This window comes from Dromiciops gliroides, chromosome 3, assembly GCF_019393635.1.
Source record: "Dromiciops gliroides isolate mDroGli1 chromosome 3, mDroGli1.pri, whole genome shotgun sequence".
NCBI classification, from domain to species: Eukaryota; Metazoa; Chordata; class Mammalia; order Microbiotheria; family Microbiotheriidae; genus Dromiciops; species Dromiciops gliroides.
The window spans coordinates 357,040,343-357,112,431 of NC_057863.1; the positions used below are offsets into that span (position 1 = coordinate 357,040,343).

Consider the following 72,089-nt stretch of genomic DNA (forward strand, 5'->3'; position numbering starts at 1 on the left):
TGGGTGTCCAGTCTATTAACACCATGTACCTGACCAAGCACCCACCACAGAGAACTGAATGCTGGATCTAGGGAGAGTGGAAGGAGGAGGGAAACAAGAGTAAAGATTTAGAAGAAGTAGGAGATCTGGATTCAGATCTCCAGGGAATTCTAGACATGAGGGAGACAGAACTTAAGGGAATGAGTGGTAGCACACCCGCAAAGTAACCTATGTATAAACTTTCTACTAGGCTGTAAGCCTCACAATGGTATGAAAGACAAGTCTAGGATAGGGCCCTGCAGGAAGCAAGAATGCGAGAAATGTTGGACCAATCAGGGGACCAAGAGACCTGGTCTAAAGCTCTGGCTTTGCCCCCAAAAGTCATAGGACAAAGAGTCACACCTTAGAGATCATCTTGTCTGTCTGTTCATTTTTGTAGACGGGGAAACTGAGGGCTAAAGAGAGGAAGCAACTCACCCACAGTTACATACATAAACTAAGAAAGTCAGGAATTGAACCCAGATCTTTAGACTCTAAATTCAATTCATTACATACTTATGTCCAGGGGCACAGTGAAGCTCAAATGAGATAATGGGTATAAACTACTTTGTAATGCTTAAAACATTATATAAATGCCAGTTATTATTATTATCATCAGTCTAGAGTCCCCAGGCTTCTAATCTGGTTATGAACTCATTCCCTGAATCTTTTATTCACTCTTAATGAGCTCAAGCAATGTTTATAAAGCAATAGGGGGTGGGGTTGGGGGAGAGGAGACATACCGATGAGTATTTAACAACCAGTCTCTGTTGAGGGGTGTAGGGAATGTATACAAATGCACAAATTTAATATGTTATTAACACTTTCTTATTCCTGTACAATCAACAAAACAACAAATCAACCCCTGCAAATGATTTTGGAGGCATAAATGCTCACACTGTACACATTACAGTAGGCTCTTGCAAGCTGGTTAGAGCTGGCTCCAGCACACACCTAATTATACTTCCCCATATGACCTCATTGAGTCTTAGTATCCTCATTTATAAAATAGGGTTGATAACATTAGTTCTACCTAATTCATATTATTATTATTAGATTGTAAGCTCCTTGAGGGCAGGGACTACCTTGTTCTTGATTGTATCCCCAGTGCTTAGCATCGTGCCTGGCACATTGTTGTTGTTCAGTCATTTCAGTTATGTCTGATTCTTCATAACCCAATTTTTGAGGCTTTCTTGGCAAAGATGCTGGAATGGTTTGCCATTTCCTTCTCCAGCTCATTTTACAGATGAGGAAACTGAGGCAAACAGGGTTAAGTGGCTTGCCCAGGCCAAGTGTCTGAGGCCAGATTTGAACTCAGGAAAAGGAGTCTTTAGGCCCAGCAGTGTATACACTGTGCCATGTAGGCATAGTAGGCACTTAATAAATGTTGATTGGATAGGATTGGACTGTGAGCACTGTAGAATTGACTAATTAATGCAAATGATTTTCATATAATAAATTGAATTATAGAGGACTATCATGTAAACTGTATATTCAAGTGCCAAGAGGATGCTGTACCAGGATCTACCTTACCTTTGACTCCATATCTCAACCTGCCCCTCCGTGCTAGAGCAGATGCAGATAGTTTGAGGCCTGGTCTGTATGCCCTAATCACTGATCCTGTGATGAGCATTTAGAATCATTGAATCATAGACTTTTTTGTGTTTTGTTTTTGTTTTTGTTTTTTTTTTGCAGGGCAATGGGGATTAAGTGACTTGCCCAGGGTCACACAGCTAGTATCAAGTGTCTGAGGCCAGATTTGAACTCAGGTCCTCCTGAATCCAGGGCCAGTGCTTAATCCATTGTGCCACCTAGCTGCTCCAAATAATAGACTTTTTAAAATATATAGATACAGACATAGACATGGATATAGATACCGATTTTTTTTGCTTTTATATCACATTCATTTCCAGATGTGTTTTTCCAACTCTCCTACTGAAAAATCCTACTGTAACAAGGGATTTTTTATTTCTTTGGGGAAAAACCTGGACTCACAACATTCATTTTCTCTCTTCTTTATTTTGTGGGGTAGGGGAGGGGTTTTTTCCACTTATATTGTTGTAGTCATTGTACCTATTGTATTCCTAGTTCTGTTTTATTTCACTTTGCATAGGTTTATAGAAATCTTCCCATATATCTCCAAATTCTTCATATTCATCATTTCTTATATCACAGTAATATTCCATCCCATTTATGTAACACAACTTGTTAGCTATTCCCCCAATCAATGAGCAAATACTTTTTTCCCCCAGTTCTTTGAAGACTCCTAGACTTTGAAGAATTGGAAAAGATGATCTAGTCAAACTCTCTCATTTTAAGGATGAGGAAGAAAGCAAGCATTTATCAAGTACCTACTATGTGCCAGGCACTATGCTAAGTACCTTATAAATATTATCACATTTAATCCTTACAGCATCCTTGGGAGGTAGGTGCTATTATTATCCACACTTTGCAATTGAAGAAACTGAGACAGATAATGGTTAAGTGACTTGCTTAGAGTCATACAGCCAGTAAGTGTCTGAGGCAATATTTGAACTCAGGTCATTCTGACTCCAGGCTGGATCCCCAACCCCTTGTCTCTGTATAGGAGAACTGATACCCAGAGGGAAATTTCTAGTAGAAACTAAAGCAAGAAGTCTATATGCCCCCTTGCTCCAAGTAAGGAGATACAGAGGAATCTGAGTCAAGAGCCTACCTCATTCTCACACATAGAGTATAGGAGTAATGATGGGAGGCAATAGGATATATAGTAGAAAGAAGCCTAGACTCACATCACAATTTCACCATTGAGGAAAGTGAGAGATGAAAGAACTTTTCCAATATTACACAGAGAGCCAATGTTAGGGCAAACACTAGAACTCAGATTGTCTGATTCCTATCCCACTGGCACTGTATGTTCCACATGAGGCATAGACTGGCAGAAAAGAAGTTGGGAAACCCCTGGGAGGTTGTGGTAGGGACAATTCCATTCCTCCTAGTCCTCTCCCAGGTCTCTTTGGATCACCTTTCAATGTCTCATAAACTAATTATACTAATACTTAACATTTTTTAGGCCTGTCAAGTTTTAGCCCCAGGAACTTTACCCCTCCAAAAAGAAACCTGGACTCCAACAGGAATCAAAGGCAAAGAGGTTGGACCTGCTCTACCTGCCCAAGGCAAGAATTTAGAACTCCAAAGAAGAAGATTCAAGGACTTCTGTTTTCCCTTCCCTGTGGGGACAGTGACATTATCAGTTCATTTTTCCCTACAAGAATCCCCAAATAGATAAATAACCAGGCCTACCTTATTAAAATTACGTTTCCTCTGAGGAAGTGATCAGTCAAAGTGAGTCCCCCTTACCAGGGAGATTAAGAAGGCTCTGGCAGGAGTTTACCATCTAGAACCAAGCTCATCAAAGCTCAGACTTTTTAAAATGAGTCTCAGGCTGGGCCCCCTCCCGCCCCCCCAAGAGCCATCTGAAAATGACACAACTATCAAGTGATATAAAGAGTGAAGAATCAGGCATGCTGGCTTCCCATCCCAGGTTGGACACTTATTATATATGTGACCTTGGGCAATTTGATTAATCTCTCCCAACCTCAGTTTCCCCATTCATAAAATGGGCATGATAATACATGTCACACTCCTTGGATTTTTGAGAGGATCAAATGAGATGTGTTCAAAGCAAAGTATTGTATAAATTTCAGCTATTAGTATCAACCAGACAGATCCTTTCAATCTCTCATAAACTCACCATACTCATGCCCATCTCTCTGCCTTCACAAATGCTGTTCCCCTCCCCTGAAGTTCTCTTGCACCTATCCAAAAACATCTCTATCTTTCACGCCCAACATCAATGTTGCCTGCCTCTCTATGAAGCTTCCTCTGATTACTTTCCCTCTTGATGACTAGAATATGGTCAGGGCTTAATGATTGTTTACTGACTGACTCACTCATCACTCCTTGTAAGGTACTGTAATATATTGGATATAATTAAATTCAACCCTATGTGTGAATGTCAATTTATAATCAGGGTTAGGGTTCAAGTCTAGACCCTACTACTTTCACTTCATTTCTTTAAAATGGGAGATAATAATACTTCCCCTATTCACTTCACAGGGATATTGAAAGAATGTGATAATGGTACGCAGTATAATACAACGGAAAGAATGTTGACTCTGAATCCAGAGGGAGTAAGATCAAAATCTGTCTCTGATACATATGACTTGTGTGAGCATAGATAGGTCACTTCATTTCCCTGGGCCTCAGTCTCCTTACCTTCAAAATTAGGGAGTTTAGACTAATCTAGAAGCATCTCCCAGCTTTAGATAATGATTCTAATATAAGAGGGACGCTCTACACCTCTCCTTCCCAATTAATATAATTAACAAGATATTCTATTCCCTGATACCCTCATCAAGGCAGAATGCCTCTTTGGATGAGTTACAGAATCAGTAAGTAGATCAAAGGTATAGGTGTGAGTAATTGCCAGACACTTCTGTTGAGTCAATCAATCAAAGAAAGAAACTAGTCCTCAATACATTTGGTTAAAGTGAAATACTTGGGCTGTTGAATGAAAGTGGATGACAACAACACAGGGGATGACTTGTGGTTGGCAGAAGAGAAGCAGTCACAATCTCTGGGGATTTGAGCAAAATAGTAAGCCAGTATGGAAGCCATTATTCCCATGATAGGCCAGTCTATTGGTGGAGCAGAGTCAGGCAAACTCCTGAGAGGGAGGCAATTTAAGGAGGTGGGATGAATGATAATCTGTGCAATGCATGTTAAAATGGTCGCATACTCAAAAGTATGTTTTTTATGACTTCATATGTATTTCTTCCCCTCTCAATAGGTGAGAGAGGGGTGGAGATAGGGAGAGAATTTGGACCTGAAAATAAAAATAAAAATTTTAAAACATTGCATACTAATCAAGTTGCCTCTGCCTCTCTCATAGAATTGCTGAAGGGTGGAGCCCCAAGCTCTTCCCAAAGCCCCCATTTAAAGGGGGCTCAAAAACTCGGGCAGCTTTTCATTTCTCGCCAGCTATATCACTTGAATTCCACTCCATCACCATCACCCCCTCCCCAAGTTAAAGTTCATTACCAGGAAACTCATCATCAGGAGATTTCATCAGTTTGGGTACTCATACCTCATCAGTACCCTCAGCAGCTTCTGCTTCACTGATTGGAGAGCTGCAACACGCAGCAAAAAACTCCTCCCAAAGCTTCCATTCATTTAGAGAAGACTCAGAAGCCCATTTCCTTCTACCCGTCTTTCAGTTTTCTTATGTGTGTTGTCTTTCCCCATTAGAGTATAAGCTTTTGCAGAGGGAAGACTCTTTTTTCTTACTTATATTCTCAGAACTTAGCACAATGCCTGCCACATAGTAGGTAGTTAATAAATTGTTTGTTGTATTGTATTGCAATGCATTGCTTTATATTGTATTGCATTGTATTTGTATTGTATTATATCATATTGCATTGCATTGTATTGTTTTGTATTGTATTGTATCATATTGCATTGCATTGTATCGCATCATATCGTATTATATTGTATCATATCACATTGTACCATATTGTTTTTTGTTTTGTTTTGTTTTGTTTAGTTTGTTTTGTTTTTGCAGGGCAATGAGGGTTAAGTGACTTGCCTAGGGTCACACAGCTAGTTAAATGTCAAGTGTCTGAGGCTGGATTTGAACTCAGGTCCTCCTTAATCCAAGGCCAGTGCTTTATCCACTGCGCCACCTTGCTGCCCCCATTGTACTGTATTGTATTGCATGTATTGTATTGTACTGTATTGTATTGTATTGTATTGTATAATATTGCATTGCATTGTCTCCTTCACTGTAAGCTCTTGGAGGGGCAGGCAACCTGTTTGGTATTCCTGTTGCCTTCTCCATCCCCTCCATTCCAGCACTGAGCACAGCCCTCATGATACTGCCTGCTACAGAGTCAACTCTTACAAACATGCTGTTTTAGATTGCTTATCATCTAAAGCAAATGATGGCATGATAAAAGTGCCACCCTCAAAGCTAAGAACATCTGGGTTTAAGTCCTACCCCTAACACATACTGGCTGTGTAATCCCAAGAAGCCACTTAATCTTTCAGGGCTCGAAGCAGAGAAGATAGTGATCTGCATTAGTAAAGGGAGTTTTCTCACCTGGCAGTTCCATAAACCAGTAAAATCACCACTAAAATAGGTCTAGTTCCTATCCTTAACTTTTGAGCCTAGTCAGCCTCCAGACATTAACCAGATATCTGTTTCAGTACTGTGGGAAAACTTCAGGATTTGGAGTTTGTGTCACACTTATCTTGTCTATCACTTGCTTGGAATATACTTGTTTGCTTGTGGTCCCCCACCCCCATTAGATTATGAGCTCCTTGAGGGTGGGGACTGTCTTTTGCCTGTTTTTGTTTCTCCAGCACTTAGCACAGTGTTTGGCACATAGTAGATGCTTAATAAATGTTTATTCACTGACTGACTAAATTGAGGGGTTCAGACTAGATGACCTCCAGCTCAAAATTTCTATAAACCTATGACCTCTATAATTCAATGGTCCAGTAGGTTTTCGGGCAGAAACAGGGAGCAGCTAACCTCTACCTCCCCTGTGATCATGATCTTAAACAAGGAATAGGCTATTTCTGATTGTTCAGCTCATCTCCCAGCCATTAAGCAGAACTGGGATTCCCCTCTCAAAGCAGGCTTCTTATTTTATTCTTAAAGCTCTCCAGGAAAGGGAAAGATGACAAACACTATGCTTCTTCTGACTTCAAACATCCAACAGTTCTTCCTGAAGTCCAAACTAATTCCCTCCTGCTTCTCCTCTTTAGGGGCAATGAGAAACAATTGTTTGCCAGCTGGTAACCCTTGGAGAACTGAAAGAGAACGTTCAAGTGCCCCCCATTCCCTCTCCCCCTTAAGTTGTCTAGTCTGAGCTCTGCCTCCTCTCCATCTGCCCCAAGTACCATCGTCCGTGCCTCCCTCCCCACAACCTCCAAGCAGCAGATTAAACGATTCGGAAGGAAGGCTGCTCTGGTGAGATGCAATCATCTCTGACTAAAATCTCTTTTTCAGATATATAATGGTCTAATCAATATTAATAGAGAGGCTTATCTGTTTTCCTCATCTCCCGTGTCCTTAAGAGTAGATAAAATGCTTGTAAAATGGAATCCTATTCAGCATATACTGATTGCTTCCAAAACGCGTTTTCTCGAGATCTGTCATCAAGTGTAAGTCATTACTGAGCAGCCAGGCCCAGCACGCCAGCGTTGACAAATTTTGGAAGATTCTTTGATTATTTTGCCCAACATGTGATTTAAGGGCTAAAGCCCTACCTTGCCTCCAAATTTGCTTTTTGCCTGTCCCACTAAAGGAACTTGGAAGATGAAGGATTTCTAGGGAAAATGGGAGATAAAAGGAATGGGGGAAGGAAAAAAAGCTTCAAAGCAGGTTCTGGGGCAGAGGCCCAGGTTTGAGATCCTCTTAACAGGAAGTGGTAGGAACTTTGCCTGTTTGTACTTTTCATGGAGGGGGAAGGAAGAGTCATAGCCTGAACCTTTGACCAAAGGGATGGGGACGTGTCCTGCCTCTACAGAGAGGCTACAATCATAACATGCCAACTACATAAAATGTACTACAAAAAGTCTGAGAGGGATAGAATTCAATTTACAGGATCATGGATTTAGTGCTTAAAGGTGCCTTGGGAGCCTTTGAATCTAATCTTCTTTTTTATAGATGAGGAAACTGAGGCACAGAGAGCTTAAGGGACTTGCCCAGGCTGCCCTGAGGGTACTATACAGAACTCTGAAAGATGGGGCAACTATAATGTCAAAGGACTAGCCTGTTAGTAATTCTAAGTTTAAGGGCAGTTAGATGGCACAGTGGATAGAGCACTGGCCCTGAAGTGGGGAGGACCTGAGTTCAAATCTTACCTCAAATACTCACTGTGTGGCTCTGATTGCCTCAAATATCTGGGACCATCTTCTCTTCTCTTTTCTTTTTTTTTTTTTGGTATGGCAATTGGGATTAAGTGACTTGCCCAGGGTCACACAGCTAGTAAGTGTTAAGTGTCTGAGTCCGGATTTGAACTCAGGTCCTCCTGAATCCAGGGCCAGTGCTCTATCCACTGCACCACCTAGCTGCCCCTGGGACCATCTTCAATTGTCCTGACCTATATCTTGCCACTGGACCCAGATGGCTCTGGAGAGAGCGAGGTTGGGGACCTTGTACAGCCCTCCCCCACTTAAATCCAATTCAGTACAAGTCATGACATCACCCCAACATCATGGTCCTCTTTGAGAATGAAAGACAAACATCAACAATAGTACCCCCAAGAGTCATACTGCCATTGTATGAGTTGGACTCTCCATGGAAGGTTGACATACTTTAGTGGCATCTGAGAACATTATGTTTTTCCCATTGGTCTTGAACTCTCCAAGTAACTCAATTTACCTAAGTAGAATTCTGCTCAGGAATGATGTAAATTCTTCTTTTCTTCCTCCCATGAGCACCCTAGGACACAAATACCCTTCTCTCTAGAAGGTCCAATTCCTAAACTCTCAACCTTGGAATGTCTCAAACTTAGGGCTACTCACAAGACAACCTTCAAGACTGGCAACACCTGAGAACTCTCTGGCTAAAAGGCTAGATCCTGAGAATGTATTGTAAAGGAAATAAAATCAGCCTTGGCCTCCAGAAAGAAGGGTGCCAAGGTCCACAAACTCCTCTCTCAGGCTGAATGGGCATGCAGATATTTTTGCATCTCCAGGAACTATGTCACCAACCAGGTGACTGGATCTCTTGAGTCCACTCTTGAGACCCTCGGCTTCTCAAGCCTAAAGTGAACACACAGAACTCTGCTGTGTCATTCTGACACAAGTCACAGCTCACTATCAACTGCCCCTGGGAGGAGCTCTTACCCCCACCCTATGACACTCTGAAAGCAAGACACAAGTGAATCCATGAGAAGGGGACTGAACAAATCATCTCACTTTGAGAGACAATGGAGGGAAGCAGCTACTTTGACAGGGAGTCTGTCCTCCTGAGTCTCCTCCAAACAATCAGGCAGTGGTAGGCCCTGAAATCCAATCAGCGACTCCTCTGGCAAGGCACGTGGGCACGCCCCTAATCCATGGGGAGGTGGTCCTCAGATCCCTTCGAATAAAGGTTCATGCCCTGTAACTTCATCAAGTCAATTTAGGAGCTCATCAAATTGATCTGGGATTCCCCTGATGAATGAATAAATAAATAAATGAAAAAGAATTTATTAAACACTTATCACATCCCAAGAACTGTGCTTAATGCTGGAGATTGCAAAATAGAAAAAGAAGAAAAGTCCCTGCTCTCAAGGAGTTCACATTCTAATTGGGAATGAAAACACAAAGAGGCAGTATGGTGCAATGACAGACATGCTGGGTTTGGAGTCAAAGGATCTGGGTTCAAATCTGTTCTTACCATGTGAACCTGGGTAAATCAGTTAACCTCTCTGGGCCTCAGTATCCCCATCTGTAAAATGGGGGTAGGGAGGTTAGACTAGCTGGCCCTAAAGGTCCCTTCCAGCTCTAAATTATGACATGACATAGGAGAGCTCAGTTGCAGGGAAGATTAAAAGGCCCTAAAGTTTCAGTTATAAGACAAATGACAAGCCCCAAGAGTTCGTAGAAGGCATCGGGGTTTCAGCCCTCCAGAAGTGGCCGAAAGTGGTAAGTAAACAAATCTACTACTTTGTAATAGAAATTCTGATTTTCCTGCTACAGGGGTTAGGATGAAAGTGGTTGGCATCTGGCCAGTGGGGGCAGAGGGGAAGGTAGCACTGGCAGAAATGGGAGGGGAAGGGAAAGAGGGAAGGGGTCATGCTTGGCACCAGCTTGGACTAGGGCCCTGATCTGATCTGGGGCTGCCTGTGGAAGGGAAACAGGGATGTGGAGGGGTCAGCTCTTTACCTAAGTAAGAGCCTGTCCTAGCTAAGGGCATAGAAGAGAAGCAAGAAAAGTCTCTGAAATCTCTGCCCGTTAGCAACTAACCACCTAATAGTATATACAGCTGGGTCCTGATGAGTGAGAATAATGAGTCCTGTAAAGTAGTCTTTCATGTATTCAAATTCACACTATTTGAAGTTGTAAGCATATAAAATATGGTTATTAGTTCCAGCCCAATGGAAATATGCAGCTGGAATTCGAATAATGTGACCATTTCATCGAATTCGTTATTCATACTCATCAGCTGTGGTGATAATGGAGGATGGAATAGGTGTCAGAAGGATACAGGTATGAATCCTGCTTCAGACAAGATTACTAGCTGTGTGACCCTAGGCAAGTCACTTAACCTTTGTCTGCCTCGGTTTCCTCAACTATAAAATGGGGATAACATTAGCACTAACCTCCTAGGGTTGCTGTGAGGGTCAGATGAAATATTTGTAAAGTTCTTAGCATGGTGCCTGGTATATATTAGGTGATTAATAAATGTTTGTTCCCTTCATTTCTAGAACTTAATAATGCTTAGGAGACCTGCCAAGTGCTATGAGGCATCTAAAGAACAAGAGATAACTAGGCGGAGTCGGGGAGGGGGTGTTGTAATCAGGGAAAGTTTGGTAAAGGAAATGGCTCACCTTGGATGGGCCACCAGGGGTGGATTATATGTCAATATGTAGAGATGGGAAGGGACAGGGAAGGTGACTGGCACTCCAGATAAAGGCAAGAAAGTATACTAGGAGGTAGTCTGGTTTGGCTGAAGAAAGAATAGACTTTGTGAAAGTCAGGAATGGAAGACAAGCCTGGAAATACAGATTTTGGAAATCCTTGAATGTCTGGCTAAGGAGTTGGAACTTTTCTGGGTGGGTAATAGGGAGCTATTGAAGGGTTTTGGAGCAAAACAGTGATAAGATCAGAGCAGCACAGTTTGCAGAGAAGTTATAATGGCTCAGGCTGTCATACCTGTAAGAAAGATCTGAGAAGACATCCAAATCTAATAACATAGACCTGGAGGGAGTCCTGATGACCATCCATTCAACAAGTATGTGGTAAATGTAAGGTATTATCCCAGGCACTGCACCAGGTGCTTCCATCTACCTGAGACATATTCAGATGTGGCACAAGGAACCACCAGGAAGGCTTCAGTATACCCTTTCATGAGCACCCCATTAAACAGCTAGCCAATGGGTAGATCACCTGACAAATAAGGAAACTGAGGCTCTTAGAATTGAATGAACTGATCATGGTCACAAGAGTCATTGCCAGAGCAGACTCTGCTCATCTCCAACTCAAGTTTTCTGACACCCAAGTGCAGACTAAGCAGTCCTCTAAGAGGTATCATCAGGGGCAGGACCTGACTCAGTGTCAAGATGGACAGAAAGCATGGCAGCATTTGGAGGGTAGGGTCAATTGTGGGCCACAGTGTCTGAGAAAGGCTTCACAAAACAGATGGCACTTGAGGAGAGCTTTTCATGATGGCTATTATTTCCATAGGGGGAAATAAAGGAGCCAGACATTCCAAGGATGGAGGGAGGGGGAGAAGAATGGAAACAAAGACAAGAATAGACTTGTCATGCTTAGGAGATGGTGAGCTGCCTAATATGGCTAAAAGTTAGAATTCCATTCTAATCCAGGCAGCTAGGTGATGTAGTAGAGTGCTGGACCTATAGTCAAGAAGTTCAGTAGTTTTTCAGTTGCGTCTAACTCTTTGTGACCCCATTTAGGATACCGGATGCTGGGGTGGTTTGCCATTTCCTTCTCCAGTTCATTTTACAGATGAGGAAACTGAGGCAAACAGGGTGAAATGACTTGCCCAGGGTCACACAGCTAGTAAGTGTCTGACTCCAGGCCCAGAGCTCTATTCACTGAGCCACCCAGCTGCCCCATAGTCAAAAAGACCTGAGTTCAAATCTTGCCAACAAAAACTTAGTAGCTATGTGATTCTGGACAAGTCACTTCACTTCAGTCTTAGTTTCCTGATCTGTAAAATGGAGATGATAATAGCTTCTACCTCTCAGGGTTGTCGTGATGATAAATTCAGTTAACATTTGTCAAGTAAATCTTAAAGCATTATGTAAATATGAGCTATTCTTATTTTAGAATTTTATTGATGCTTTTGTTTTTATATCACAATCAATTTCTTATAGACATCTATCACCATAAAACTCTAATTTTTTTAAAGAAATATTTAAGCAAAGAGAATTGAAAAATTGACCAATGCTCCTCACAAATGTAATATCCTGCATTTTACCTTTTTGTCAAGAGGGAGAAAATGAGTTTTATCACCAGTTCTGCACTACCAAGATTGATCATTGAAATTCATCTGAGTATGGCTGCCTTTCCACTGTATCTTGTTCTCCTGGTTCTGCTTTCTTCCCTCTGCATCAGTTCATAAAAATTTTCCCATGTTTCTTAGAGTTCCAGTCTTTACACTAGACATTCTATTTCATCAATGTTTTTTCTTCTTACTGGGAAGTGAATATTCTGTAAAGATCAACCTAGAAAACTGCCAATTCTATCTTCTTGTTTCACAGCCAAACTATAGGTGGTGGAAGGAACCTTAGAGATCATCTAGTATAATGTCTTTTCTGTCTCTGTCTTTATATCTTTGTCTCATAGACACACATTCACATACAAACACACACACACACACACACACACACACACACACACACACACAAAACTGTGACACTATGTACTTCCACAAGAGCTATCAACTCATACACCCCTTTCACAAATCAGCATAGGGAGACTAGGGAGGGGGATGAAATTTCACATCCTTGGGAATCTCAAGCATGGAAAGATTGCATATCAGCATAATTTTCACAGAAGACTTCACCATCTTCACAGTAAGGAAGTGCCTTCCTAGTCTATATAATCTGTCCCCTCCTCAGATAGAAAGAGTCAGCACCCAAGAGTTTCTCTGGTGATGAGAACCAGCCCCCACTCTCCTAGTCTCTGATTTTTTTTTTTTTTGCAGGGCAATTGGGGTTAAGTGACTTGCCCAGGGTCACACAGCTAGTAAGTGTTAAGTGTCTGAGGTCGGATTTGAACTCCGGTCCTCCTGAATCCAGGGCCAGTGCTCTATCCACTGCGCCACCTAGCTGCCGCCCTAGTCTCTGTTGATCAAGATGAACATACAGTTTTATAATTTATTAGATGATAAAGCTCCCTGAGGATAGGAGCTATGTTATTTTCCATCTTGAGCTCTTCAGAGTATGGCATCATACATTGTACATTACAAGAAATATTTGATAAATATTTGTTGAATTTAAGATCCCAGTCTCCTGCCTACCCCAGCACTATGGAGAACATCTTTTCTTTACAACACAGAAAAAGAATTGCTGACTTCAGGGAGATAGAGTGGTCAAGGGCATCCAAGGTCTACCTCAGCCTCACTAGAGTCATTAGATGTTGGGTTGTCCCCTAAGTTTTATCCTCCACCCTCTGCTCTCTGTTTTCCTCTCTCACTGACCCAGTAAGCTCATCTGGCATCTTTGCTTCAGAAATCGCCTCATGGCTGAGCCCTTTATCTACAGCTCTGACTTCACTTATATATCCCACTGTCATTTTATGTGCAGGTGAAACATTTGATCCACTTTCCTCAAAAAGCCCCAACTCCCTCTGCCCAACTCTGTTCATGGTGCTATCTGTGCTTCCAATCAGCCTTACTCATAACCTCAAAGTCAATTATGTTGTCTTCCTCTATACAACCAGGCACAACAAACTCAATTCTTCCTGAAATGGCTCTCCTTTCCATTCCATCTTCCCCAATACAACTTACATGTGGATAGTGCTTTAAGGTTAGCTATGTGTTTTCCTCACAACAACCTTCTAGGTAGGTATTTCAAGTATGATTAACCTCAATTTATAGATGAGGATACTGAGGCTCAATAAGGTTAAGTCCATGCCACTTATAAATGACAGTCACAACCCAAAATCCAGATCTTCCTATTGCAAATTTAATTCTCTCACATCAACTCTTCAACACTACCCTTGCCCAGGCCTACATCACTTCATACCTGCATTACTGTAATAGCCAGCTAACTATTTTCCTTACTCTCAGTTTTTCCTCATTCTAATCCATCTTTCATCAAGACCTTCATAAAATGCAGGTTTTCATCTTGTTCAACCCCATGCTTACAAACCTATACCTACTATTCCCCAATTTATGTGGTCAAAGAATATGAATAAAGCTATCAAAAGAAAACTCATAAACTTTTAATGGTCATATGAAAGATTGTTTCAAACCACTAATCACAGTAAGAACGTAAGTCATAACAACTTCAAGGCTTCCCTTTACACAGAGCAAATTGACCAAGAACAAAAAAGAGTCAATATTGGAGGGAATGCAGAAAGACAGGCATCCTAATACACTGTTGGCAGAGTTTTGAATTGAGCCAGCCAGCATTCCAGGAAACAATTCAAAATTATACTAAGAATATATCCATATTCTTTGTGGCAGACATATACTCTGAGGAAGTCAAGGATTAACAAAAAGGACACTTCCTTTTAATCAAAAGAAAGGTCCCTAGCTGCTAGGACTGATGACTCCAAACACTGGGGAGCTAGGAAAGGAGTGGTGTGGGCTATCAATTTCAGGAGGTGGTAGGTAACAGGGAGTTCTGGACTAGACATCTGAACTAGTAAATACCTGACCATTTGGTCTCTCTGGGCCTGCACTGAACTCCTTCTTTTTTTAATATTCTTTTTTTTGTGAGGCAATTGGGGTTAAGTGACTTGCCTAGTCACACAGCTAGCAAGTGTTAAGTGTCTGAGGCTGGATTTGAACTCAGGTCCTCCTGACTCCAGGGCTGGTGCTCTATCCACTGTGCTACCTAGCTGCCCCTAAACTCATTCTTGATGCCAACTCTTTAGGCAAATTGCAAGAAAACTGAAAATTCAAGCCAGCAGTTGCCTTCTTGTCCCTGAAAATGCAGACTCTAAAATCCAGTTCCTGGAAATGCAAACTCTCTAAAAATTTGGAAATTCTGACTTCAGGATCCCTGGTGAAACAGCTTAGGAAATTGGATGAGTCTGAACATCCTTGTGGGCAGACCCTCTGGCTTCCTAAAATTCAGAATGATCTATGTTTCAGAGACTCTTAGACTGCAGGTGACAATTCTCAGGATAAGGTCTCCAGGGAGCTTTACTGAACTCATCTCAGCACTGTATCCTTAACCTCATTCAAGAGTAGGAGAGGAGGAGGCATATTCAGCAGGTATATCCTGCACATGGGCAAATAATGAAGCTATCATTCTCTGAGTCCATCAATCCCTGGCTTTCTAGTATCTGAGGAGTTCTATGACTTAGAGTCTTATAGCTGGAAGAGACCTCTATGGTCAATTTTATTTCCCACCTGGCTGCCCTCCTTTGGACTTCCCCATCACAGCCCAGAAGCCCCTGATGCCTAATCTCATCAAAACTTTCTGTCCCAGAGCCCTTCTTATTGGTAGGTGGGATAGAGAACACCTCCGAAAACCTCTCCGCATCCCCGTTTCCAGCTTCCTTTTGTGTGTTGTCTTCCTCCATTGGACTGTAAGCTTGTCCCTGAAGTCCTTGAAGGCAGAATTTGTCTTTCTTTTCTGTGTGTAAATTCCCATCACCAGCACATTTCCTTGCACATAGTAGGTACTTTATAGATGTTTATTGATATATTGACCTTGTCCAACTCTAATTTTACAGATGAGGAACACAGGAAGTCACTTACCCCAGTTCACATCACTGTGTCTTGGGACGGATTTTTTTTCCTTTTCTTTTTTTTTCTTTTTGTGGAGCAATGAGGGTTAAGTGACTCTCCCAGGGTCACACAGCTAGTAAGTGTCAAGTGTCTGAGGTTGGATTTGAACTCAGGTCCTCCTGAATCCAGGGCCGGTGCTCTATCCACTGTGCCATCTAGCTGCCCCCTTGGGAAGAATTTTAACCCAGGTCCTCTACCTCCCAAACTAGCATTCTTTCTACTGGGTCATGCCAGGATCTCTGATGGACAGGAGTCCCCATTGATATGTTCCCTCTTCTTCCTCATATTGCATTCAATAAACCAGGCAATGAGTATTTTATAATTATTTGCTACATTTTAATAAAATAGATCATACTTTAATTTTTATTATTATAAACATATGTTAGTCACCTACTACATGCCAGGAACTGTGCTAAGAACTAGGTCTGAATCAGTTTCTTGCTCTGCCCTCATTAGACATGAGTACCAATTATTTGAACCAAAGAAAGAGTGATTTGATAGCCCCATTCTCACCGTACCAGTACTGACCTTGTAAGTCGGTGAAATAGGCAGGTGCCTACTCAGGACAAGTTGAAAGATGCCCTTCCCCAACCCTGCTCCAAAATATCTTCTCTTCCCCTCCTCCAGTGGCATAATGGTGCAATGTGAGTTCTCTCATTAAAGAGCCATTCCTTTAGGGATTTTCATTCTTCATGATTTGCTTTTAAAGTATAAATAACCCTGAAGGGGTAACACCCTATAAGCTGTTATCAGCTTTTAAGAAAGACAAATTGATGACTAGCTGAGAGTTAGATGGGGAGGGGGAAGGGGGAGAGAGGCAAAAGAAGCCAAAGCTGAGTGCTAAGGAGATCAGGAATGGAATCTGAAAGGGGAGGGCACCAAAGACAAACCCTGTCACCATTTTGCCTGGGACCCAACTCTATCACCTTCCTTCCCTCCCTCCCAACTATGTGGCTCCCAGCCCCAAATCCAGTCTCTCTCTTAGGTCCCACTGGTAGCACCTACTGCCCAGGGGGCCAATACCACCCAATACATCTTTCTCAGACATTACTTCCTGTGGTTCAACACACCTGGGTGGGGGGTGGGGGGAAAGGCTGCTTAAGAGAGATAATTTTAGGCCTCATTATCATCTATTACATTATCAACTACTCACAACTCCCTGGAACTCTCAGCTTTGCCAATTAAGCATATTCTGAGCCCTTCAAGCCCCTTTCTATCCCTCATCCTTTGCCACCAGACCGAAAGTAGGAGAAACAGTCCAATTAACCCTAGAACCACCAACACATGGCAGACTACTCCACCCACGCATCTCTTCTGTGGTCCTTGCCAGTTTGTTGGGGGAAGGGTAGAAGGAAGAGGAAAGGGAAGAGAAGAAATAGCTCTGCTACAGGGACTGAATCTGATTTCATTGATATATGGAACACCCAAGTGAGGAAACTCCCACCAGAACAATGAAGGGCCACACCTTTTTAAGAAAATTATAGTCTTAAACAGTGGCCTAGAACACTGAAAGGCTAAGCATTCTTTTCAGAGTCACACAGAAGGGGCAGCTAGGTGACACTCAGTGGATAGAGCACCGGCCCTGGATTCTGGAGGACCTGAGTTCAAATCTAACCTCAGACACTTGACACTTACTAGCTCTGTGACCTTGGGCAAGTCACTTAACCCTCATTGTCTCCGCAAAAAACAATAACAACAACAAACAAACAAAAAAACCCCCACAGAGAATCTTGAAAAGACTTCCTTAAAAAAGACCTTCAAGGGGCAGCTAGGTGGTGCAGTGGATAGAGCACCAGCCCTGGAGTCAGGAGGACCTGAGTTCAAATCCAGTCTCAAACACTTAACACTTATTAGCTGTGTGACCCTGGGCAAGTCACTTAACCCCAATTACCTCACTAAAAAAAAAAAAAAGACCTTCAAGAGTGTTACCCTAACATGTCATAGAACAATCATAATCAGTCACACAGCCAGTATTTGTCAAAGATGCACTTTGAATCCAGAACTATTGGCTTCACAACCAGCTCTGACAACTATACCATGCTGTCCCTTGCTGTGGAGAATAGAAATAATCATAACAATTTGCCTGTCTATAATTCTTTAAAGTTTACAAAGTACTTTGCACCCAATGACCCTATTGGGTAGGTATTATAAGTATTACTCCCCTTTTGAAGCAGCTGGATGATATAGTGAGTAAAGCAGTGGACCACAAGTCAGAATAGGCCTGAGTTCAAATCCTATCTTGGATACCTACTAGTATGTAACCATAAGCAAGTCATTTAACCTCTCCCTCAGTTTCTTCACCTATAAAATGGGCATAATAATAACACTGACCTCCCAGAGTTGTTGCAAAGATCAAATGAGATATTTGTAAAGCATTTAGCATAGTGCCTGGTATATAGAAGGTGCTTTTAAAATGCTTGTTTCCTTGTTTTCCTTTTCCATTTTACAGATAAACAACTTCTTTTTAATTTTTTAATAACAAACACTTTTATTTACATTTTTGAGTTCCAAATTTTATCCCTCCCTTCCCTCCCACCTCCCTGAGGTACTTAGCAATCAGATGTGGGTTATACATGTTCAATTATGTAAAACATTACTTTATTAGTCATTTTGTACAAGAAAACTTGAATAAAAGAAAAATCAAAAAAAGTGAAAAATAGCTTGCGTCAGTCTGTTTTCCATCAATATCAGTTCTTTCTTTGGGGGTGGAGAGTATGCTTCATCATTGGTCCTTTCAGATTGTTTTGTATCATTGTACTGCTGAGAATACTTGTCATTCAGTTCTTCATCAAACAGTATTGCTGTCTCTGTGCTCAATGTTCTCTTGGTTCAGCTCACTTCACTATACATCAGTTCATTCAAGTCTTTCCAGGCCTTTCTGAAATCATCCTGCTTGTCTTTTCTTATAGCACAATACTATTCCATCACCATCATATACCACAGCTTGTTTAGCCATTCCCCAATTGATGGACACTCCTTTGATTTCCAATTCTTAGCCACCACAAAAAGAGCTGCTATAAATATGTTTGTACAAATTGGTCTTTTTCTCTTTTTGGGGATGTCTTTGGGATATAAACCTAGCAGGATCAAAGGATCAAAGGATATATACAGTTTGATAACCCTTTTGTCATAGTTTCAAATTGCTCTCCGGAATGGTTGGATCAGTTCACAACTCCACCAACAATGCATTAGTGTTCCAACTTTTCCACAGTTTCTCCAACATTTATTATTTTCCTTTTTTGTCATATTAGCCAATCTGATAGGTGTGAGGTGGTACCTGCATTGTTTTAATTTACATTTCTCTAATCAATAGTGATTTAGAGCATTTTTTTTCATGTCTTCCATCCTCTCTTGTTAAACTCTTCTTTATCCTAGAACACTCATAATCCTTTGACCTATCTTAACTATGTGACCCTAGAAAAGTCATTTCTGTGCTCTAAGCAATTCTTAAGACTATAAGTTTCAGGAGAAATGTGGCCCTGCATTGGTAGAGTGAGTTTCCTCCCATAGGAGTTCCTTAGGCCAATGAAATCACAGCCCAAGTCCTGTCCCTATCCATGCACCTCTATGAATATATGCTGTTTCCCCCAGTTATCTTAGAAACTCCCTGATGACAAGGCTTGTTTTACTCCTGCCTAGTGTGTGGCATACAATAGTTGTTTGATAAATGCTTCTTGGTTGATTGATTATGTAACAAAAACTACCTTGGGTCCCACTTTCTGAAGGCCAGTTCTGTTAAATTTCATTCCACCCCCAGAGTTCTCCAGGACCTTTAAAAGAATTTGGGAGCATCTAATCTCTACCATTGGCTCCGGCTCCCATCAGTTGTATTCCCAGATTCTAGGTGGTCCCCTATACCCCAGTTCCATTTAATCACTTAATAGTGAGATTGGCTTTTAGACAGGAATATTTACTTCAAAGCTATAACAAGAACAAACATAAACCCCCCTCCCCAAGACCTGGGCAGGAAAAAAATCACACACACACACACACACACACACACACCATCTCACGAGGCAGCTATTGGCTTACTGGATAGAGCAATGGGCTTGGGGTCAGAAAGACCTGAGTTCAAATCTAGCCTCAGACACTTCCTAGCTGTGTGACTGTGGCCAAGTCATGTAACCTCTGTTTGCCTGACAAAAGGATCCACTGGGGAGTGAAACAGCAAACCAGTCCAGTATCTTTGCCAAGAAAACCCCATGGACAGTTGATCTGCAGGGTCAAGAAGAGTGGGACACAATTGACTGACTGAACAGCAACAATACCATGTCAGTCTCCGGGGAGGGAAGGCAGATTCGTTTCCCAGTTTAACCATATATCAGAGTCCCACCAAGTTCCAAGTCCTAAGCTCCCCAGGCACTCTGGCTTTCTCAGGGCTTCTCTGCTAGGCTACAAGGAGCAGCCATCCTGGAATCCTACCTCCAAAGTTCCCATGGCTTGAGTCTGAATCCACTGTCTATACCTAGAACTAAAAAGGACAAGACACAAACCGAAACCCCCCATTTCTCAGGGCCACAGGGCTTAAAAAGGGGGTGTCAGAAGTCATCTTCCCCCTCCCCCAGATCAATCCATAGTGCACAGAGGCAGAGAGAGAAAGACTGTCCGCCTCTGTTCCAGCTCTGCAGTTAACAGAAAGAGGCTGTTCCCATTCATGCAGTAGGGAAACAACAGTCTTCTCCCAGAAGCTGATCCCCGACATCTCCCACATGGGTGCTTCCATGTTAGGTGATCTGAGCATATACAAAACAAAGTGCCATTAAAATCATGAAGTGAAAAAGAGGGAGCATTAAAATTTGCATGCTGGAAGATGGGGATGAATGAATATGGTCAAGGAAGGCTTCCTGAAGGAGATGACATTTCTCCACAACACAGAACCAGAAAAGGACCAGAAAAGGTGTGATGGATATCTTGAAACATAGGGGGGGATGTGTTAAGAAGCTAGCTAGGGGGGCAGCTTGGTGGCGCAGTGGATAAAGTACTGGCCCTGGATTCAGGAGGACCTGAGTTCAAATCCAACCTCAGACACTTGACACTTACTAGCTGTGTGACCCTGAGCAAGTCACTTAGTCCTCATTGCCCTGCCAAAATAAATAAATAAATAAATAAAATCTAGCCATGTAGGAAAAAGAGAAAGGGTAGGAAAAAAGAACCACAATACCACAGTGTAAGGAGCGGGGAAACTCTGGCTTCTTGTCCAGCAGCCCTCACACACCTTGCAAAGGCTGCTAGCCTCAGGCTCCCCCCACCAACAATCTTGGCATAATTTCTCCCAGGCCCACCATACTATAGACATGTTCTCATCTTATCCCCAAGTTGAGGGAAGTGGTCACTCCACCTTCCCCACTTCCTGCTTCTTCAGGGGTTGGAGTATACAGTGGTTGCTCTGAAATCTCTGAGAAATGGTCCTCCCACATCCCCTGCATGACTGCTTATTTCTGTTGAATTATGTCTGACTCTTTGTGACCTCATTTGAGGTTTTCTTGGCAAAGCATTGAAGTGGTTTGCCACTTCCTTCTCCAGCTCATTTTACAGATGAGGAATTGAAGCAAACAGAGTTAAGTGACTTGTCCAGGGTCACACAGCTAGTAAGTATCTGAGGTCAGATTTGAACTCAGATCCTCCTGAATCCAGGGCCCGTGCTATATCTACTGTGCCACCTATCTGCCCCTAACCTGCTACATTTGACTCACATGAAATCCACCTACAAATGCTGTAAGTAAAAGCCAGCTTGCACCAAGAGAGGATCTTGAACCCTCACTCCAGGAGAGTGTTTCCCCTGGCTCCACCTTGTTCCCTTCCCCTATGGAAGCCTACCCAGTAACAATGTGTTTCAGGGTCTTTGTCTCCCCATCCATAGGGTCTTTTGCACCACATTGCTTTGTATCTGAGGCCAAGGGTCTCTTCTTTCCCTGCCCCAATCCTACACTTGCTCCAGGTACCAAAATTGTTAGCCACAGCTCTGAGGAACAATGCAGGAAGGCAATGGAGCATTTCCTGAGCAATTGTGTTTATGGAGGGCAGCAAAGACATGGTTATGTGGGAGGGGGAAGGACCTACATACACATTTATATATATTTGGGAGTCAGGAAAGCATTGATAGCTCAAGCCTGTAGATACTCTGTCCGGGGCAAGGGCCTACCAGGACTATTCCTAGTCTGCAGGTGCCTGGATGATCACATCACCCAGGCTTCCCCGGGCTCCTTTCCTCTCTCTCCCCCAGCATCTGGGGCTGCAATCCTCACCCTCGCCCCCACCAGCAACTGCCCTCTGAAAGAGGAGCCTGATTCCTGATAAGCTGCAGCGTCAGCCGTTTTGGCAGTAACACCTCGGCTTCTTATCTCCCCTCCTCGGCCGCCGGGCCTCTCTCCAGCGGGCAGAGTCAGAGCGTCTCAGACTGCTCGCGGTTCTTGGGGAAATTGGATGTTAATGGTGTTCACATCGCCTTTCTTTCCCTCCTCCTTCTCCTCCCTTTTGAGCCTGTCCCCGGAGCTATTAATATCCAACTCGAACTAAACTGAAACTGTATTTCAACTTTCTCATTTTATTAGCCACAACCTGCAGTTGTTTATCCACAGGACACGAGAGGAACCGGGATCTTTTTTTTTTTTTCCCCATTCTGGCCCCAGCGCTTTAATGGCTCATAATACAAAACACAACAGCCATTCCCAGGTCCACGAGGAAAGTGAATATTTCATTTTCTGCATGTTTTATGTTCCAATGGGCTTCAGCTCCCATCAGAAAGAATTCTTACATATTTCACGGGCAGGATTAATGGAGCAGAGACGTGTTCTCCGGTGCGGTCCAAGACCCAGTGGAACCTCCCGCTCCCGGTTTGCTGACCCCTGGGACAGGAATTGCAAAACACTGGCATGGGAATACTCTGGCTGCCTTGGTTCTCCTCCCCAAGACGGACCACTGAGGCAGGACCTGCAGTCAGAAGGACCTAGATTCAAATCCTGCCTCTCCATTGCTTTTCTGTCTGACCAGGTACAAGTGATTTAACCTCTCTGAGCTTCGGTTTCCTCATTCATAAAATGGGGGAAATAATAGCTTGTAGCACTTAACCTGGCAGAATCCTGGAGATTCAAATGAAATAATGAAGGTAAGGGCTTTGAAAACATTAAAGCACTATAGGTATTATTATTCTTAGGTAGGAAAAGTGCACGAATAAAAATAATAAGAATCCCATACATTTTTATTCAAGTATTCACATGCTAATGGAGTGGGCGTATGCTAAGAGGTGTCATGTAATGGTAATTATGCCCAGCATTTATGATTTGCAAAATGCTTTGCAGATATTATCTGATTTGTTCCTCACAACAACCTGGGAAGATAGGTGCTATGATTATCCCATTGTAGAGATGAAGAAACTGAAACAGACAAGGGTTAAGTGACAGGGTCACACAGCTACTATCTAAGGCTGGATTTGAACTTAGGACTTCCTGACTCCAGGTCCATTCATTTTTATCCACTTTGCTCCATTCTCTCTCCTGGACAAGTGCGACTTTTTCTTGCCTCTCCTCTCCCTCCTCCCATACTGCTCTACTCTTTCATTTCTCATCACCTGGGAACATTATTCTGGGATTTCTCTTACTCATCTCCATGACCCTAGTTGAGTACCTTCTCCCTCCCCATTTCCTGTATTGTTTTTCTTTTCTAATTTTTGATTTGTAAGCACCTTGAGGGCAGGGGCTGCCTTTTTTTTATGTGTAACCCTAGTACTTAACATAGTGCCTGAAACATAGTAGGCCATTAATAGATGGGCTATTGACTGACTACTCTCCCGACCATTGTTCTAATGACAACTCATAGCTTCCTCAGAATTTACTTCTCAGGAATGAAAAAAGCTCCACAAACCTCAGCTAGACCTTAGTCTCGGACTTGAAAATGAGAAACGCTGGCTCTAATGCCCGGTGTCTAGATCTGGAGAGAGGCCTGAGTGTGCAGCTGGCCCCTGTGTAAATATGAGGTCGGCACCTGATAGAGACGCAGAAAAAGGCAATGCCTTGAAGAGAGATGATTAGTTTACAGGCAAAAAGAGGTCGTGATGAGAATAGGCAAAGGATTTGGAGTCTTGATGAAAGTGACGAAATATTTTCAAAGCCTAAACAAGAGAAGGCAGAGAGTCACAGACCACCAGCCTTCTTCGACATGGAAACAAGCTCACAGGCCATCCCTTCGGGATGGTCCCCAAGGGGAAGAAGGGTCAGCACAGCACAGAAGCATGTGTTCTGAGAAGCAGCACTAACTTATTCTTTCCCTGGATGTCATGAGGAATGTGTTAGTCAAAAATGGAATTCACCAGAAGGGAGGATGGCTTGACACCCACCAAGAAAGGGAAGAAGACTTTCCTGACTATTGAGGGACTAGGGTATGAGCCCATTCAGCATATTTTGTTAGGTTAAATAAAATCCATCCTGTATGTGCTTACAGGGAAACTGAGGAACATACTTTTGGGGGGAGAGAAGAAGGATAGCAAAACCAATCAAGTATTAACATTCCCAGTGTTTCCCTAGATGAGGCAGGCCATATAGAGGTTCAGAAGGAACAAATCAGGTATCGATGGTACCTAATCTTAGAAATCTAGAAAGATTAAGCTAGAGGGCTTATGATTCACAGTCGTCATACCAGGGGTCAGGGCCCAAGTGACACATAGATTGGTCTTCAATGCTTTTACAAAGATTTGATTTCCATGATGCAGGTAGTCTATCCAACAGTGCAGATCACAGTTCATTCAACCTTTCCTTATCCTCTGTTCCTCTTGTCTATGATCTCTGTAAATTCTCCAATGAGGCCTCCCTTCAACATGCTGGAAAATTTCTTCTGTATCTTTCAATATTTTGGAGCTCCACAAGGGCTCACTTTCATAGAGCCCTTGTTTAATCTTAATGAAAGGCATCTGGTCCTCAGAGTCATGTAGGTAGAAGTAGCGAAGCTGGAATTTGAACCCATGTCTTCTCAGTCCAAGTTCAACAGTCTTTTTCCATTGTAAGATCCTTTTCAGGGAGTCAAGGAGGAATTATACATTTACTAAGCACGTCCTGTGTTAAACATTTTACAAATATTTGATCCTCTTATCAACCTTGGGAGGTAGGTACTATCATGATCCCCATTTTACAATTGAGGAAACTGAGTCATGCAGAGGTTAAATGACTTGTCCAAGGCCACATAGATAATAAGCATGTGGGACCAGATTTCAACTCAAGTCTTCCTGATTCCCCTATCCACTGCTCTTGGAGCATGTGGTGTGTTCAAAGAAGACCAGCACCTCTGGTGTGAGGGATTGCCAAGCCCTTTGCAGGGCTGTTCATCCACCTTTGGTGTCTACCTTTTGCGCAACTCTCACCTGGGCCTCCAAGAAGCTGTAACATGAGAAGCGGCCACACCCTGGTGAAACCATCTCTTCCAACAGGCTAAATCATGTTGAGGGTAACCAATAGGTCTCCAACCCATCAATGAGTTAGAAAGGATGTCTCCCCCTAGCATGTGAAGACTTCCCCTGGGAGAATGGACAGATGAAAACAATATGTTCCAACAGCCATGAAGGCAGATGAAGGAGGTGCCATAGAGTGCTAAGAGTTTGGTCAGACATCAAAGCCACCAAGGTCATCCACTGTATCCTGGGCCATTGCCAGCCATCTTGACTTTTGTCTTGTCCCTGGACTTCAATGACTCTGGAAGAAAGAGTAAGGCTGATGACTTTTGTGCAACTCTGCCTCCCTTAAATCCAATTCACACACAAATCAAGACATCACCCCATGGTGTCATTGGTCCTCTTACAAAACAAAGGATGAACAACAATCCATTGCTCGACCTGGCTGTTTCTATACCCTTCTAGCTGTAACATTTTAAGTCTCCAGGTAAGACAAATAACTTCCATTTTAAAGATGAGACACCTGGTGTCCAACAGAATGAAATTATTTGTCCAAGGTTGTAAAGCTAGGTCATGGCAGAAAAAGAACTGGAATCAAAACCTGGGAAATTCTGGGTCAGAGTACTTTTCTCTAGATGATGCCATCTCCTATGGAGAAGCTACCTTTACCAAAGGACCAATTCTCCTGGATATTTGGAGAAATACAAACCCTATGTGTATATTACTTTTTGATTAATCTCATCATTTTCCCTCCAATATCTTATAGTTATAGACAAGGAAAAGTATGGAGAGAGATGGTGTGAATTGAAATTCTATGGCCCACAAGTCAAATTTTACAAAAATAACAATTTATATTGCATTTTAATGGCATTTGGCCATTACACCATTAATACCATTAATGCATGTTAGTGAGGCTGGGCATAGTGAAACACACCTGTGGTCCCTGCCACTGGGAAGCTGGACTCTGGTATTCTGAGGTCTTTAAAAGCTAAAGGTAATCAAATGTCCTAAGTCCAGCATTAAAATGTGAAGCCTCAGGAAGAGAGGACCATAAGGCTATCAATGGCTCAGGTCAGAAGAACAGAACCAGTTAAAGTTTCCATAATAATCAGTATTGGGACAGGTCTATGAGTGACAACTGTGCTTCTAGCATGAATATGATAGATAGGGTGATCTGATCTAAAAAAAAAGTTAGTATAAGTATAGTTATCTCCAATTTACAGATGGGACCATTGAGGTTCTGAAAAGTTATATTCTTTTTTCTTTTTGGCTGGGCAATGGGGGTTAAGTGACTTTCCCAGGGTCACACAGCTAGTGTCAAGTGTATGAGGCCGGATTTGAACTCAGGTACTCCTGAATCCAGGGCCGGTGCTTCATCCACTGTGCCACCTAGCTGCCCCCGTTATATTCTTTTTTAAGACACATAGCTGTTAAGGCAGTTCAAGTCCCAATTCTTCTAACTCAGATTCCAGGATTTTCCACATTAGGACACACTCTATCCAACCCCATGCTCCAGAAGCATCTTTGCCATATTACCAAGGGCAGAAAGATTTCCTCTATCCCTGGTCCCCCAACTACTACTTGCTTGGGTGCTTGGGTGGTGAGTATAATCTTTTCTGGAGCTACACTTTACCCAGGAGAGAAATCTTGACTCCAAATTCAAACAGAAGATGATATAGTTAGGATAATGGAACATTTGAAAATAAAATACTTGAGGAAGCTTCCAAACCTCATTAATGTGCCTTAAGCAAGGCTGCCAAAGGTAAAACATATCCTCTTATAATGCCTCATCATAGCATGGAGGTGATCATGGGTTCTTGAAGGCCATGCCAATGAAACATAAATATTGGGAGCCAACCAAGCCACCAAGTACAAGCCAGCTTAGGACAGTCATCTGATGGTCATCTGAAGTTCAGAAAGGCCTACTACTAGAAAGCTGAGTAGCACGAATGAATTTCTGGGACCATAGCAACTCCAAACTTACATTTCTATTGGGAACATAACCATCTTTGCATTCACCCAGGTCTGTAACATTTACACCAGGGAAATTAGGGCTTGATTTATTCTGTTATTGATTTTTAGATTTAAGAAATGTAGATTGGGCCGGCTAGGTAGCACACCGGCCCTGGATTCAGGAGTTCCTGAGTTCAAATCTGGCCTCAGACACTTGACACTTACTATCTGTGTGACCTTGGGCAAGTCACTTAAGCCCCATTGCCCTAAAAAAATGTAGATTAATCTTTAAGGTATGTCAGGGCAACTTGTTTTTCTCAGAGAGCCAGTCATTAAACATTTACCAGCATGCCCCTGTGTTTAACCCAGGACAATGTCAGTTACTTGAGTGCATGGTTGGTGATGATGGCAATGGTGGTGAGGGTGATGGTGATGATTTGTATTTTCAGAACCCTGTGCTTTGGATTTAGTAAATACTTAATAAATGTTAATTGAATACTCCAGCATAGGGCAATTGAGATTTGCCTCATGAATAAACTCTTATAGCTATAATATTGAGGAAGGGCTGAGCGGTACTGTCAATTGGTTGGTCACTCCTTCCCTGCCTGATTGTGAGGAGGATAGAGGTGGGGTAGGAAGTTGACCACACAAAGAATTGGAAATTGAGGGGATGCCCATCAGTTGGAGAATGGCTGAACAAGTTAAGGTATGTGATCATGATAAAAAATACAATTAACTAAGAATACTATTGATTAAGAAATGACATGGGGGGGGTTCAGAAACACCTGGGAAGACCTATATGAACTAATGCAAAGTAAAATGAGCAGAACCAGGAGAACATTGTATATGGTAACAGCAATGGAGTAATGATAATCAACTGTGAAAGACTTAGCTACCCTGATCAATACAATGATTCACGACAGTTCCAAAGGACTCAAGATGAAAAAATACAATCCACCTTTAGAGAGAGAACTGATGAACTCTGAGTGCACATTGATGCATGTTTTTTTTTCCCACTCTCTTTATTTTTCTTTCCTTTTTTTTTACAATATGGCTAGCATGAAAATGTTTTGGATGACTTCATATGAATAATGGATATCATATTTCTTGCCTTCTTGATGGGTGGGGAGAGACAGAGGGAGAGAGAGAATTTGGCGATCTCTTTCAGCACTAGGTCCATATGAGGTCCACAAAACCCAAAGAACATTGCACTCTGAAAAGTGTGCAGCTCTGAGTTTGACAACTACATACAGCCTGTGGTTAGGTGGTATGTGTGTTAGTAGGATTATTTTCCCCAGGGCTGATGCTCCTTGAGAGAACTTGGTTGGTAAGCTGGAAGTATCTGGGTGGTGTGGTGAACAGGCACTAGACTAGACATGAGAGGACTGGATTTGAGTCTCACTTCAACCATGTACTAGCTGTGTAACCCTGGGCAAATTTGAGATTCAGTTTCCTCACCTATAAAAATATAGGAAGAGGGATTGACCTAGATGATCCAAGTTGTCTCTCCCAGATCTTTGCTAAATCCTCTCTGATACACTTCTACATATCTATAAGAATTAACTCTATAGGCTCAGCAAAAAGATGAATTTAAGTCAACTAAACACTGAACTAGTTCATTCCAACCCCCGCTAACACTTATTGAAATAAAATTCATTTTTGTTGTATGGATGAAAGAGCCAAATGAGTAACCCAGTGGCCCAGAAAGGAATTACTGACTTGGTTACTGACCTCGTTCCATTCTCAAATGTCTCACCAGGAACATCTGTCATTCAGGGCCCAGTCATCCCTATCTCTCACCCATCACCTTGCTGTTTCAACCCATAGTTCTCCAAGATGCAGTGTGTGTTTTTTCAAACATGCACATATACCTCTGAAAACTGGGTTAGGCCCTCGAGCCAAAGTGATGAGATGGATCTGAACAGATGGGAGGGATGATGGGTCTTGGCTACTGATGTCCAGGCAGGAAACAAAAGATGGCCTTAGAGGAGAGATTTAATAAAAGAACAGGAAACATCATTAAGACATGAACAATCCATGACATTGATGTCTGTGCAGAAGGGGTCTAGACTCACACAATGTCAGAGGTAGAAAGGACTTGAGAGGTCCATTCGCTCAACCCCTTCATTATGAAGATGAAGAAACTGTAACTTAAAGAAGGGAATTTACTTATCTAACATCACACCTGGTAGCTGGGCTGGAATCAGAAGCCAGATCTCCTCATTAACAATGTAGTCCTCTTTCTGTGATGCTACACTGGCCCAAAAGAATACTGAGATCCTATTCTGGCCTATCCTCTCTTCTTCTTCCCCTGCTTTCTCAGAGGTGCAGAGTTAGAAGGAGGTTTAAATCATCTAGTCCAAACTTCCACCCATGCAAGAATTCCCACTCTATGTCTGTGGGCAGAATTCCTGACCTTGGAGGAAATTGGAATAAGATAACAGGACTGGAAGCTAGAAGGGACTTTAGAGAGGAGAAGAATGACAGTAGCTAGCATATAATTTTGTTTGTTTGTTTTGTTGTTTTGTTTTGGGTTTTTGTTGTTGTTGTTTTTTGTGGGCCAGTGGGAGTTAAGTGACTTGCCCAGAGTCACACAGCTAGTAAGTGTCAAGTGTATGAGGCCATATTTGAACTCAGGTCCTTCTGAATCCAGGGCTGGTGCTTTATCTACTGCACCACCTAGCTGCCCCCTAGCATATAATGTTTTAAAGTTTGCAAAGTAATTTACAAATATATACTCATTTTATCCTCACAGCAGCCTGGGAAGGCAGGTGCTATTATTATCCCCAGATAGGAAAGAAGGCATATTGGCCAATAGTTATGGATTTTGGGTCACTTTTTTCGGTATTAATATCCAAAAATTTCTCCACATCTTTGGTATCTAGCTTTCCTTTAATTTCCTTTTGAGTCAGTCCCTCAATGCTCTCATAATTGCATCACCTCCAATGTCATTCTCTTCCATGTATACTTGGCCTAATCAAAGTACTTTTCCAATCTTTATTTTCTGTAATGCCTTTTTTATCCTTTCTATAAGTAGATGTGGGACTGTGATGTTAGAGTACAATTGTGATAGCTCCAATGCTTTTGATGATTTTAAAAAAGTGTTATAAAAACCTTCAGCAGAACTAGAAATAAAGTGAATGCCCATTAATGGAAGAATAGCTAAGAAAGGGGGTGTATGGTGTGTTTAGGGAAGACTAGTACCTCTGGCGTGAGGGTTAATGAGCCCTTTTTTAGGATCACTTTCCATCTTTGGTGTCAACCTGTTTCACCCAATTCTCACCTATGACTCCAAGAAGCTGTAATATGTGCATTGGCCACAGCCCAGTAAACCATTTTGGCAATTGGGCTAAACCAGGCTGAGGATAATGAAGGAGTCTCAAACTCATTGGTGAGTTAGTAGGATGTCTACCCCAATCATGTGAAGACTTCCCCTGACAGAATAGGTGGATGAGAACAATTTGTTGCAATGGGATAAGGACAGCTGAAACAGGTGCTGTGGAGCCCTCAGAGCTGAGTTAAACATGGAAGATGCCAAGGTCATTCACTACATCCCAAGCCATCATCAGTCATCTTGACTTTGTCAGGCCACTGGACTTTGATGATTCTGGAAGAGAGAGTAAGACCTACAACATTTTGCAACTCTGCCTCACTTAAATCCAATTTACATGCAGATCAAATGTACATACCATTTCAAAAGAAATGTGAGATGCACAAATTTAGAGACACCTCTGCTCTACATGTTCATGTGGTTATTTGTGCCTGACTTGTGACTCTAGCCTTCTGAGCTCATATTGGTCTGATTATCCACACTCAGACACAGTGTACCTTGACTCCAATATAGTGATATCATTTTGGTCCTCTTCAAAAATGGACAGCAGGCAACTAGGTGGCACAATGGATAAAGGACTGGTCCTGGATTCAGGAGGACCTGAGTTCAAATCCAGCCTCAGAAATTTGAAACTTACTAGCTGTGTGACCCTGGGCAAGTCACTTAACCCTCATTGCCCCACCAAAAAAAAATGAAGGACAACAACCAAACTACCAGCTAAGAAAAATAAAGCTCTACTGCGTAAATGGAATGGAAGAGTTATGCACTATAAGAAAAATAGGGGCAGCTAAGTGGCACAGTAGAGAAAGCACTGGCACTGGATTCAGGAGGACCTGAGTTCAAATCTGACCTCAGACACTTTACACTTACTAGCAGTGTGACCTTGGGCAAGTCACTTAACCCTCATTGCCCTGCAAAAAAAGAAAAGAAAAAATAAATATAATGATTATAGAGAAGTATGGGAAGATATATGAACTGATACAAAGTAAAGCAAGCAAAATCAGGAAAATAATGTAACAATGACTACAACACTATTAATGGAAAGAACAACAATGAAACATTTGAAAATTAATTCTGGAAAGTTATAATAACCCTGTTTAACTCCAAAGAGGTTAAGAAGTTTGGAAAGATAAGGGACCATAGATTTGGATCACAATAGATAATTTCAGACTTTGTTGATATATTGGTCAGCTTTTCTAAATTGTTTTTCCCCTTTCTTTTTATTCTGCATATGAAGGATGGCTCTCTGTGTGTAGGATGAGATGGCTCTCTGTGTGTATGGATACATTGGGAAATGTAGTGAGGCAAAACCAAATTGTATCAATAAAAATCCATTTTTTAAAAGAAATGGTGAAAACCCCTTTGAATACCTTTTCTATTTAAATAATGACATCATATTGTAAGTGAATGATGAGATAAATGAAGCATTCAGATAACAATGGCTTTGGGATTTCAAAGTAAAAAGGTGTCACCATGGGCTGCGGCAGTCAGGTATGATTTAGGGGAAGAAGCAAGATATAAACTGGACTTTCAAGAATGGGGTGACCTAGAAAGGAGTGTTGTTGTTGTTGTTGTTGTTGTTGTTGTTGTTGTTTGTCCTTCATTCTCAAAGAGGACCATGATATCTGAGTCATGACTTTGAGCGAATTAGATTTAAGTGAGGGAGGGCCATCTGGGTCCAGTGGTAAGATATATTATCAGGACAACTGGAGATGGCCCCAAATGTTTAAAGCAATTGGGGTTAAGTGACTTGCCCATAGTCACACAGCTAGTAAGTATCTGAGGTGAGATTTGAACTCAGGTCCTCCCAACTTCAGCACCACCTAGCTGTCCCTGGAGAGGAGAAAAGGAATAGGGAAGGCTTAAGGCAAAACATCAGGTAATATATTCATTTGTATATTAATCTGAACCACATTATCAGGAAGATAAACTCATTTTCCTCAAATTCATACAAGGTCTCCCAAAGCCAAACAGAAATGATGATTGCATCCCATTGGAAATAATCTGTGCCATTGCTCTATCTTATTAGCATGGAGACTTACTCATTGACTATGTATTTAACATTCATCCAGTGAACATTTATGAAGAGCCTACTGTATACAGAGTATGATACCAAGGGCTAGTGAAAAAATATAAAATTTTAAAATGAAAAGGTTCCTGATATCATGCAGCTTATAGCACAGAAGGGGATAAGACACAGATACATATGATTATAATATAAACTATCCAATTCAATTTAACATTTATTTATTCCATATTATGTGCAAGAGAGAGAGAGAGGGAGAGAGAGAAAGGGAGAGGAAGCCAAATCTGTGCGTTAGGAACATCAATTTGGTAGTTAGTAAACAAGTATTTTGGGGGGAGGGGGAGATTTTTTTGGAGGCAATCGGGGTTAAGTGACTTGTCTAACCTGGCTAATGTGGAAATGTTTTGCATGACTACTCATGTATAGTTTATATCGAATTGCTTGAGTTCTTGGGGAGGGCAGAGGGAAAGAGGAAGAGAATTTGGAACACAACTTTTTTTTTAAAAAATTGATGTCAAAATTTGTATTTTACATGTAATTTGGAAAAATAAAATTCTAAATATAGAAGAAAAAGGTGACTTGTCCAGGGTCATACAGCTAGTAAATGTCTGAGGTCAGATTTGAACTCAGGTCTTCCTGAACTCCAGGGTCAGTATTCTACATCACCTAGTTGCCCCTAAACAAGCATTTATTAAATTAGTCCCTGTGCAAATGCCCGGGAAGGTAAGTGAGAAGAAGGAAGGAGCAGAGAGAAGGGGAGAGGAGCATTTTATTAAAGGTTTACTGGGGCAGCTAGGTGGCACAGTGGATAAAGCACCAGCCCTGGATTCAGGAGGACCTGAGTTCAAATCCAGCCTCAGACCCTTGACACTTACTAGCTGTGTGACCCTGGGCAAGTCACTTAACCCCAACTGCCTTACCAAAAAAAAAAGGTGTGTGGGGGGGTACTATGTGCCAAGCCCTGGAGATAAAAACAGAAGCAAACAGAAAGATTCCTTGCCTCCCAGAAGTTTCCATTCAGATGGGTTAAGACAATGCAGAAAAGGGAGCAGATGTGCAGGAGTGTGGGATGCAGAGGGAGACACCCTGCAAGGGGCATGGTTTTGAAATCTGGAAACCACGACCTGGGCTGGGAGGGGAATGAAGGCTGATAGAAGCATGCCCACAAAAGAAGGTTCCAGAAGGAAGAAAGAGGAGGGGCTTCCAGAGAAATGCTCCGGGTTAAGGAGCCCACAGGGGTGCTTGTCTATTCCAAGTCGGGAGGCAGGGAGGTTTAGATTTACAGGGAGAGGAATTTGTCATGATTATTACCAAGAAAAACAAAAGACAGCCCCTTCTCTAGAGATATTCATGGTCTAATGGGGGAGACGACAAGCAAACAACAAGGTACAAACGAGCTCGATGCAGGCTAAATTGGAGATAATCTACAAAGGGAAAGCACCAGCATTAAGAGGGATTGGAAAAGGTTTCTCATAGAAGGTGGGGTTTAGTCTGGAGCTTGAAGGAAGTGAGTATAAGGAGGGCAATGTAAAGCAAGTCCTTCCTTCCAGGAGTGATATTAACGGCTAGTCTTCATACAGCAATTTAAGGTTTGCAGAGGACTTTACAAATATTATCTCGTTGGACCCCCACAACGGTCCTGGAAAGTAGGCACTGTCATTATGCCATTTTACAGATGAGGAAATTGAGGCAGATAGCGATTAAATGATTTGCCTAGGATCACAGAGGTAAGAAGTACCTGAGGCTGGATTTGAACTCAGATCTTCCTGACCCTAGGTCCAGTGTTTTGTCCACTGTATCACCTGGCTGCCTTGGGAGCTTATGGAAGATAGATTAGATAGGGAAGGAACTGGAGGCATGCTAAATGCACCAGATATTTGCAAAACCAGATACCCGCAGGGGCAGCTAGGTGGCACAGTGGATAAAGCACTGGCCCTGGATTTAGGAGGACCTGAGTTCAAATCCAGCCCCAGACACTTGACACTTACTAGCTGTGTGACCCTGGGCAAGTCACTTAACCCTCACTGCCCCGCCCCCCCCCAAAAAAAACCCCCACAAAAGACCAACAAAAGAGAAGGAATTAGGCGGTTAAAAGGGGGAAGAGAGAACATTTCAGGCATAGGGAATAACATGAACTGTCCCACACCAGCACATAGGACATAGAGAAGTGATTGCTTTGACGAGATCATATAGATTAGGGTAGTAGGAGATAGACTGGGAAGACAGGGTAGCGCCAGGTAAGGTGGAAGGGCAGAGGGTCTCTAATGTCCCACAGAGGAGTTTGGACTTGACTTCATAGGCAATAAGGAACCACTGCAGATTCTCGAGCTGTTTTTCTGTGTACACAGCAGCAATAATCATTATTATTACAACAATTACAGTGATAAAGTGCCTTTCCCCTTGCAAAGTGTTCCTGCGTCCAGGATCTGACCCCAAAGTACAAGGCTGGTGACTCTGCATCCCCTATCAAATCAGCAGCGACCTCGGAGCTCCTCCAAGCAGACTGCCTAAGTCCCACTTAAAGCTGAAAACTCTTCACTCTCAAAGGCTCTGGCTGGGGCTGGCTGTAAGATTTTCCTTCCACTCCTCCTCCTTCTCACCCTCCTTCTCCCTTCTGTCCCCCTACTGATTCAATTATTCACTGAGTGGAGTCCTAAGCAGTGGGAGTTAATCTCTTGCTCGTTCTTCTCCTCTCTCCACCCCCTACCTAGGTGAGGGGGGTGCTTCGGGCTCTGTATGGTGTTGATTAGAGTATTGATCGGGTTGCAGCCCTTGCGGCTTCCCACCAGAATATCCATCAATGCCACAAAGGGCCTCATCCCTGAAACGCCACCCAAGGCTCAGGCCCCAGACTAAAATGTGTCCAATCTCAGGGGCCCAGAGTTCAGGGCTCCCTTCCCATGATGGTGCTATAGGGAGGAAACAGGGAAGGATGGAGCTGAGTCCAAAAACAAAGCAGACAAATTCTCAGGGGCAGACTGGATTTCTGTTAGCAAAGGAGGGAGGATTCGATAGCGTCCCTGGGAGTCCAGGGACCACCATAATTCTCTCAACTTCTTTCCCTTCTCTTCACTCCAAAGGCCTGTCGTTCATGCCCTTGTCACCATTTGCCTGGATTATGGCAAAAGCCTCCTAAAAGGCATTTCTACCCCCAGTCTCTTTCATCTCCCATCCCTCCTCCACCCAGCACCAAACTAATTTTTATAATACACAAGTCTTCCCAAGGCACTCTCTCTCCTATGGCTCCCTATTGCCTCAGGGATAAAATGCAAACTCTTCTGTTTGGTATTTAAAGCCCTTGACTATCTGTTTGAACCCACCTTTCCAATTTGATCTCCAAATCTGACATTTGCTCACACGGGTGCGCATACACACATACCAACTAAAACTGTCCTATTTTTTTTATTCCCTGAATCTAACATTTCCCCTTTGATTTTTCACAGGGATGTCCTCACTCTTTCACCTCCAGCTCTTAGCTCCCTTCAAGACTCAGCTGAAGAGTTACCTCTTATAGGAAGCCTTTCCTGAGTCTCCCAGTTGTCAGAACTGCCGCTTTCCAGAATTAACACTCTATTGATGTTACCGTATACATCCTGTCCCCCCCTCCCCTCCAATGTAAGCTCCTTGAAGGCAAGGGCTGTTTTTTGTTTCACCTGCCTACTAGTCTAGCACTGTGCATAAGTACTGAATTGAACTGAATAGGATCTCATTAAGGTACAGAAATGGAATCGATCAAAAAACCTGATTTCTAGTCCTAGAATCATGAGCAAGTCACTTTAACCGCTTTGAGCCTCAGTTTCCTCCTCTGGAAAAATAGGGATAGCAATACCCCCAGGACCTACCTCACTGAGTCACAAGATAGGTAATGTTTGGCTTTACTGTTTACACTTTGTCAATTGTAAAGTACTAATAGATCAGCAGTGTATAGAGTGGCAGTCCTAGAATCAGGAAGATTCATTTTCCTGAGTTCAAATCTGGCCTCAGACACTTACTAGTTGTATAACCCTGGGCAAGTCACTTCAGCTTCTTTGCCTCAGTTTCCTCCATCTGTAAAATGAAATGGAGAAATAAATAACAAACTTTTCCAGTATCTTTGCTAAGAAATCCCAAATGGGATTGTAAAGAATCAAACCTGACTGAATAACAACAACAAAAATACTATAGAGATGTGAGCTATTAGTATTATTTATCTTCTCTGCTTCCCAGGACACAGTACAGATTCTTGCAAATGACACGTTCTTAATAAACATTTGGATTCGTTGTTTGATTGTTTTTACTTCATGCTTTCCTACTGGCCATTCTACCTGCTGACAAGAGGCTCCCTCTCATCTTCCCTCCCAGCCAGATTTCTTCTCCAACATTCTCCCAAACCTCTCTGGACACTCACCTTCTTCAGAAAACCTTCTTTAAATAGCTGTGCCCTTTCACATTCGCAAGTGTCATAAACAATACTGTTGTCTGCAATGAGATTTGCCTCTTTGCAACGTTCATATTTATGTTTTCTTGGATATAAGTCTAGTTTTCTCTATTAGATTGGAACCTCCCTGAGGGCAGAGGACCAGGCCTCCTCCTTTCCTTGTATTTCCCCCCCCCACCCCAACCAAGTTCCCAGGAACTTGGCTCTGCACAAAAGAGGCACGCAGTCACAATAGAAAAAGGACCCATGAATTAAAGCATCCTGAGTGGCACAGGGTTCCTGGTCTGGCTTCCTCCAACCTGCATCCCTGCGATGAGAAAGGAGGAGGAGGGGGAGAGTCCAGCTCAGTCCCAATCTCCTCGTGTTAGTTGTCAATGGCTGGGCTGGGTCTGGAGAGGACAGGGAAATAGAACTGCTATGATTGCAAATTGATCTGTTGTGCTCAGAACTGGTGACTGAGAATGAAACGAGTTGTCAATAAAACATTATCTACTTGGGAACCTGGAACCACTTTACATCCCACCCCCCCTCCTCCCAACTCCCAACTCCTATCCAATCCCATCCCATCCACTTCCAGGATGCAATCGAGATTGCTGCTCTTCCTATACATTCCAAGGGCATCTGCTATGGGCCATAAAGAAGCAGTGTAGGGCACAGGGGGCTAGTGACCTGGGAAAGACCTATAATAATAGGTAATAGGGATCCATGGCAGATTCTTGAACAAGGGAGTCTTCACATGTAAAATGAAAGGATTGGTCTAGATGATCTCTAAGGTCTCCAGTTATCCTTAGAATCTGTGATTCTATGATCAATGCTTCTATTCCAAACTTGTTCTCTCCAGCCTTGGTCAGTGCTGAAGCTGGGTTTGGTAGTCACATAATCAGCACTTAGTAGCTGGGAATCCCTATAGGTCCCTAAAATTGGATTCATTTACAACATGTATTCTCCAGATGACTTATTCATTTGAAGATGGTCCTGCTTAGGGCACCTAGATTGCTTTCCAGGTAACAGAATGGATCCATGGCCCAAGATGATTAGGGCTGTCACAGTGAAAAACTGACTTTAAAATCTATTCTGTGTGTGTGTGTCTCTGTGTCTTTGTCTCTGTCTCTGTCTCTGTCTCTGTCTCTGTCTCTCTGTCTCTCTCTCTCTCTGTCTCTCTCTCTCTCTCTCTCTCTCTCTCTCACACACACACACACACACACACACACACACACTAGCTCTTTTCAAGAGTCCTTGCTTTGGTGGGTGTGGAGCCAAGACAACATCACTTTTAATTTATTTTTTTTCCCATTGGAACCACTCATGTCCCTCCTCTGATAAAAGAAAGGGCTGCTCTCTTCCTTTTCCTAGCACCACCCCCATCTCCTCTCTCTCCCTCTCCCTCTCTCTCTCTCTCTCTCTCTCTCTCTCTCTCTCTCTCTCTCTCTCTCTCTCTCACACACACACACACACACTCCCTGGGTTCAGAGGATAGATAGGGAGAAGGGTATTTTAAGGCTGCAGAGCTCCTCTCCTCTTCCTTCCCTTCACCATTTCCCCCCTTTCACTATTTTCCTTCTTAGGCCCAACAGAAAGAAGTAAGGTTAGGAGAAGATAAGGAAGAGGAAGAGGGAAAGAGGAGAAAGGAGAGAGATTGGGGGAGAGAGTGAGAAAGGGAGTAAGAGCAAAGGTAAAGGAAGGGAGAGAGGGTTAAAAAAGAAGGAACAGGGAAGGAGGCAGAGGAGAAAAAAGAAGGGAAGAAAGAGACTAGTGAAAGCAAGTGAAAAAATTGGAAAGAGAAAAAAGAAGACTCCAAAAAAGGGAAGCAGAGAAGATGAAAGAGGGAAGGAGTAGGAAAGGAAAGGAGAGGAAAGGAGAGGAGAGGAGAGGAGAGGAGAGGAGAGGAGAGGAGAGGAGAGGAGAGGAGAGGAGAGGAGAGGAGAGGAAAGGAGAGGAGAGGAGAGGAGAGGAGAGGAGAGGAGAGGAGAGGAGAGGAGAGGAGAGGAGAGGAGAGGAGAGGAGAGGAGAGGAGAGGAGAGGAGAGGAGAGGAGAGGAGAGGAGAGGAGAGGAGAGGAGAGGAGAGGAGAGGAGAGGAGAGGAGAGGAAAGGAAAGGAAAGGAAAGGAAAGGAAAGGAAAGGAAAGGAAAGGAAAGGAAAGGAAAGGAAAGGAAAGGAAAGGAAAGGAAAGGAAAGGAAAGGAAAGGAAAGGAAAGGAAGGAAACAGGGAGGAAACAGGGAGGAAGAGGAGAAAGGAAGAGAGAAGAGTGATGGGGTAAAGAGGAACAAGGTAAACAAATTAGCAAGGTTAGAAAACCTACATAAATAAAGACAACGAAAGAAGATGAGAAAATTCAGACAGGCAGAGATGCAATTAAGGAAGATATAAAGACAGTCTGAGAGAGGCAAACCCGAGCATGACACACAGAAACCAAAACAAGAAATTCAGAAAGAGAAGGGCCAAGTGAGCCGGGGACAGAGATGAAGAACAACATAAAGAGAGAGCCTTATAGACTGACCTAAAGTCAGCAAGAGAACGATGGATATGGGACCACTCAAAGACAGAACCCAAGAGACAAAGACAGAGCATGATCTAGAGAAATAGCTTGAAAGGTTTCTCTCTCTCTCTCCCCCTCCCTCCCTCCCTCCTCTCCCTGTCTTTCCTCCCTCACACACACACACACACACACACACACACACACACACACACCCTTATATCTCTGCTGGGGGAAGGGACCTTATCATCTTAATGGGAAACGGGTGCTTGATCCAACAGCACTAGCTGCTAGAAGGGGACCCACTCCCCTATGTTTTCCTGCTCCTGACTCCTCACAGCTTCCCTCCTACCCACACCCCCTCCCCAGCCTCCATCAAGGGAAAGGCTGACCTCCACAACACAAAAAGCTTAAACGGACTTGACAGGGACCTTACACTTGCTCCAGCTCCCTTCAGCACTGACACGCTCTGAGTGTTCCACCTTGCCTCATTGGCTGCATTCCTCCGTCGGCTCTCAGAAACACATATAGCTCACTTTGCAGTCCCTGGTTCTCCTCCTTCCCTCCTTGCCCCCTCCCCTTCCTAGTCCTCTCACATATACCCCATCCCCAGCTGAATCAGGAGCCACAGCCCTTCTTGCACAAAATAAGGCCCAGAAAGGGAGAGATCCTCAACCAAGGTCACACAGCATCAAGGACAGAGTTGGTTTCTGTACTCCCCCCCCCATATCCTGCAAGCCCTTATTCCCATTTATCCTATTCCCACCCCACCCCCTGCCATAGTGAGTCTCACCCTACCAATGCCACATCAATCAAAACAAAACCAAGAATCTGGTTGCATGAACTTTCTCCTCAGCCCCCTCCCATTCCTGGCTTCCCCGCCCCCTGCCGTGCCCAGGTGCTCTTCCCCTTTCTGCTGGGGCACACTGGCAGATTGCTGGTGTAAATGGAACATTTCTGCAAATGCTACTTACTCTCGGGTCTCCTCACTCCCCTCTGCCTAATGGTCCCCAGGGCTTGAGGGAGGCACAACCAAGTCTCTGGTGAAAGGCCTGAGAGGTTTGTATCATGTCACTAGGGCTTATGTAAGTGCACAGTGGCCAGCACTCACTGAGATGTTATTTCCCAGCCTCTGAGTGCTGTACGTCACTGCAATCTGCCACCTCCGACTCCTGAGTGTGAGGGAGGAGGGAGCTGTCCATAGGGCAGGGTGCCAGGGTTCCTTACTCCTGACCAGAAGATCACAGAGTCTCCGATGGGAAAGGACCTCAGAGGCCATTTAACCTGACCCTCACCTGAACAGGAATCCTGCCAACAACACCCTGACTACTCCATCTCTATTTGATGAACTCTAGTGATGGCGAATTCACTACTGGACGAATCAAAGTATTTGGAATTGTTTTCCCCTTAGAATGAACAGAGATATGTCTTTCTGCAATTACCAACATCTGATGGAGTCATAGAGGGCTTGGGTTGGGGAGGCTTTGGAAAGGATGTCTGTATCATTGGAGAGATTCCCCATTTTGCTTAGATTTTATTGTTGTTCCTACAGGGGTTTCTCTCTGCCCTTGGACCTATCTGGCCCAAATCCAATAACAAAAGCAGGTGGCGATGGTAGGGATCAAACTAGATGACCTCCAAAGGCCCTTCCCACCATGAGATTCAAGTATCATATCATGTCTCTGTCAAAAGAGTAGGTAAAAACTGGTTGTAAGGTTCTGAGGTCCTTGGAGGAAGGAAACCATGGCATTTCAGGAAGACACAGGAATGGAGAATGAGGTCTCTGGCTACTCTTCCCTAAGTCTGTCTGGTATAATGGGAAGAATCTGCAGCCAGTGAATAGCCACCACAGGATTCCATTCTCCCCACTGACCTGGGGGATAAGGGTCCTTTCCCTCTGGAGTAGGGGAGAAGGAGGGACTCCTAATAGCAACAGGAGTGCAGTCTCGCCCAGAATCAGTACCATGAGGGAACAAACAGGCAGAAGGGCTTTGACAGTTAGCCTGGGTCTTTTCTGTGATTTGCCTCTCAGGATGGGACATAATCTCAGTTGCCCAAGAATCTCTAATTTTCCAGAACCTTACATTTGATGAATTTTGCATCAGGTGTAGAGGCAGGAGACCCAGGTTGCTGAGCTGCAATGAAAGCCCAGCCCCATGTTTCCATGCCTTGACTGAGCTGTGCCCCTGCACATGTACACGGTCACATGTGCATACATGTGTAAGACACACTGTAATGCTCACAAGCATGTTTGTATCCTGAAACATACAAATATACACAATGACACTCATGTATCCTCAAAATATTCACTAATATACCATCACAAACCCATATAAATTCACAAAACCACTCATATGCACATTAAAACATACTCACACACTTAGTCTCATGCATCCATTTTTCTTTTGCCAAGAGCTCCCAGTTTGTGGTCCCAAGTGGCTTCTTCTGCCTTCTCAGAGCCAATGGATGCCTAGCACGAACATGCCAGCCCACTCATATTCCAGAGCAGCCCTCCTCAGGTTTGCATTCCCATCCGCCTAAACAAGCCTGCATCTGTTTCTAACTCCCATTTCCAGTCAGTGTTAAAGCAGCTGGGTACCCTACTGGACAGGGCACTGGACTTGGAGTTCAAATCCTGCTTTGGACACTTTCTGGCTATGTGACCCTAGGCAAGTCACTTAACCTAATTTTCCTCCATAAAACCTTAGTTTCATCTGTAAAATGGAGATAATAATAGTGTCAATCTCAAAGGGTTGTTGTGAAAACCAAATGAGGCAACATGTATAAGAGGTATGGCAATGTTGGCTATTATCCCAAGATACACCTGGAGCTCTCAGACACACAGAGATGTGCCCATACTCCCTTTCTTCTTCCCTCTCTTTCCACATTTCCTTTATTACTTGTATGCACATACCTCCCAGACTCCTCCTTGCATAGTCATGGGCTACCTGAATGTAGGATATCATTCAAAGTCCTCACTACAGAGATGAAGAGAAACTGTGGTTTTAGGTCTAGCATCACACATATCAAGTTAATGGCAAAGCCAGGACAGAACCCAGCTCTCTTGACCTGTACCCCAGTGGTCTCTGCATACCTCCTTACCCAAGGCTGTCTTGAGTATCCCAGAACTAGAGTCAGAATAGACCTCATAGGTTCTCTGATTAATCCATGAATTTTACAAAAAAAGAAACTGAGTCCAGAAATGTTGAATGACTCTCCTAACATCATACAATCAGTGACAAGATCTGAACCCAGTTCTTTTTTGGAGGGCAGGGCAATGAGGGTTAAGTGCCTTGCCCAGGGTCACTCAGCTAGTGTCAAGTGTTTGAAGTCACATTTGAACTCAGGTCCTCCTGAATCCAAGGTTGGTGCTTTATCCACTGCACCACCTAGCTGGCCTGAACCCAGTTCCTTTGACTCTAAAGCCAATGATCTTTACACTGTGTCCAACATCATTGTTGCCACAGAGAATTCCTCCCCTGACTGACCACAGACACCCAGAAGAAGGCTTGAGCCAAGTCCCTGCCTGACCTTCCCACTTCCTGCTGGCATAGTGACCATTTCCTAGCCAGTGGAAAAGGAGGAATCCAATATCCAAGGTTCCCGGTCACATTAGGGGAGATACAAAATGAACCCCCATTAGGGAAATTGATGATAGCATCAAGGTTCGCCCTTCTTTCTCCTTCCAAACAATTCAAAATATCAAGCAGATGGAGGCTGTAACCTCTCCCATTCCAGAGCTCTCCCTGCCCCCCTCTAGTTTCCCAGATCCAAGTCGTGTTTGGTAAATAAATCGAGGGCAGTGGTAATAATATACCTGTCAGATAGCAGCAAGCTTCCAATTTCTGCTGTCAGCCCAGCCTGGCCTGGTTGCTCTGTTCTGAGATGCCGCCATAAGTCATCCACTTCTGCTATATCCCATCAAGGAAAGGGAGTTTCCTCATTAGGAAGCACAGATTAAGAATAGACCGAAGGAAGAACTTTCAGACAAGAATTGTTAGATATTGGAAAGCATGGCTGAGTGATGTTTGTGGAAACTCCTCGAGAGAGAGAGAGAGAGAGAGAGAGAGAGAGAGAGAGAGAGAGAGAGAGAGAGAGAGAGAGAGAGAGAGAGCAGGGCCAGTTTTAAGTCTGTCTGGTATAATGGGAAGAATCTGCAGCCAGTGAATAGCCACCACAGGATTCCATTCTCCCCACTGACCTGGGGGATAAGGGTCCTTTCCCTCTGGAGTAGGGGAGAAGGAGGGACTCCTCATAGCAACAGGAGTGCAGTCTCGTCCAGAATCCCAATGATAGGATGTCAATGGTATTAGAAAATGAAATTACCTGCTCCTCAAGCTGAGTGGTTCATTGGTTATGGGAAGAAGCATGGTAGAATGGAAGCAGCACTTTCTCTGGAGACAGAGGACCCGAGTTCAACTCTTTTTCTTTCTTTTCTTCTTCTTTTTTTGTTTTTTTTTTTTGGTTAGACAATTGGGGTTAAGTGACTTGCCCAGGGTCACACAGTTAGTATCAAGTGTCTGAGGCCAGATTTGAACTCAGGTACTCCCGACTCCAGGACTAGTGCTTTATCCACTGTGCCACCTAGTTGCCCCGTGAGTTCAACTCACCACTGACTATGATTACTTGCATTGACCTTGGATAGGTCATTTGATCTCTGAAACTGAACTAGGTGGTTTTTGAGGTTCCCTTCAGCTCTGGAGCTCTGATCCATTCTCTTGCCTCTAGACAAATCTATGTCATCATGCATGGACCAGAATCTATCCATTAGAAAAAGAAATAAAACCAAACCTCTCTAGAGAGAAATATTCCACACATCCACCTATTCCCCTACCCACAAGCCAACTATTCCACTGTCTAACAAGGCTTACTGTCAAAAAGTCTTCCCTTCTGTCTGACATGCCCCCTCCCCCTACTCCCTAAGCTTTAGTCCTTGTCTTCCTTCTCTATCCTCCCAGGAGACAGAAAGTAGCTGGATAATAAATCTTTACACCCCCTCCCAGACCTAACCTTCTCTTCTCTGTGAAAAAAAAAATCCCAGCTCTGTCTAATCCATATCTTTGAGATGTAGGGGACATTCAGGAAGGACTTGCTGCGAGGGCTTGCCAAGCCCTTTTCAGGGCTGCTCACCCATCTTTGGTGTCTACCTCTTAGGGCATGTCCTAAAAGTCTGATGAAATTCTCCACTGCCCCTTTTAGTCCATCCAAACTCAGACCATCTGACTAGGCCATCTTCTTTTTTAATCATATATTTCGCTGATGACAACTTTTATTCCCATTCTTCTTGGAAGTACTTTATTTATTATATACTGTAGACAGCTTACATATACCCTGTGCCTTTACATTACCCTCCATGTGATAATCCATTTTCAATTCTTGGGAGAGTGTTGTGTTTGACCATGTCTTTCCCTTTCTCAATAAACTACAATGACTTCCAGAGGTATATGGGTGTTCAAGGAGGACTATCATCTCTGGTTGATTGCCTCAGAAAAAAACCCCTACCATCCAAGGCCACCTCTGTTCATCCAGATGGATATCTTGCCATTGGACTCAGATGGCTCTGGAGGAGAGAGTGAGGCTACCCTACCTCACTTAAATTCCAATTCACTGCGAGTCATAACATCACCTCCCTATGTCAACGGTCCTCTTTGAGAATGAAAGACAAACAACAACAACAACACCTCTGTTGTGAGGGCTTGCTGACCCCTTTTCAGGGCTACTTATTCACCTTTGGTATACATCTTTCACCCAACTCTCACCTATGGCTCCAAAAAGCTGTTGTATGCACTGGCCACATCTCACTAATACCATCTCTTCAGGTGGACTAAACCAAATTGATGGTGACCAACAGGCCTCAGACTCATGAGTGAGTTAGGGAAGTATCTACCCCAACCATGTGAAGACTTCCCCCAGAGGAATGGGAGGATGAGAACAATTTGCTCCCATGGCCATGAAGGTGCCATGGAGCACTTAGAGCTTAGTCAGACATAAAAGATGTGAAGGTCATCCACTGCATCCCAGGCCATTGCTGGTCATCATAATTTTTGTCTTACCACTAGACTTCAATGACTCACAAAGAGAGAGTGAGACTGGAGACTTTGTGCAACTCTGCCTCACTTAAATGCAACTCGTGGCAATTCACATCACTCTGTGATGTCACTGATCCTCTTCAAAAACAAAGGACAAGCAACAACAATTCTCATCCTTATCTATCCCTCTCTTCTGATCTTCAAATCCTCATGACAAAATGAATGTGGGCTTCCCTTTAGGACCTAAGAAGTGCTGGATATTTATCTTGATTTCCCTGGTCCATTTTCTCCCTGATGATATGCTTTCTTGTCTCCTACATGATTACCAATTCAGTAAGAAAATTTTAGAACTGAGGGTTGAAGGAGGGGAAGCAAGAGAATGGACTAGAATCAGAGGTCAGAAGCTTTGGACTTATAAGGGACCTGAGAGATCATCTACTCCAAACCTCTTATTTACATATGAGGAAACTAAGACCCATCAAATAGATCAAGATCACACAGGTAGTGGCAGAGCTAGAACTACAGTGCTAGTGTTCTGTCCATTGTACATGACAGGAAAGGTATTGTAAGTCAGTGTTGCATAGCAGAAAGAGCCCTGAACTTGAAATCAAATGACCTGGGGTTGAGTCCTGGTCCTGGCATTCCCCATTCTATAGTTTTGCTCAAATCATTTCACCTTTCTCTGAGCTTCATTTTCCTAGTTGAGCAATAGGCTGAACATCTGGGATTATTATTGTAAATTCAAGGGTGGGAAGACCTCCCCAGAGCCGGCCAAATACTTCCCTAAGAGTTCTAGACCACTGCTACTTTCATTCCTTTCCTTTTCTTCCTCAGAAAATCAGACCATGGCTTCCCTTATAGTCACATCCTTCACCCCTAGGAACTTCTCTGCAGGGCCTCTCTAGTTAAGGTGGATGGAAAAACTAACCTCATCTAAATAGAGAACATCCAGAGATTGGAGCGAGTTTATTTCCATGTTGTTCGAAGAAACCAAAATAACACAAACAAAATTGGTAACACAAAGCATGAAGAGGGACAGGCCCCCCTCTGTACTCCTGCTGAGTCTCTGTGGTTGATGCTGCTTGCTTGGTGATAGAAGGATGAGTAACTCCCAGCCACCCACTGAGCTGGGAAGGCATCCCAGAGACTGATGAGCCCAGGGAATCTAACATGGATTGGGCTAGCTTGATGACAGAGTCTCCCTGCTTCTCCCTCTGTGGTCTATGGGTATGTCATGAGGAAATGCCCAGGGCCCACCCTCTAAGAGGCCTTTTTCTTGCTACATATGATTTAGTGTGGCTATTAATAATAACTCAGAGTTCTATAGCACTATGAAATTTTTCCATTTTTTTTCCTTAACAGAAACCCTATGAGGGAAATGGCACAAGCATGACTGGTCCCATTTACAGAGGTGGAAAAGAAGCCCAGAGAAGGCAAGTATCTAGCCTATGGAGACACAGCTAGTAAGTTGCAGAAGCAGGATCCATGTCTTCTGATTATAAGTACATTACCTTCTCCATGACACCATGAGCTTCAGGACTCATCAAACTGCATAGATCTCAGACGTTCCATTGTGGAGAGGGAGAAGAGGAATGGATTCTCATTGGCCTGAACCACTTAAACACCAATCTTGGCATGGAAGCTGGTGATGAAAGGCAAAGTCACTCTGATTCCATGTTGAACTTAAAAGTGCTAGTCATTCAGTAAACAGGCATTTATTAAGCACCTTGTAGGAACTGTGCTAAATGCTGAAGATGTAAAGAAAAACAAGAATATGCACCCTGCCCTCATGGAAAACAACATGTGAAAAACTATGAAAACACAAAACATACACAGGGTCAATGGAACATGATTTCAAAGAGAAGGAACTCATAAGAGGGTGGGGGTGGGGACTGGGAAAGGGTTCCTGTAGAAGGTAGGATTTGAGGTGAAGAGTTGAGTCTTTTTTTGTCATTGGTGGTTTATTTAACACAAATAAAAATGTGCAAATTTTTACTCATTTTTTTCTCTCCTCAGTCTAGCGTTTGAATTGGTGATCTTGATGGCTAGCTGAGCTGCTCTCTCAACTATGACTTTCTGATTCTTCGAGGAAACATTGTGAGCAATCTCAGCACAATAAAATTTGTTGCACATCAGCAGCATTTCTAGCTCTTTGATGGGCACCAGAAACTTTCTGAATCCACTAGGTAACATGTGTTTAGTCTTCTTATTGCTTCTATAACCAACATTGAACATCAAGATCTGGCCATTGAATCATCTTCGAACTCTGTTGTCAATGCCTCTTGGTTTACACCAGTTTTTCTTGATCTTGACATATCGGTCTGACTGGTGGTGGATAAACTTCTTGTTCCTCTTCTTGACAATCTTGGGCTTCATGAGCTGTCCGAGGGTGGGCATGGTGCTGGTGAAGAGAGAGCTTCCCCTTCTCAGGAAGCACCCAGGGAAAGAGAGAGGAGAAGGAAAGGAAGAGTTGAGTCTTAAAGGAAACCAAAAAAACCAGGAGGTGGGGGTGAGGAGGAGGAAAGCATTCTACACATAGGAGGTAGCTCATAAAAAGGCATTGGGTCAGGAAGTGGAGTATACTGTTTGAGGAACATCAAAGAGGCCAATGTAGTTGGATCATGGAGTATATGCAAGGCAATAAGAAGATTGGAAAGGGAAGAAGGGGGCCAGGTTTTGAAGGACTTTAAATGCCAAATAGAAAATTGTATATTTGGTCCTGGAGGTATTAGGGAGCCCCTGGAGTTTACTAAATGGAGGTTGGGGTGGGGGGAAGATAACATGCAAGATTATCAGGCTTTCTTTGCCTGGCTCTCTTAAGTTATCCTGGGTACATATTCTATATCAACATAAAGGATCCAGAAGTCCCAGACTCAATACATGCCCAGTCATAATATCCAGGTCTCTCCTCAGATAGCAAGATAATGCCTCCCCCTCTCCCCCACCCTCCATCCCCAAACCACCTGAAACAGTATGCTTGGCTCTTGCTGTAGGAATAGCCTGTGCTGCAGCAGCTGTCCTGTACATCAGGAACTCCAAAGGGACTTCCTTAAAGAGGCAGTTAGGTGTCACAATGAATAAAGTACTGACCCTGGAGTCCGGAAAACCTGAGTTTGAATCCTACTTAAAACATTTACTAAATGTGTGACTCTGGACAAGAACATCCCTTTGCCTCAGTTTCCTCATCTGTAAAGTAGGGATAATAATGGCACCTACTTCCCAAGGTTGTTGTAAGGATTAAATATGATATATAAAAAATGTTTTACAAACCTTAAAGTGCTATATAAATGGTAGCCATCATTATTATTAACACAGAAACTAACTTCTCAACCTCAGGTTCGTTATCTATAAAATGGGGAAAATAATACTTTAGCATCTTAGAGTTAGTCAAAGTTTGTTAAATAGACTGGAACTTGTGAACACATCTGTCATACAGGGTTTCCCATTGCACAGAATTTGTTGTGTCTGTATCAACAAAGTAGTATTAATAAAGAATGTCAACAAAAGCTTGAATATTCATCAATACTTCAATGGATTCATAATCTCATTAAAGGAGCCTTCCTTCCAATGGTGTTTATCACAATCCATCCATGGCATCATTCTGTGTGAGACTTGTCAACATCCTTCATAAAATATCTATAGGAGTCTATCCAGCTATGTAACATTATCAGGAGAAAAATGCTGAGAAAAGAAAGGAAGGAAGGAAGGAAGGAAGGAAGGAAGGAAGGAAGGAAGGAAGGAAGGAAGGAAGGAAGGAAGGAAGGAAGGAAGGAAGGAAGGAAGGAAGGAAGGAAGGAAAGGAAGGAAGGAAGGAAGGAAGGAAGGAAGGAAGGAAGGAAGGAAGGAAGGAAGGAAGGAAGGAAGGAAGGAAGGAAGGAAGGAAGGAATTTTGTTTCAGAAAGAAATTTGGAGATCACTAAAAGCAGTGTGTCATTTCCCAAAGGCAATCCCAACCTGCTTTCCTTCTCCAATTCTATATCTAGCTCATTGTCCCTTTGCAGGTGAGTTCTATGGGATTATACATTGGACCATATATGATGGTCTGAAGCATATGAATTTTTCATCCACTTGGTTTTCCTGCATTGGATAGTTAGGTTGAAGTAATTTCAGTGTTGTTTTTTTAATCTCATCCAGGAAGCTCTGCAGTGTTCTGGGGCTTGACACACAATATCACCTACAAACAGCATAGGAACTTGAGATTTAGAGTTGAATGAAACCTAAAAGGTCAGCTAATTCAATCCCTTCATTTTACATATGAAATCACCTAAAGAGATTAAATAACTTGACACTTGATATATTAAATAACTTGCCCCAAACGATACAGAAATAAATTTGCTCTGTGCCTGAATGCATGGACGGCACAGTTGGAATTTGAACCTATGTCTTCTTATTCCACCTCCTACATTCTTCCCATTATACCACACTGTCCCCTAAATGTTACATCCGAAGAACCCCACTAGCTTCCAGAATCCCTCTTCCACTGAATTTATCTGTATGATTGTAACAGGGCTTTGATGCAAACCCAGATCACATAAGAGAGAGACACTGATATAGGAGACAACGGGAACCTACTTAGGAGAGAGGGTGGTTGATCTATTGCTACCATGTGGGTGAAAACAGCCTCTTTCCATTGGCTAATTAACCAGAACAAGCTGTATCTTTAACAGTCTATATCATGACTGAGAAAGTTTCCCTCTTTCTGGCAGTGTCCATGGGTTCTAAAGGTCCTGATCACCCACAGCACAAAGGCCATGAACTATGCTGGTTGGTTAAACAAAAGGGCTATATCCCTGACATTTGGCCCTGTGGCCCCAAGAAATAGATTTGGGAGTGTGGATAGATTGTTTGCCTTTCTTCAATTCTAGGAACAAGCAGAGGAATCCCCACACCTGTGAGCTCAGAAGCAGAATTCCAGGCCAAGTCTTGTTGCCAGCCAAATAGGGAAGTCCTGAGAAGCCAGGGTGCCTGAGACTCAAGCCAAGGGTGGGGGACTTAAAATGGACTAAACTATATAAGAACTGAGTTAGACAATGAACCTAATCCTCTTCTCTTCTTTAGAGACTGAGGTTGTATGTGGGGGACAGGAATTAAGCCCCCCCCAAGTGGTGATGGGTATTTATTTGTTCTTATGATACTTTTGAACTAAATATTTCTTTGTAAATGCCATCAGTGACGGCTCAAGCCAATTGCAGAGAAATTAGATGCTCCTGATGCCCCCTTTGAAAGATACTATAGAGAGGGGCAGCTAGGTGGTACAGTGGATGAAGCCCTGGCCTTGGATTCAGGAGGACCTGACCTCAAATCTGACCTCAGCCACTTGACACTTACTAGCTGTGTGACCCTGGGCAAGTCACTTAACCCTCATTGCCCCACAAAGAAAAAAAGAAAGGAAGGAAGAGAGTTCAGGCAAAAGGACTCAGGATAGTCATTATTACATTATATTAAATTATAAAACATGATACTGGGGCAGCTAGGTGGCTCAGCGGATAGAACACTGGCCCTGGAGTCAGGAGGACCTGAGTTCGAATGTGACCTCAGACACTTAACACTTACTAGTTGTGTGACCCTAGGCAAGTCACTTAACCCCAATTGCTTCACCAAAACAAAACAAAACAAAACATGATATTCATTTAAACAGGCTTCCACTTGTATTTCATTACTTCATAAGGTAAAAATCTAAGATGATACAAACTGGTCACTTGTAAGTAAAATACTTCTTTGGGTTTCAGTTTTCTCATGTTTAAAGTCAGCGGGTTAGACTAGATAATTTCTGAGTTTTCTTAGGTATTTAAAAAAAACCCACAGTTTAATAATTCTAATGACAAACTTATCTTAAGTGCTTTGACTGCTCATAACAAGCCCACCAAATGAGTCTTGTTTCCATCATTTACTCAAAAGTCCTTTAATATCCTATCATCACTAACTATAGAAATGGCATAATTTTAGCTACTTAGAGACTCACTTTTTTCTCTTTGGAAAGAGTAGATTATGTTCTATCTTAAAATAATTTTGTCAGTTATATCAGGGGTCTGGGTATTGGTTAGTGGAACTGACAAGTGTTAGAGAGTTTCCTGGGGCTCATAGCAGTTAAGTCCATGGTCACACAGCTATTAAGTGTCAGAGCAAAATTTGAACTCAAATGTTTCTGACTCCAAGTCCAGAACTCTGTCTATCTGGGGGAAGCCACTCCTCCCCCATGTGGTACTAAAATGGACACTCCTAGAATGAGAAAGGGTATTGTTTTAGCCCAACTGAAAAGGTATTGACTGGTGAGGATAGTAAGATCTCAATTACTTGATGTTTCAGTAACTGCCTCAGAATTCTTTATTATTTATTTTGACCCTCTCCCTCCTAAGTAGCAAAGTCTCTTGATGCCCCAAATCTCTTTTGATCTGAGCTCTGTGAGAAAATTATTAATAATGGGGTGTTTGGGGAGACACACACACACACACACACGAACTCCAGCTGGTTTTGCAGGGCCAGTAGAATTGCTTAAGAAATGTAGATTGACCTTCTTGACTACCTAAAGGAAATTGACTCACCTGGGTGACCCTCCAAGTCATGTCACTCAATATACTTGAATGTTACTGGCCAATTAGCTTAGGTCAAGGTGCTGTGACCTGCCTCTACCTGAGAGAAGATAAAATCTTTGGGGAGAGGGGCATTGCTCTCTTATCTCCCCTTCTCTTCTCACTGTGCCTCTCCCCATCCTGGGATTTTATGCTTGGCCTGGGATACTGAAAGTGGCAGCCACATTGTCCCTATTCTCTCTCACTCTCTATCCTAGCCAAATAGGGCTTCTGAACTTTTGGAACCATGTGCTCTCTCTTTAATAACATTTAATATGTTTTAATAAATGCTAATGCCCCAAACTGGTGTAATAGCCTCTACTTTCTAAGTAACAATATATTAGAAACCCCAGCTAAGTTCCCTAAAACTTAAAGCAGAGACAGGCATCCCATATAATTTCAAACAACACAGCTCATGGAAGGAAGACTGTGAGTATTTTTTGAGTTATATGCTGGTTTCAGTGATGAACAAAGTATACAAAAAAAACCACATCACAGGTGAAAGGGGGAGGATGGCATTGTCTAACATCAAAATTGCAGAGCAAACCTAGAGAGATGGCCTGTGAGTTCCTAGTAGGATACAGAGATTTTAGCTAAATCCTCCTTCCTTACCAGGATTCATCAGGGCATTTCTTCATTCATATACATGGACAAATGTGTAAAAAGTTCATTTTTGTCCTTTTATTTGACAAGGGTCTTCCACCCTCAATGGAAGTTTCTGGCTATGGCCAGATTCATATCTTCCACTCTCTCCTCTTCTTCATTCTGTATAGCTCATCAGTTGCCAAGTCTTGTCATAACTTTCCCCTTCTCTTGATTCAAACAGCCACCACCTTAGTTCAGACATCATCACTTTCACATGGACAAATGTAAAGGGCTTTTAACTTATGGTGAAAGAAATGGCAAACCACTCTAAAATCTTTTTTTTTTTTTGAGGCAAGTGGGGTTAAGTGACTTGCCTAGGGTCACAGAGCTAGTAATTGTTAAATATCTGAGGCCGGATTTGAACTCAGGTCCTCCTGAATCCAGGGCCAGTGTTCTATCCACTGTGCCACCTAGGTGCCCCCACTCCAATATCTTTACCAAGAAAACCCCAATCAGGGTCACAAAGAGTCGAACATGTCAGAAACAACTAAATAACAACAACTGCTTATGGTTACTCTTGTCTCAAAATCATCTTCCATATTACTGCCAAAATAATCTTCCTAAAGCACAGGTCTAATCAGGTCACTTCCCTGTTTGGGGGTTTCAGGGGCTCCTTATCGACTTTAGGATATAATGCATACTCCTCTATTTGACATTTGAAGACCTTCATATTCTGACTCCTTCCTAAACAAGAACCACCACCTTGCTATTTTCTCTTGTGTATTCTTCCTCATCATGCACTCCATGTTTCAGCTAAATGAGACCACTTGCTATTGCCTAGTAAGTAGCATTCCAACTCCTACCCCTATTCCTCTCACATTCTGTCCCCCATAACCTTCCTTTTCATGTATTTCTACCTTTTAGAATCCTTAGCTCTCTTCTAAGCTCAGCCTACATTCCACTACCTACATGAGATCATTTCCTATCCCCCAACCCTCCACAACTGACAGTGTTCTCCCTATCTTATCCTCAATGTAACTACTTTTTACATAACTATAATTTATTTTTCTCCTTATGTATTGTACCCTACCCCATCCCTAATGGAATGTAAACTCCTTTGGGGCGCATATTCTATTTCTGTCTTGTCATCCCCAGAGTCTGGCACATAGTAATCATTCAAAAAATATTGCTAATTCTGACTTGTTCAGAGTCATCTAGCTAGGGTCAGAGACATAACTGTCACCCAGGTCTTCTGAGAGCAGTACGGCACTATCTCCCTTAATAGTGTCTCCTCAGGGCAGCTAGATGGCGCAGTGGATAGAGCACCGGCCCTGGAGTAAGGAGGACCTGAGTTCAAATCCAGCCTCAGACACTTGACACTTACTAGCTGTGTGACCCTAGGCAAGTCACTTAACCCCAATTGCCTCACCAAAATAATAATAATAATAATAATAATAATAATAATAATAATAATTATTATTATTATTATTATTAATGTCTCCTCAGTCTCTTCAACCAGTCAGTGACAGCTGTTCAGTCCAGCCAAGGGTTAAGGAGAATTTTCTCTACTAGAATCTTTTCTGATGGGCAGAAGGAAGGAATGAACTGAGCTCCCACCAATAAATCTGGTCACCTCCCCTTCAAGCTAGAGGAAGGCTGTGGCTGGGGTGGGGATCACCAACCCTGTCAATCCCATCCAGATCGAGTTGACTGGTAGCCAAGGAAAGGGAAATAAGTATGAGTGCTGGCTCCCCGCCCCTCCCCCGCTGGCACTGCCCCCATCCAGGGCCTCCCTGCCTGCCTGTGAATGATGGGTTTATCTTCCTGGGACAGAGAGGAGCTTTTGACGGAAGATATGACTCCCTTGAACTCTTCCGTAAGCAAGTTCCCCAGGGGGGAGGGAATGAGGGGGAAGGAGAGGGTGGGAGGAGATGCTATCCAACTCAGGCTTCTGTTTGTCACTCAATCAGAAATAGAGTTTCTCTGTGTGTTTCCCCCACCCCCACACTCCCACTGGGAACTCAAGCCCAGTGGTAGCACCTGAGGGATCTGTAAATATCCCACAGGCATCTGGGCCCCTGAAATCCAGCAGAAAAATAAGATAAAAAAAAAATAACTCTACCAACACTCCCCCCACTACCACCATCAGCACACACACACACACACACACACACACACACACACACACACACACACACACCTTAAATGTTCATAAGTCTGTTATTACCCAACCCAATACATTTTGAGAGGCTTTAAAAAATCATTTCTCTAAAATGTCTGGGCTTTTTTTGGAAACCTCAGCAGTCTGAGGGCCAGAAACACATCTGGGCAAGGCAAAGACACATCTGGTCCATTCCTGTTATCTCCCCAGAGGTCTATCCATGGGAGGGGGAGCCTTACCATCACTCCCCCAGATGTTGGCTCTCCCAGTACTGGTCTCCACAACCCAGAGTTGGCAGGCAAGGCTGCCATGTAGTAGAAATAATACTGGGTTTGGATTCAGTATCCAAAAACATCATATCATACATTTGGAATCAGGATGCCTGGGTTCCAGTCTTGACTCTATGACTTACTTCCTATGTGACCATGGGCCAGTTACTTCATGGCGTGGGGTGGTGGGAAATGACCAGACTTGGAACCTGAAGGACAAGGTTCAAACCCAGGTTGTGCCACATGTGACTGTGCAAGTCAGTTATGCTCAGTGAGCCTCAGTTACCTCAACTATAAAATGAGGATTATAAAGCACTCTTGTTATGAGGAAGGTACTTTGCAAACATTAAATCATCATGTTAATGTGAGCTATTATTATTATTTTATTATTAATCTAACTTGTCATTTCATCAGGCTTCCAGAGAGTACCTCCCTTACCAGTGTGGGCAAACCCCTGCAATTTATAATCTTAAAGATTTGCCTAAGGCACAAAGAGGTTAAGTGACTTCTTCAGTGTCACACAGCCAATGTGTGTCAGAGGGGAGACTTGAACACAGGTCTTCCTGATTCCAAGGTCAGCCCTCTATCCACTATATCAGGCTGCTTACTAATATCAATAGATAATATTTTATCAATGAACTGAAGGCGTTGGACTACAGGTACTGTAAAGTCCCTTCTAAGGCTAAGTCCTCTGACCCCACAAATTAATTAATAAAAGAATAGATGAATGAGTGACAAAACTTGTATTAAGTACTTACCGTCTGTCAGACACTATGCTAATATGTCATATACAATGATATATTCTTTGCTAGGCTATGAATGAAGGGCAAGATAGGATAGGTGATGATGCCAGGAAATATTGCTGCAAATGTTGGGAAAGGGGAGGAGCCTTTGAGGTCCAGTACTATATTTCTGTGTATGTTTTAATATCAATAAGTATTACTATTATTATAGCATTTATACAGCACTTTAAGGTTTGCAAAGAACTTTACATATTTTAATTTGATCTGTTTATGTCAGTCGGTAAGGAATGAGTGTCTAAAATGTGCTCTCACCTTGAAAAGGTACCCCCCAAATCCTATTTGATTCTTAAAGAATTTACCATCGAGTTTATAACGTTAAGTCTTGGGAACGGGCCTTAATGATCATAGGTTCAGAGGTCTGGAGGTAGCGGTCATCCAGTGCAACCCCCCCCCTCCTTTTAGACATGGGGAAACTGAGGCCCAAAGATCAAAATGTCTAACTGACTTGCCCACAGTCACACAACAAAACAGTGACAGGGGAGGATGAGTACCCAGGTGTCCTCACTCCCAGACCAGTGTTCTTTCCACTGGAAAGACTAGACCTACACACACACCTGTGACCCAGTTAGGGCTGAAGTGTGTGGTACTGAATCTAAGCACTATCATGAGAAATGATGCTTCCGGTGTACTCGGAGGGGGCGGAGGAGAGGGAGTTGGAGGGGGGTGGGGGCAGTGAGTGAGATTACAGTCATAAAGCAATGCGTCTATAACTCCGCAGATTATCCCTGGCTCAGGGATGAGGAATTAACCACTTGGGAGGAGTGGGCGGAACCACGCTAATGGAGCTGAGTCAGAGCTGCTGAGGGCCTTCTCCAGAAGTGGAGAGCTCTCTGAGGACCGCTGGGGAGAGGAAGCAATTGGAAGCAAGAGAATGAGCAGACTACATGCCTGCAGGTGTGTGTGCCCCAGATAGAAAAATGGCTAGACTCGTGTGCGGGCAGAGCCAGAGCATAGCTGATCAGCTATCCACGTCTGACCAGACCGAAGGGCCAAACCAGAAGCAAATCCTTCCGGAAGTTCCCTGGACCTGCTGGATTATTTCAGCATGGTCTCATTTCTTTTCATTTCCGCACATTTAAACGTCACCTCCTCCATGAATTCTTGCCTGATTCCCCCTCCCCACCAACCCCGAGGGTGATGTCCCTCCCCTCCCTCCCCCCCCCCCCCGCGGGTGATGCCCCTCCCCACCCCAAGATCGCACATAGATTTTTGCAGCTCTTCCATGGACTACAAATCATGTACTTGTTTATTTTGTATCTTATTCCTCTTCTGAACCGCAGGGTCCGTGAGGGCAAGGAGCATATCTTAACTACATTTTATATCTTCCCCAGAGCCTAACCGCATGCTCTGCACACTTCAATACTTTCTTCTATAATTCCAGGAATCTGTGATCTCTTCAATGTGGGTGTTCCCTCCAATGGTGCAAATCAAAATTTAACAATAAAAGCTATAACAATAAAACAACTCAACTTATTCAACTCTCGTCTATATGCTCACATAATTCTGGGGGGGGGGGAGGGTCCACTGGCAACCTTCCTCTAGCTATGTTGACTATGGGTATATAACAACGGCTGCTTAACCAGCCCATGATTGGCTCCTACACACAGTTGGTGCTAAATATGTGTTTTTGTAGAGCTAGAATGATAAATTAAAAAGAGCATTTGGAGTCAGGTGATTTGGTTTTGAATTTCAGCTCTGCTACTTATTAGTTCTGTGATCCTAGTCAAGACATTTGTACTAGGCCTTGAAAGATATATGTGTGTATATGTGTATCTATGTATACATACATAGATACATAGCAACTATATCAACAACAATGTGTACATTCCAGTTAAGAGATGGCAAACAATGAAAACAGGTGTCAGAAAGGCTGCTGGAACAAAGGGACAATAATACACTGTTGGTAGTGCTATAAACTGACCCAACCATTGTAGAAAAAATCTGGAATTCTATAAGAAAAGTAAGTCAACTATTTATATCCTTTGACCTTGAGGTCAAAGACAAAAAGTAAAGAGTAAGTATTTATATAGTTCTTTAAGATTTGCAAAATGATTTAAAATATTATTTCATTAGATTCTCATGATAACTCTGGGAGGTAGATGCTATTAGCCACATTTTATAAAACTGAAGCAAACAGACGTTAACTGACTTGCACAGGGTCACTTAGGCAGGAAGTATCTGAGGCCAGATTTGAACTTAGGTCTTTGTGACTACACACTTTACCCACTGCCTAGGCCCCATATATTCAAAAATATTCATAACAGCACTTTTATGGTAGCAAAAAAAATCTACAAAGAAGAAGCATCAACTGGAGAATGGTTGAACTGTGTGGTATATGAAAATAATGGAACATTATACCTTAAGAAACAACAAGTATGACAAAATCAGAGAAACATGACAAAGCTTTTAATGAACTGATGCAGAGTAAAGTAAACAGAGCCAGGAGAATAAGATACACAATAAATACAACAACCCAAGTGGAAAAAAAACATGAAAAAGAAGGTGAACACTATCATAACACATCTTGACATCTTCATTCTTTTCTTTGGAGGGGATGGGGATGATAGGTAAGGAGTGTTGCACATACTGTCAGATGTGGTTGCTGTCAGTGGCTTTTTCAATTTTTATATTGTATGGAAAAGCTCCCTATATAGAGATGGGGGTGGGTATGTATGTATGTGTATGTTTCTGTGTGTGTAAGGGGCACAGGTACATATGACATGGGGGCATATCCAGAAATAACTCATTTATGAGGCTGCAAGGACCTCGTTCCTGTATTTTCTTACTGTTCAAGCTTCCTACAAAGACATTTCCTCAAACAGCTGTCTTGCATGTATGGATTTCAGAATGGGAAATTTTTTTAATTTCTTGTTTAATCAGGGGTGGGGAATTATTGAGGGAGAGAAGACAGAGCAACGTAAAACAGAAAGCATGAACAAAACTTTTTTTAAAAAGGTTATATCTATGTGTCTTTGTCAAATCTTATGTCTCTTCCAAAGCAGGTGCCATAACTCTGGTGGTAATCTGGGAGTTCCTAATAGTAGGGACCATGTGCTCTGTACCCTTTGTATGTCCAGTGGAAAATGCAGAAAACTGGAGTCCGAGGACTTGGGTTCCAGTACTGGTTTTACCACCATATTAGTTGTGTGGTCTTCGATAAATCACTTAAACATTGCTGAGCCTCAGTTTCTTCATCTATAAATAGGGCATTTCATATTTCCACTATCTCTCTCACAAGGTTATTATGAGCAATATGCATTTCTAAATCCTAAAGCACTATAGTCTCAGTTCTCAAAGTGGGGTCACCAAAGTCCTTTCAGGGGGACTCAAAACTATTTTCATTTAAGACTAAGACATTGTAATTTCTAATATGGTAAATATAACCCACATAAGCAAAAGCTCATTTCAGGGTACTCAACAATTTTTAAGAGTATAAAGAGGTCTTGAGACCTTAAAGTTTGAGAACTGCAGTATTATGGAAATGTGGACTATTATTATTCTTTCCAGCACCTAGGACAGGGCCCTACATGTAGAGAATGAGTGCCTAGACCTCACATACTAGAGATTCTGTCTAGTGACTCAAGACAGTACAATCACAGACAGAAGGGGTCTTGGCCCATTTGCTTCCAGTCCATTTGCGCATATATTATGTAGATAGGGAGGAGGAGTTCACTTCTAGCCAGCCAGTCCTGATACTGCAGAGCCTAATGGAATGATGAAGCCACCTTAGATTGGACAAGTAACATCACCACACTAGACAGGGCTCATTTAATACCAGAAGCTGGAGACAACTCCTCTTTCTTTTTTATGACTCTCCCTGGAAAACTCTGACTTTCCTGACAGGACAGATAGCAGGAAGAGATAGCCCAAGGGGTTGTCTCAATCTGTCAGCAGCCCAGTATCCCAGGCTCCAGGTTGGGGGTGAGTTGTAAGGGGGGTAGAGCTGGAGCTGGTGAGCAATTTTTTGTATTAAGCCAAAAATTCCCACCATTACCCGCCTCAAAGACCCTTTCCAGCCCCAGCAGCTAGGTGGCACAGTGGATAGAGTGCTGGGCTTGAAGTCAGGAAGACCTGAGTTCAAATCTAGCCTCAGGCACTAGCGGTGTGACTCTGGGTAAATCACTTAACCCTGTTCGCCTCAGTTTTCTCATCTGTAAAATGAGCCGGAGAAGGAAATACCCCAGTACCTTTGCCAAAAAAACCCCAAATGGGCTCACAAAGAGTTAACTGAACGACAACAAATAAAATTCCTATCATTGCCTACTTCATAGACCCTCCCCAGCTCCAATTTAAGCAAGAAAGCCTTAGGTTTTCTGAGCTATCCACCACTGCCTTCTTTTCCCTTCCTCTACAACCACCCTGGGTTAAGGAAGAAACCTTGGGATTTTTCTATTCCTGAAATACATGGGTGTAAGATGCCTATTTGCAAAAATGGCCTCTGTGGGGAGTTTGATAAGAGAGTAAATACAGTAATGAGGTCCCCTCAGCCTTATAAGTGAGTAGATATGGTAATGAGGCTATCCTCACCGATGTGTGCCCCCACCAGCCAGTAACAATCAGTAGTCTCCTGAAGTTAGGCTCTCTAATTCCATCCTCGCCGCCCGTCACTGAAACCATTACTATTCATGGCAAGGAAAGCAGCAGCCCTGGTAACTAACTGAGTGTTACAGTGAGTCATGCTGGCTGCTAGATGATCTATGGTATTTGCTCTAGGTGGAGAGAAGAGAGATTGATGGGCAGCCACAAGAAACACAAACTCTACGACAAGTGCTGAGGGAAGATGCCTGGAAACTGGAGGAGAGACATGAGGGTGTCTCCCTAGATGCCCTCCCTGGGATCATTCTTTTCTTGTTGAGATGGATGCATCTCTTTGTCCAGGGCTAGATAATTCAACCCAAAACCAAGTATCAAGTGCCTAGTGTGGGCCAGGCAGTGGGCTAGGCACTGGAAACTCAGAGACAAAAAGGAAAAACAAATCCTGTTATTAAGGGGAACAGGTGCTTAATAAATATTTGTTGATTAATTGGTTGATGGAGTACATTTTAATTGTGAATATATAGCAACATAACATATAAACAGATAAGCATATACATGATCATTTGGGGAGGAGAAAAGAGAGCACTAACAACAAGGAAGATGAAGAAAGCCTTCCTGGCATGAATTAGACAAAGCATATGAGTTAAGCTTTGAATGAATCTAGGGATTCCAAATAGAAGAATAGAGTTAGGACTGGATTATGAGAATGGGAAGACAGCCTGGGCAAAAGCATGGGGGTGGGAGATAGAATGTCAAGTTTGGGGAAAAACAAAAAGGCCAGTTCAGCAGGAGTGTTTTATATATATATATAATTTGAATTTGAATATATATATATACACAGAGAGAGAGAGAGAGAGAGAGAGAGAGAGAGAGAGAGAGAGATACATGGGAGAGGGTGATTCATGAGAAAGAAATCTAGCAGGGTAGTCAGGATCCAGACTGTGAAGGGCTTTAAATGCCCAATGGAGGAGTGTATAGTTTGTCCTAGAGGCAACAGAGAGCCACTTATTTTCCTTGAGCAACGGAGTGTGATGTTCACTTGTGTGCTTTAGGAAGATCATTTTAGCAACTGTATGGAAGTTGGATTAGAAAGCATAGAAGGCCTGAAGCCAGCAGTCCAATTAGGAAGTTGGTTCAATAGTCCAGTCATGAGGGGATGATCTGCAGTGGTGGCTGTGTGAGTGAAGAACAGACAGATGTGAGAAATGTTATGAGGATAGAATTGACAAGACCTGGCAACTGACTGGATGTTGGGGCAGAGCAGGAGAAGGTAAGGGAGAGGATAACATGAACTCCAAGGTAGCAAACTTGTTTGACCAGAAGGATACAGAGGGAATTATTTAGGGGGAAAGATAAGAAGTTCCTGTTTTGAATTTGATGTTCAACAAAGAGTTGGTGATGAAAGTCTACAAAATAAGGTTAGATATCTAAGTCTAGGAATCATCCACATAAAAAATGATAATAGAACCCATGGGGCCTAATAAGGTCACCTGTGTTGGCCTCAGTTTTCTCATCTGTAAAATGATCTGAAAAAGGAAATGGCAAACCACTCCAGTATCTTTGCCAAGAAAACCCCAAATGGGGTTGTCAAGAGCCGGAAACAACTGAAAAATGAATCACCAACAGCAAAAGAGAGTGTAGAGAAAGAAGAAAGGTAGTCCAGGACAGAACACCGAGAGACTCCCATTCTTAGAGTATGGGAACTGGATGTAATTTTTTTTTCTTTTTTCTTTTTTTCTTTTTAGGCAATTGGGGTTAAGTGACTTGCCCAGGGTCACACAGCTAGTAAGTGTCAAGTGTCTGAGGTCAGATTTGAACTCAGGTCCTCGTGAATCCAGGGCCAGTGCTCTACCCACTGCGCCACCTAGCTGCCCCGGATGTCATTTTTTAAAAACAGTCTTAAACAAGAAGGAAAGAGGTTTCAAGTGCCCAAGACTCAGAACCACCCACATGTTATGCCCTTATTTGCCCTAGAATGGGCTAACACCTCAGAACTGCAGGTGGAGAACTCCTTCCTATCTCTCTACCATTGTCACTCCTCAGAGCAATGCAAAGGATATGCCAACATTGAATTTAAAGGGCATCCAGGGAATGGACTTGAGAGGGCACTAACAGCCCTTGCACTCCTTCCTCAAATTAGAAATGACAGAATTGGTAATTAGTTAGCAAGCCACGTGTTAAACCACATGTTTCTCCCGTGGTCTCAAGGCTATACGACAGGACAATCCTCTTCCCCAGTCCTCAACACAGGTCCCGTCTCACCCACTGTCCCCTGGAAGGGGAAAGATTCATTCTGCTTGCCTAGGATGCAGTTTGTGTTCCTTGCCCCAGTGTAAAACTTGCTAGTCATGACTCTGCTGGTGCTAGTTCCTATCCAGCCTTCAAGGACCCTAAATCATGCCTAGGTCCATAGTTTATGTGCTCCTTTATTCTCCTGAGTTCACATGGATACTTATTACTCATACCACAATGGGCAGGATTTAGTTTGGATTCCCAGCAGGCCTTTCTACATCTGAGACATTAATAGAGGAAACTCTATTCCCACCATAGTGAAGGGAGGCAGGGTTCTGCAAAGTCTAAATCAAGAAATAAAGGCTTTGGATGTGGATGCAGCCCACATCCTGACCTGCCATGTCCCTGCCTGCTCTTAGGGCCTTGGTCTCATTATCCTTCAGAATGAATTAATCCTACCTCCCCCAAAATTGCACTTCCTCCCAACCTCCCAATTTCTGTTATTAAGACCACCATCTTCCAAGACCCTCAAGACAATCCAGTCCAATAACCTTGAAGTCATCCTTGGCTCTTCTGTTACTTTCATCCTCCTGGCCCTCGTGTTGACATGGATTCCTCCTACTTTCCCAAGGTCACACAGCTAGTAAGGGTCAAGTGTCTGAGGCCAGATTTGAACTCAGGTCCTCCTGACTCCAGGGCCAGTGCTCTATCCACTACGCCACCTAGCTTCCCCCCTCACTAACTCTTATTTCCATGTTTTCATCTCCCTTCTCACTGCTCCTACCCCGGTGTGGGCCTTTATAATACCTCTCACCTAAACTACTTTTGACTGGTCTTACTGCCGTCAGTCTCACCCTTCATACAAGTGTTAAAATAATTTTCCTAATGAACAAATCCAATCAGGTCACCATCCTGCTCAAATTCTCAGTGGCTCACCATTGTGTGACAAATAAAATACCAACTCCTTAGAGTGACATTTAAAGCTCTGTATTCACAATCTGTCTCCAACCTGTTCTCCCAGATGTATTTCACTCATTCTATTTTCTCATCAAACCCAACTTCTCTTTGTTTCCACTTATCTCATCCTCCCTCCTTATCTCTATCACTTAGGCCATACTTCATGCCTGAAAACATAGTGTCCCTGTCTCTATCTAGGAAATTCTTCTTTCCCTACAAAGCCAAGTTCCACTGCCCTCTTGCCTGTGCAACTTTCCTTCCTTAATTCCTCCAACTGTCAAATGAAAAGTTCTCCTTCCTCAAAATTTTGTAAAATTTGATCCACTTTTCCTGGCTCTTTCCTCTGCCCCACCTCCATTATACTTTGCCTTATAGCATACTTATTTATGTATATATCTTATCCCTCCCTTTAAGTTGTAAGCTGCCTGAGGGCAGACACTGTGTCATTTTGAAACTTTACATCCCTAGTAATTAACACAGTGTACATGTGATAATTTATATAAATTCAAAATAATCAACTTCTCAAGGACAAGATGCAGGAGATTGTATTATAAAGCAGGGATTTTTTAAAGATCTGGGACTTTTAGTAAACTACAAGCTCAATATTTAGTAGTTTAATACATTAGCCAATAAAGCTAATATGAATCTAGGGCTGCAAAGAAGGAGGCATAACTCCCAATGAAAGTCCCTCTCAGCTCTGGTCAGGTCAGAACCTAGAATTTGTATTCAGTGTGGTGTGTGTGTGGGGGGGGATGGTTTACAAAGAACACTGACAAACTAAAGCATGTCCAAAGGGGGGTAAAGGGCCTTGAATCTATGAAATAGAATGAACGAATGGGATAAAGTATTTATTAAGCACTTACTATATGCAAAGCACTGTGCTAAGGACACAAGTAGAAAAATCAGACAGTCCCAGCTCTCCCAAAGCTCACATTCTAATGGGGAGACAACACATATGGAAGGTTTCAACAGTAAGTCAGATGAAAAGGTCCCATGATCCTTGGGGTACAGCTGCAAAGCAAATGTTAATGCTTCCTTTTTAATGTCATTCCTACTGATGAATTCATGTCAACTTCTGATGTGGAACCATTTGACAATGCCAAGGACTTTGGTGGCAAGAACTTTCTTTTCTGGGTCTTTAATAGCTGTGTAGTAGTAAGAGCAGTGAGTGGCCAGGTTGCATCTGCCCCAGGGATGCTTCACAGGATGGTGGCAGTGGGTGCTGGCTTAGAAGCATGGCTATTCTCAAGGCTCTTGAATTCAGGGTCCTGAGCTATCTTTATGGAGTCTGATTGGAAATGGTGTCAGTTTGGCCCTTTCTCCATAGGAGTTGCTTCCCCTGAGAATGGTTATGACAGCTAGGTTGGAAGTCCATAAGGACATGTTCAAGGAACTGGATGTTTAGGCTGAAGAAGAAAAGAGTGGGAGAAGGGATGCTAGTTGTCTCCACATAATTGAATGGCCATCTTGTGGAAGAGGAATTTTCCTCTTTTTGTTTGGTCTCAGAGGGCAGAACTTGGAGCAATGGGCAAATGTTGCAAAAAGGAGAATTTAGGCAGGAAATCCGGAAATACTTCCTGACAATAAGATCTATCCATAAGTAGAATGGATTGTACTAAGAAGTAATGGATTTCCCTTTATTGAAAGTCTTCAAGATCTAGATGCAGATTGAACCATACTGTTTCTACCTTTTTTGGTTTTGTTTTTTCTTTTTTGAGGTCTTTCCCTTTTGTTCTGATTTTTCTTTTCTTTTCTTTTTTTGGTGGGGCAATGAGGGTTAAGTGACTTGCCCAGGGTCACACAGCTAGTAGGTGTCAAATGTCTGAGTCTGGATTTGAACTCAGGTCCTCCTGAAACCAGCACTGGTGCTTTATCTACTGTGCCACCTGGCTGTCCCCTGATTCTTCTTCTTCTTCTTCTTCGAGAGGCAATTGGGGTTAAGTGACTTGCCCAGGGTCACACAGCTAGTAAGTGTTAAGTGTCTGAGGCCGGATTTGAACTCAAGTACTCCTGACTCCAGGGCCGGTGCTCTATCCACTGCACCACCTAGCTGCCCCTGATTCTTCTTTCATAACATGACTAATGCAGAAATATGTTTAATGTGATTGTACATATAGAACCTATATCAGATTGCTTGATGTCTTGGGGAGGAGGGAGGGAAGGGAGGGAGGGAGAAAAATCTGGAACTAGAAATCTTATAAAAACAAATGTTATGGGGATATCTAGGTGGCACAGTGGATAAATCACCAGCCCTGGATTCAGGAGTACCTGAGTTCAAATCTGGCCTCAGACACTTGACACTTACTAACTGTGTGACCCTGGGCAAGTCACTTAGCCCTCATTACCCTGCAAAAAAAAATGTTGAAAACTATCTCTACATGTAATTAGAAAATAATAAAATTTTTTTATTAAAAAAAGTCTTCATGCAGACTTTTCAAATATGGTTGAATATGGGTATGGGTTTTGGGGGGCAGGCTATGGATAGGACTAAATGGTAAGTAAGGTCCCTTCCAATTTTAAATTCTGTGATTCTGCAAGAAATGTTTGATGAATTAATTCATGAATGAATGAGTATGTGAATGAATGGATGGATAAATAGGACAGTTAGATGGATTTGGAAATGGTTTAATGGCTGGACCCAAAAAGTAGTCATTAACTGGTCGATGTCAACTTGGAGAGAGATCTCTAATGGAGTGCCCCCAGGATCTCTGCTTGGCCCTGTGCCTTCAACATTTTTAACTATGACTTATAGAAAGACATAGATGATATGTTTATCAAATTTTCAGACTGCACAAAAGTAGGAGGAAGAGGTGACAATTTAGATGACAAAGGCTAGATCCCAACAGATCTCAGCCTAGAAAGATGAGCAAAATCTAAAAATAGATAAAAACTTAATAAGAATTTAAAAACCTTCTTTACTTAGGTTAAAATATATTATTCCCAAATATAAGATGGGAGAAACATGAGTAGACAGAAGATGATCTGAAAAAAAAAGATCTAGGGGTCTTAGAGGATGAATCGATAGTGTGACATGACACATAGTAGATGATTAATGATTGCTTATTTAATCTATCAGTAAGTATTTATTAAGCATTTGCCATGTTCCGGGCACCATGCTAAGCACCTTAAATATAAAATGAAAACAAAAGCAATCCCTACCCTCAGTAAGCTTACATGCCAATGTGAGACCACATGCATATAAATAAGATACAGACAAAATAGATACCAGGTAATCTTAGAGGGAAAGGTACTAGCAGCTGAGGGGAAATGTGAAAGACCTGCAGAAGGTCAGCTTTGAAGGAAGATAGGAAGACAGGAAGATTAAAAAGGCGGCAAAGAAGGAAAGCATTCTCTCCATGGGGGACATCCAGTGGAAAGGCACAAAGATGGGAGATGCAGCATCATGTGTGATGAACAATAGTGTAGAGAGAAGAATAAACATGTAAGAAGACTGGAAATGCAGGAAGGGGCCAGGTTATGAAGAGCTTTAAATAACAAACAGAATGCCTTCTATTTGATCCTAGAGATAATAGGGAACTCCTGGAGATTTTTAGATGTGTGTAGTCAGGGGACAGCATGATATCACCAGACTTGCACTTTAGAAAAGTCCCTGTCAGCTGCATGAAGGATGGTTTGAAATGGGGAGGGAACTTGAGACAGAGGGACCAAATAGGTCCAGAGAATGATCCAGAGAAAATTATACAAGCCTAAACTAGGGTGGTTAATGTGTGAGTGAAGAGAAGGGATGTATACAGGGATGGTGTAGAGAGAGAAATGACAAGACTTGGCAACGGACTAGGTAAGTGGAGTGAGAGAGAATTATAATAAGTCAAAGTTGACAGAGATTGGTACTCTGGACAGTAATAGGGATTTTTAGCAAATGGGGTATATTTGGGAGGAAAGATGATGCTTTTTTCACACTGTGCTTTGGATATTTTGAGTTTGAGATTCCTAAAGGACATCCAGTTTAAAATATCCAGTAGGTAGCTGATGATACAAAACTAAAGGCAAAGAGAAATACTAGGCCTGGATATATAGATCTGGAGTCATTTACATAGAAATGTCCATTGAACCAAAGGGTATTGATGAGCCCACCGAGTGATCTAGTATATAGGAAAAAAAAGAGATGACAACACAAGACACCTATAGTTTGTGGGTGTGACATAGATGAAGATCCAGCAAAGGAGCCCGAGAAGGAATAATTATATAGGGAGGAGGAAAACCAAGAGAGAGCAGGATCACCACAACCCACAGAGGAGAGAGTATCCAGGAAAAGGTGATCCACCATGTCACAGAGAAATTAAGAACAATGAGGTCTGCTAAAAGGTCACTATCTGATTTGTAAATTAAGAAATCATTGGTGGGGCAGCTAAGTGGCACAGTGGATAAAGCACCAGCACTGGATTCAGGAGGATCTGAGTTCAAATCTGGCCTCAGACACTTGACACTTAATGGCTGTGTGACCCTGGGCAAGTCACTTAACCCTCATTGCCCCACAAAAAAATCGTTGGTAACTCTGGAGAGAGCAGTGTCTGTTGGATAATGAGGTCAGAAGCCAGATTGTGGATGCTTTTGAAGAGAGTGAAAGGAAAAGTGGAATCAATGAGTGGTATTTTCTAGGAGTTTTGCTGAGAAGACAAGAGAGAAACAATAGCTGGCAGGAGTGGTAGGGTCTAGGGATTTTTTAAGGGTGGTGAAGACTTGGGAATCCTTGTAGGCAACAGAGAAGGAATCAGTAGGAGAAAGAGACTGAAAATTAGAGACAAAGAAGGAGTGATAATGAGGACAAGCAACTAGCAGAAACAGGAGGGGATGGGGTCAAGGGTAGATGTTGAAAGGTTGATCATGGCAAGGATAATAACTGCCTCTTCATCTAGGGCTGGACTGAAGTAGAAAATAGTGGCAGATGATGTAGAGGGGTATGAGATGAGAAGAGAAAAAAAAGGGAGAAGTAAATTGTCTCAATTTTTTCAGTGAAATGTGAGGCAAGATATTCAGTGCAGCTTTGAGGAGGGGAGTTGACAGAAGCTTGAGGAAAAAAGAGAAGGTTTGGAATAGTTTCTGGAGAGTAGGATCTAGGTCCAATTGGTGAAGAGTAGAAGGATTGCCTTGTTACAATGAGAGTTCAGTTGAAAATAGATCATATAAATTTGTAGTGAGCCCAGTCAATTGAGTTTCATGACTGTTTCCAGCTCTACTCAGTAGCCCATGAGCATGGGGCAGATAGTGGGAGTAATCTAGACCAGGGGTTTGGCAATCAGTAACCCGAAGTGAAGGGCAGCTAGGTGGCACGGTGCATAGAACACTGAGCCTAAAGTCAAGAAGATTCATCTTCCTGAATTCAAATCCAGCCTCAAATACTTATGACCCTGGGCAAGTCACTTAACCCTATTTGTCTCAGTTTCCTCATTTGTAAAATAAGCTGGAGAAGAAAATGGCAAACCTCTCCAGTATCTTTGCCAAGAAAGCCCCAAATGGGGCCACAAAGAGTTGGACATGACTCAAAGTTAACACTGTCCTAGGCTACCCTGGGAGACCTAGTATCCACAGATATAATAGCTCCATTCATCTCTGCCCCGATCAGGTAGTATGTAGACCACTATGCTCAGTTCTGAGTGCCACATTCTAGGAAAGGCACAGACACGGTAGACTACATTCAAAGGTAGTAAGTCGCCAAACAAGGATGGATAGAAGGAACTGGATATGTTTAGCCTAGAGAAAACAGGGGGGGGGGCAACTAGCTGGTACAGCGGATAAAGCACCAGCCTTGGATTCAGGAGTACCTGAGTTCAAGTCCAGCCTCAGACACTTGACACTTACTAGTTGTGTGACCCTGGGCAAGTCATTTAACCCTCACTGCCCTGCAAAAAAAAAAAGAAAAAGAAAAAGAAAAGAGAAAACAAGGTGGGAAATGGGAGGGAAGGAGGAACACAAAATAAATCTTCAAATATTTGAAGGGCTGTCACATGAAAGAGAATAGACTTGAACTAGGAACTGATTTAGGGTCACCCTAAAGAAAAACTTTCAGACAGAGATATCCGAAATGGACAGTCCAGGAAGGTAGTGAGCTGCCTTCCACTGAGGGGTCTTCAAGCAAAGGTTGCATGGCCACTTGTTCAGAATATTATAGAAAGAGCTCTTAGTTAAGTCCTGATTGGACAGAAAGTGTGGTCCCTTCTAGCATTGGGATGCGGTGATGGCCACCCTCTGCATTCACAAGAATAGTAAGGATTGGGTAATTATCCTTCCTCCCCATTTCTACAGGGGGTCACAGGACATTCTCCCAGAGGTCTCTAAGGGAACCTTCATGCTCCATACTTTTGTAGCCCTAGAACAAAGAGTAAGAATCTGAACCCTTGCAAACTATGCCCAGGAGCTCAGCTTATGTCAGAGTCTAGCAGCTAGGTGGTGCAATGGATAGAGCACTGGACCTGAAGTCAGTAGGACCTGAGTTCAAATCCAGATTCAGATACTTACTAGCTGTGTGACCTTGGGCAAGTCACTTAATCTCTGCCTGCCTCAGTTTCCTCAACTGTAAAATAGGAATCATAATAGTATCTCCTTCCCAGGATTGTTGTAAGGGTCAAATAAGACAATATTTGTAAAATGCTTAGCATGATGCCAAGCATGTATTAGGCACTATATACGTGTTTGTTTCTTTTTTTCTTGTTCCTTTTTTTTTGGGGGGGAGGCAAGGCAATGAGGGTTAGGTAACTTGCCCAGGGTCACACAGCTAGTAAGTGTCAAGTGTCTGAGTTTAGATTTGAACTCGGGTCCTCCTGAATTCAGGACCTGTGCTTTATCTACTGCACCACCTAGCTGCCCCCACATTCTTATTTTCTTCCTTCTTTTGTGTCAATCTATGCCAAGGAGCTAGCCACTGTCTACCTCATGGAGAATAACCATGAGCCAATAACTGGTAACCCCATAGAGGTCATCAGACTTTCATTTGCTTATACAACAAGCATTAATTGAGTGCTTACCATCTGAGAGAATATTTGATAGTGGCATCCTCCAGGCTGGTTCCCCTGGCAGATTCTAAGCCAGTCTAAGGGATCTCCAGCAGTACTACCATTCTCAGTGACAACCCCCAGAAAATGGGAGAGTTTGTAGGCCAGTTGTGCGGTAGCATTCATTGTTAAGAGCTCACCATTGTGTAGTCACTTAAGGTTTACAAAGCACTTTTCTCACACCAGCCCTGCAAGGTATGTGGTGTGCATTAATTTCTTTTCATTTTATACATAAGAACACTGAGGCTATGGATTTCAGGTATTTGGACTCTGGACAGGGAAGATACTTTAAAACTGGGGGCCTTCCAATGTTCCTCATAAGACAACAGGTCAAAACGCTCTGATGTGTGAAAAATCAGTCTCTGAGGTGTTAAATCCCTGGTTTCCTAGGTCTACCCATACTGTGTATCTAGAGAGAATTTGTCTAAAGACGCTTACATGTTTTCTCAACTGCCTCCTTCAAATCTTCAACATACACCCAGAGATACAGACACAGACATACAAACAAATGGGTGTGTGTGCATACAGACCATTAGACTAGGAGCTGCATGAGAGCAGGGGGCTGTCTTTTGCGTTTCTTTGTCTCTCCAGAACTTAGTACAATGCTTGTAATATAGTACACACTTAATCTAAGTTTACTGACTTCTTCCTTTCCTCCCTCCCTCTCCCTCTGTCCCTCTGTCTGTGTCTCTCTCTTTCAAACACACACAGTACTCCTCTGCTCCTACCACTTCAGAGGAGGAATTTCCCTCTCCCTGCATCCCAGATTCCTTCAGAAGGTTTATGACTATCAACCTCATCCTCATGCCTTACTCTGGTCATACTGAGAGTATAATGATGAACAATGCATAAAAACTTTGGGGGTCAGAGTCTGGGCTTGATGTCAGGGGGAGGCAACATAATGTAATAGATGGTGTACCTGATTTGGAGTCATGAAGATGTCACATTGTGACTCAGTCATTTAGTAGTTCTATTTACCCTGGACAAGTCACTTAACTTCTCTTAATTTCAGTTTCCTCATCTGTAAAATGGAGATAAGTGCCTACCTTCCAGGGCTGATGTGAATAACAGATGAGATGGTATATGTAAAGCACTTTCCAAACCTTAAAATTATATATGTGTGTGTGTGTGTATACATATATGTATATGTGTTATTTTTATAGTGTTGTTGTTATCATCTGAAAGTGTGAAGGGCTGCCTCAGGAGGTAGTGACCTCCCTCTGATTTCAGGTATTCAAGCAGAGACTAGATGAAAGATTGCACGGTCAGGTATGTGTTGGATTAAAAGGCCTTTGAGGTTTCTTCCAATTTGAGATTCTAGAATTCTAGAAGAGATGAAACAATTGTCTAAAGTCACCACACATAAGCAGTAGTGTATGGACTTGAACCCAGGTCTCCAGATTGAGAATCTAATGCTATTTTTACTAAACAATGCATCACAGACGATATTAGCTGAGGAAAATAGTCTCTGGTAGAACACTACAAAGGCCTGGCATTCATTCATTATCCACTCAGCAAATATTCACCGAGTGCCCATCCTCTTACAAAGTTCTTGGCACTGGCCTCCTGACCTATCTTCCTCTTTCAGAGGGCAATGACACCACTATCGGCTCATTGCCAACTCTTTGGTCCAGTAAGTGGAGACTTTTATCTG

At 42.8% G+C, this 72,089-nt stretch overlaps 1 long non-coding RNA gene across 1 annotated transcript; it reads right to left on the minus strand.

The window, feature by feature from the left end:
• Nucleotides 1–19,727: 19,727 nt before the first annotated feature.
• On the minus strand, nucleotides 19,728–40,376 carry LOC122745814. Its single transcript, XR_006355493.1, has 4 exons — nucleotides 40,259–40,376; nucleotides 36,385–36,439; nucleotides 28,907–29,016; nucleotides 19,728–25,383 (listed from the first exon to the last, which is right to left on the minus strand). It is a non-coding gene; the product is annotated as an uncharacterized LOC122745814 (long non-coding RNA).
• Nucleotides 40,377–72,089: the final 31,713 nt, after the last annotated feature.